The sequence below is a fragment of the Rana temporaria genome, chromosome 8 (assembly GCF_905171775.1).
Source record: "Rana temporaria chromosome 8, aRanTem1.1, whole genome shotgun sequence".
Classification (NCBI taxonomy): domain Eukaryota; kingdom Metazoa; phylum Chordata; class Amphibia; order Anura; family Ranidae; genus Rana; species Rana temporaria.
The window spans coordinates 92,618,046-92,690,134 of NC_053496.1; the positions used below are offsets into that span (position 1 = coordinate 92,618,046).

The 72,089-nt window shown below is 43.6% G+C and overlaps 1 protein-coding gene across 1 annotated transcript; it reads left to right on the forward strand.

Annotated features, from left to right (window-relative positions):
* Window positions 1-17,535: 17,535 nt before the first annotated feature.
* LOC120947182 (beta-microseminoprotein E1-like) lies at window positions 17,536-49,444 on the forward strand. The gene is made up of 4 exons (XM_040362284.1): window positions 17,536-17,652; window positions 21,274-21,397; window positions 41,382-41,484; window positions 48,868-49,444. Exons 1-4 carry the CDS (start codon window positions 17,596-17,598, stop codon window positions 48,989-48,991), a joined length of 408 nt encoding a protein of 135 aa, XP_040218218.1. The 5' UTR covers window positions 17,536-17,595; the 3' UTR covers window positions 48,992-49,444.
* Window positions 49,445-72,089: the final 22,645 nt, after the last annotated feature.

Here is a 72,089-nt window from a genome sequence, read left to right on the forward strand (position 1 = left end):
ATTTAAGTTTAAAAGTAATTTTAGTATTTACAAGCATTAAATAAACCAATAGTTATGCCGCGGCCAAATTTATTCCAAAAAAAAAAAAATTGGTGGTATGTAAGGATATTTATGAGGTATTTTGTGTACTTGTTTAATTTATAAAAAAAAATATATATATATATATATATATATATATATATATATATATATATATATATATATAATAAATGAATTATATAGTTTTGGTTGGTGTGGTCTCAATTATTGTTATGTCCAGGCATCCTGCATTTAATCCCATACAAGGGAAAAGGGGTATTAGGCTGTTTTCAGCCCCCCTTTTCCTTATGGGATTTCTGCAGGGGACAGTTTCAAGTTTCCCCTTAAGGTTTGGGCGGGAAGCAAAGGGATTGGTTAGTGGTTTGGGTTACTAGGGGAAAATCCAGAGTTGATGATAGGTTAGATGGGTAGTTGAGCGGGAATGGGTCGGATTGGTTCTGTGTCTTGGGTTGCTGGGGTAAATTTAGACTAGTAAAGGTCCAGGATAGGTCAAGCCAGGTCACCTGGTATTCCAGAATATTCCGGTTCTGGGAGAGAGCCCTATTTAAAGAGCTGGTTCCGTGGATCGGGGCCAGTCGTCCTAAGGGAGAACTGACAGCGGATCTCCCCGCCCCCCCCTTCCCTTGTCGCGGTATAACATTGGTAAATCCATTTTGCAGGTTGGCAAAAGGGGATAGTGGTTGAAATTTGAGGAGTATGCAGCTTGAGTCGTAGTGGCTGAGCTGTTCTTCGGTATTGATATGGTTGATTTAAGTTTAAAAGTAATTTTAGTATTTACAAGCATTAAATAAACCAATAGTTATGCCGCGGCCAAATTTATTCCAAAAAAAAAAAAATTGGTGGTATGCAAGGATATTTATGAGGTATTTTGTGTACTTGTTTAATTTATAAAAAAAAATATATATATATATAATAAATGAATTATATAGTTTTGGTTGGTGTGGTCTCAATTATTATGTCCAGGCATCCTGCATTTAATCCCATAGGGCTTATACTGGGGGATGGACAGAGCTGAAGAGTAATGCATGGTGAGGGCCACACTTAGGAGATGTGATGGTCCTTTCTAGGAGTAACCAAGGAGAATGAAAGGAGGGGAGTGCTATAGCAGCCAGCCAGTGGGAAGTTAGTGCCTGGCAAAGGAGATGGTAACCCTGGTAATAAGGGAGTTGGTGATACTACTTACTACCTATTGACTGGTGGCCCATGCACGGGACAATAATCAAGGCACAGGGAACCTGTGCGCTTAGCCTGGAGGAACAGGAAAAGAAACAGAAAATAGATCCAGGTTAAAAGGCTCAAGCTTAGCATACCTACTGGTATGGAGGCCCTGGCATACGCATTATCTAACAAAAAGTTTCCCACGTATGCGCTGCTGCAAAAAATTTGGAACAAACTTAGACAGATGCAGGAGGTAGAGGGGTTCACAGGTTTCAGCCCGATCTGGGACAATAGGTACTATGAGGAGTTACTCTCATTGGACTGTGGGGCGCGGTGGAGAAGACATGGTGTTACGCTTCTGAAGCATATTTTTGTTGAGGGTAAGCTAATCCCCTTCCCTGAACTGAGGGAGAGGTATCGCCTTCCACAGTCTATGTTTTTCCAGTACATGCAGTTAAGACATGCTGTGATGGCGCAGGCAGGGGGGGCCCCGTGGGTTCTTTCGAAAGCGCCGATATTCAAATTTATGGCTGAGGTGTCTCAGTTTAAGGGTTTTATCTCTGATGCTTATTCAATGATCCTCAATATCTACCTAGATGACTTTCCCCTTGGGGTGTCCGCGAAGTGGCAGAGGGACGTGGGGACCTTCGAGGACGAACAATGGGAGGAGGCACTTCAGGCAGTGCAGTTGTGCTCCCTGAATGTGGCCCAGCGGTTATCCCAATTGTATATTGTGCTCAGAGTGCATTACACACCTGTCAGACTATTTAAAATGGGGGTAAGGTCAGACTCCAACTGTACTAGATGCGCAAGGGACCATGGCGACCTAATTCATTTACTATGGCGGTGCCCCAAGCTTCACTTATTCTGGTCAGGGGTCGTGGCTCTCCTTAACAGTGTTTATCGGACTAACATTCCTGTTGACCCAAAACCGTGTCTTCTTGGAATTATAGATGATACGTTAATGGACGACAATAGCAGGCAAGCCATGTTGAGAGCTCTGTTTCAGGCCCGTAGGCTAATCCTTCGGCATTGGAAGGCAGTTGATCCTCCAACGTTTTTTTTTTTTTCTCAAAAAAGGATGTTTATTGAAGAATATGGCAGACATACAAGGTACAGACAATATGTCCATTACATAACATATCCACTTTTTGTACATCCAAACAAAACCGCAAAATAATAAAATGACAAAAAAAAAAAAAAAAGGAAGAACAAAACCACACAACATTTCTGGAATGCTACCTTCTCCTCCTACTAAACCATCACAGTTTGCATTATTATACTTTACGAATATCAGCGCGCTCTCACACTCCTGGATCCGCTCCATTATTCACATAGGTACTATCTCCTAGCCCTTACCCCCTCCCTCTTTCATAGCGTGCCCCTGAACCGGTCTTAAATTCTCACCTCCAGTCGTTTATATGAGCAGCCGGTCTAACACCAGCTCAAGTGGGGCTAATCCAGGTGAATTTAACCACGGGGCCCACAACAACTCAAACCTACCCCCCCCCCCCCGTTTCCTGTGCTGATAGATGTATTTCTCAGCCCGGAGAGTGAATCCCATCTGGGCTATCCACTCCCCCAGCCTTGGGGGTTCTGTGTCCTTCCAGTGTCTAAGGATAAGTTTGCGGGCTTGGAAAAGGGCCCTACCAACAGCCTTTTTAGGGTTATCCTCCAGTGGAAGGTCGTCTACAAGCCCTAGGATACTGTCAGGGAATTCCCGTAAGACGCTTTGCACATAGACGTGCGCAAGCGCATAGTCTTTGCCATAGAATGGCTCACAGATGCGCGCATGCGCGCCAGAGCTCGCAATTGCGGGCACGCATGCGCACAGATACGGGCACGCGTGCACACGTACGAGCCAAATTCAGTTTGGCGCCAGACAGCCTATTTAAAGGGTGTCTGGGCTCTTGTGCCCTTGCTGACTGATCTTCAGCTTGTTTCTGTAATCCTGCTTGATCCTGTATGTTTTCCCAGTATTCTGACCCAGCTCCGTTCCTGACTCTGGCTCTGTCTACGATTCGGTACCTCACTGCCCGCTTGCTGACGAACCTGGCTATCCCTGAGACCTTGCTTCTGTCTATGCCCCTGGTCACTGTTAACCCTCGGTTACCTGCCTGGCTTTCACCTGTTCATGCGCAACTCATCACGGACTACTCCAGGCCGCTGAACCCCGCCAAGCTGTTCTCCCGGGACCCCCGGCTCCAGGCACTCGTGTCCCTCCTGTCCTTCGGCTTCCTCTGTTTCACTTTCAGCGGAGCCAGGACAGGAGATATAAGAGAGGCCGACCTCATCAATTCAGTCTCCCATCCGATCCCTGACAGATACATACTTTGGGGTTTTGTGGTATCTGAGTCATAAATAAGTCATTCAGTGTTTTGAGAACCCCCGTCCAATATAGGTGTAGCTTGGGACATCGCCACATCAAATGGATTAGGTCTCCATGGTCCCTGGTGCATCTAGGACAGCTGTCATCCTCAACTAGACCCATTCTGTGCATTCTGGCCGGGGTAAAATGTACTCGTAAAACAATGTATAGTTGTGACAAACGGTGTGCTACATTGAGCGAAGCCCCCTGTATGACTAGTAGCGCCTCTTCCCACTGTTCCTCCTCAAATTCACCCACATCCCTTTCCCAGGAGTCCACCACCCTAGAAGGGAGGGCCGGTGAGAATGCCGTCAGTAACATGGCGTACGAGCTTGAGATAAAGCCTCTGAAGCTAGTTATCCCAGTCATGAAGTGAAAGATCGGGGCAGGGGACAATGTCCAAGGGTTATTTCCAGCCTGGGCCCTGATGGCATGCCTCAGCTGCAAGTAGTGGAAATGCATTGTCTGAGGGAGGTCATACCTCTCCCGGAGCTCTGCGAATGAAAGCAGACGGCCCCCAGAGAAGATATGCACCAAGTGTGGATCCTCCAACGTTGAAGGAATGGATTGCTCAAATGGGTGACACCATAAGATTGGAGAAGTATGTCTATCAACACAGGGGGTGCTCAAGAAAATTTGAGCAAGTGTGGGCTCCATGGTTAGATTCCCCTGGCTTATCCCCAGTAGATCTGGTCATGGATAGGCTGCTTAGATAGATGGGGGGGTAGTCAGCCATAGGGGGCAGTCAGAAAGTGGGGAGGTTGATTCATTGGAGCTATGCTGTGTTTGGCATTTGGGGGATGTGGGTACTCCAGTGGGGCTAGTGCCTTCTAAACAGTTGCCTCGGACTGAGGTCTTATGTTATATGGGAGTCTGCTGTACTTTCTGTGTGAACTGTCATTTGCACTGGCAGAATGTTTCGGTGATGTGTCTATGAGCTGTGTACTTGCTGTGATTTTCTTTTCTGTTTAAGAAAAATGTTTTTGTTTCTCTCAATAAACATCTCTGATTTAAAAAAAAAAGGCTCAAGCTGTTTGCTACAAAGGCTGGGCTGTCTTAATGAGAAGGCACACCTGGGCACCGCCAAGGGGCCCCAGCTGCATGGGGGGCCCCTAGAATTTTCCCAAAGCAGCAGATCCTTGAACCCATGCTGCTCCCAAATTGGGGGCCCCATGATGGCACTGAGAGTGATGGATACACCGGGGAGGCAGGCTGGTAGCGGTGTGCGCCGTGCTTTGCAGAACAATACCTATTATTTCACAGCCATCAGGGAGGGGTAGGGCCAGAGCACCAGTGATGCTCTGACCCCTCCCCATGCAGGTTGAATGCTCGGGACTCGAAGGCTGCAGGGTAGGAGCTGGAGTGGGTGCTGCTGAGTCGGCAGCACTGAGAGCCCACTTGCGGAAATAGCATTGTGGATGGTGTCATGGTGAGCCCAGCTGTCCAGCACTATTTGCACCGAAAGGCTTGGAAGGCCATGGATGGGATAATGGTGCTGGGGGATATCAAGGGTGTATGGGAGAAAACAATGCTGAGGGGTGATCTGGTGTGTGTATAGGGGGTAGCAATGCTTGGGTGTCTATAGTGCTAGAGGTATCAGGGATGTAGAGAGGCCACAGTGCAGGGGGTATCAGGGATGTAGTGGGGTCTCAATACAAGGGGTATCTTATGGTATATAGTTACAGTGCTGGGGGGACATCTGGGGTGTAGAGTGGTCAGAGCGCTGGGGGGACATTTGGGGTGTAGAGGGGTCAGAGTGCTGGGGGGGATATCTGGGGCGTAGAGGGGCCATAGTGCTGGGGAGGCATCCATCTAGCAGGTATATTATATGCACAAGACAGCTTTGTTACTTTATGTATGTAGTATTTTCCCCACTGTTTCTTTGCTGTACAGAATGATTGTCTGTGTATGTCATCATGTTAGTTTATTCAAGCAAAGCATTTGAAACGTTGTATTTGTCTGGTCTGAATGTGTAATGCAAGTATCAGCACACATAGCTACAGTTCAGATCACTAAAAACACATTGGGGTATGAAGATAATGGTCCATACAGTGTCAAGATACAGTGGTTAACATGGGTAACAAAGGTTTCTTTAGTGGCCTGTCATCAGCGTGCACATGTGATTGTTTTCAGCACTCCTTCTGCAGTGAAGGAGTGCAAGACCCCATACCCTTACTGGGAGTAAGGTAGCTGTGATACGCTGGACAGGTGGAAAGAGAAAGGGCAATGCACAAGTGACTGTGGTGGTGTTCAGAAACTTTGAGAGAGTTTATTAGAGATCAGTCGTCTTTTCCAGTGAAGGTAATGTACCTACCGTAGCCCAGAATAAGCCACCCCAGGGCAGGACTCATGTGACACGCGCTTGGTGCCCAGCAAGGAAGGAAACATGAAGGACATGACTACCACTCCATCACACCACAACTTGCCCACAAGCAGGCTTTTTTGCATGCAGACCACCCTTGGTAATGCATACATGTGATGCTTAACTTCCATGATTGAAAACACTGAATCCAAATGAATTAATGAAAAGGCAGATTCAGGGACAGTAAGTCTGGTGAGAAAAGGGCTATATGATAAATTTATCCTTTCCTGTTTCTATCTAGATTAAGGCAAAGCTTATTAGGACGTAGACAGGGAGAACGGCATTGGGCACACTAGTTTAGTTTATTTTTGGATATGAATATGATAATCATTAATGTCAGTGGAAGGATTTTCAAGGTTTACTTTAATGCGGGTAAAGTTCAAGGTAAACATTTTAAGATTCTTATAGCTTAGAGCTGTCAAAGCAGTGCAGTGTCTCTTGTTCTGCAGTGCTACAAAAATGTTAACTTGGCATTTAAAATTGTGTCATAATCGATACTGAATTTCCTGATTACACAGCATATGTAATCTTTTTTTTGTATTTAATAATATTATTAGCAGTTACAACATCTATTTGTGAGAAGTATTACAGTAAAACCTTGGTTTGAGAGTAACTTGGTTTGAGAGCGTTTTGCAAGACAAGCAAAATGTTTTCATAAATTTTGTCTTGATATACTGTACAAGCGATGTCTTGATATATATAAGAGTAGAGTGATGTCACAACTGAGTATAAAAAAGAAGAGAGGCGCCTCTAAGTGTAGCAATAAGGTTACATTTAATGAAGGTACAACATTTAGCAACTTATTGCTACACTTCTCTTTTATACCCTGTAAAAAAAAATGCTTTGATATATACGGTAAGTGCTTTGGATTACAAGCATGTTTCTGGAACGAATTATGCTTGCAAACCAAGGTTTTACTGTATAAGATTTTCTTTGCATTTACTTTTTTTTTTTTGTTAATTTTTATATATGAATTTATTTAAAACATAAAATCTTAATATTGTGTATTGCTTACCCTTTGGTGTGGATTTTGTACAAACTGGAAACTTATGGACATTTTCAAGACTTTGCCCTCAATACGAGTGTGGGTGAATGTGTAGCGCTACGTATTAGTGTAATGTGAAAAAACACCACATAATATATACTCAACAGGGTATAACCACAAAGTAATAATGTTCAATCCACATGAAAACAATCAGTCCATGTAGAAATTCAACGTGATAAATTGTCCATCGTGAGTAAATAACATAATGAAGATGTCATGAGATTGAATGAACCATCCCAACGTAGATCTTCAGATGTAAGTTGTAATTATGAATGTGTTTACCGTAACCGTTGGACCCGACTGTCATATGACAACAGGTCAATCAAGCTTACGGTACCCAACCAGCTGTTCAACGGGACTGTCAGCGAAGATCCAAAAAGAAGTGGAATATACCTCTCTCTGGTGTCCAGAAGACGTCAACCGAAGGTAAGGTCAAAGAGCCCGGTATTCCTTAGCCGAAGGTGACTCCGATAAAGGTGTCTCAACCATGGAGTAGGTAGAGAAATTGCGAAGATCCAACAAACAGCTCAGTTCAGACAGACAGCAACCCTTAATAGGGTAATGGGGACCAGCTGGAGACACTCAAAAAACTTTTCCTCCACATAGCATGCAAAGAAAAGAAAAAATAGGAGATCCGATAGTGCAGGTCAGCAAAAAAAAAGTTTTAATGGTAAAAACCAACATACAGGTTAAAAAAGTGATCACAGTTTAAAGATTCGTAAAAGCAATATGGGAGCAGGTGTTGCTAGCAATAATTTTACACCTACATTTGCCCTCAATACAAGAGAGACTTTTATGTTTTGCTGAAGACTATTTTAATTAACTTAAATAATGTCATGTCCTTCTTATCTTTTCATGGACATTTGCTATGCAGTTGAAATAACATTTTAGATGACCTTCATTTTATGTTCTTATATCATTATGTGGTCAAAAGGCAATTCATATCTGTTGATCAATGAGAACATACGCCTAATCTGGCCATTAACTGGTTAAAAAAATGGAGTATACCAATTGATCAATCACAACAGTTGTCATTGTGGCCTTAAGTCAGAACCGGGGCTTTGAGCTCAATGGAAAAAATGATAAATATTTACATATTATTGGCTCTGTAATATGTCATATTAGCTCATGTCTTTGTGATGTAGTTAGCACATAAAAGCAGCAACGCAGCTACTGTAAAACCAGAATAATAACCTACTAGCCCCCTGCTTTCTTGTTTTCCCACATCTGGTAAAAAAAAATTAGCTTGCATAGCAAAAAGGCTTATTTCTTTCCAAAGGGCATAGCCACTGTCCAGCCTGGACACCTTTTTTTTCTATAGATTGCACTTGTCTCACCATAGTAATTTAAATCAAACGGCAGGATGGAGTTAGCCCTGAGGTTGTATCAGGGGTCAATCATTATCAATATCAATGACCTTCCTGGCAATGCCACACCCTCTGACACACCAAGGCTCAAGGGAAAATATTAATTTGTGCAATACACAGTAAAGCAGGCCATAGATTAATCTTTTGTTTTTCGTTTTAGCTTAATGTGGTTGGGGAAATCACTCACGCTGAGTGATTTTATTCTGACAGCAGGGAGCCTTCCCCACTGTCAGATTACACTGATCAGTACTGCAGGCTATAGCCGACGGCACTAATAATTCAAGGAAAACCAGACGCTGGTTGTGCAGAAGTCAATTGGTAGATCAATTTCTAAAAAAAACAGCCTGCCCATACATGGATCAAAATTCATCCGATCCCTGTTGAACTGGCCAAATATGGATCCAAATATAGCCACCTTATAAAAATAACCAAAAGATGGAAAAGAAGTAATAAACACTTTATCAATTACAAGAAAACAGTTGAAAAATACAGTAATATGTAGCAAGCAGACCAGTGACTTCACACCTAATCCTTAGACTAAAGGGATACCCGACTAAAAGGCAATGCCAAAAAAGTGGTCTGACAATCTTTGGCAAATTCTCTCCCACTGGCCAGTGCATTGGGGCCCAAATTCAGCATTGGAGTGCTCAAATGCAAGTCCCACAAACCCAGGCGTAAGTTCCTAAACCATGTTCCAGTGGCTATACTGTTCCATTAAATAGTGTTCAGAGGGTAAGGACAGTGGCCTCTCATATACACATGGGCTGATGACTCCTCTCCTCACACTCTCCTTTTGGAGCTCAGCAATGCCAGTTGCTATGATTTCCTCCCCTTGACCAGGCAGCAACACTAGACTTGCAGTGATGTTCCCATAGACCAAAAGATGTCAGCAACTCCGCCTTTCTGCATCCCCAATAGCAAATCGTTCCATTAGCAGCCTGCTACAACCATTGGTGCCATCGCTCCCCATGCTGCAAACTACACCAAGCTGCAACTCCAGCATTTCTGCTGTTACCTTGACTGCTTCTGATTGCAATTGCTGGGGACAACCTTAGAGACCTTCCTTGCTGACACCCTACACTACGGAATCCCTTGTTGCTACAATGAAGCCCTGCAAATGGATAATTAGCAATTGTTTCACTTGTAGTACTATAGAAAGATCTGCAGCATATATTCCCCCTAAAACAATTGCTGTTATTTATTATGGCTTGTAGCTATTAACATACTACTTGGGACTAACTGTTGTGCCTATGGCTGTTTGCAGAGGAACATCTTAAAGGGACATCTACTCTCAAAATTACCTGAGCTATATTTGCCTCTCATATGCAACTATTAGTTGTCTGTACAATTCCTATTTACTATGTGCTTGACAAAAGTGTTATTTGTTTATGGGCCTTGCCCTAACTTGCTGAACATGTTCGCTCTAACTTTTCTATGTTAAGGGTTGATGGTATTTCATACCAACTCCCTTAGTGGCCTTATGCATTTCTGTATGTTTAAGTGATATGATGTAAAGAACCCCCAAACTCCTGTTTGCGTGGAGTGACGCCTGGGGTCCCGTACTGATAATCACTTGCATATAGAAGTGGATTGGAATCTTCAAGTGTATGCTATAATTTTAAACGCTGGTCGCATGTTGAAATGCGTTCAACCTTAGTAGCTCAACGCCTTTCTTTATGTGAGAGAGAGAGAAGATGTAGAGAACCCCCAAACTCCTGTTTGCTTGGAGTGATGCCTGGGGTCCAATACTGAATTCTCACATAAAGAAGTGCATTGAAATCCTTGCTAACCGCAGTTGTGGTTCACTCCCGTTCACTAGAGCTGTTACAAGTTCCAAAAACACTCTGTAGCACCAGTTACAGTCTCTTTGGGGACTACACCTCCCACAAGCTCTGAATCCCCCCAGCAGACGTGGTCCTTTCCCAGGCTGCACAGCAGAGGCATTCCTTCGTTTTCCCAGGTGGTGGGATGGGCTTTCCTTTGCTCTCTGTGGCTGCACACAGCCGTGGAAATGTTTAGTGTTCACTGGCAGGCAAGGAAAGGAGAACAGCTGCACACTGGCTATGTGTGAACTGCAGCCGCATGTGTGATACGGTCAGTGACAGCCTGGTTCATGTAGCTGTGTCGAGGAGTGCCTCAGACTGAGGCAACAATTGCAATTATTTTAGGGTATTCATGAAATTTCCATGAAGTTGCCAAGTCCATTGCATTTCATAAGTGTCTTTAAGGCTAAGTTCACCTTTGGGGAAAATAATAAGTGCACATATTTTTTGCAGGAAAAAATGTGCATGGGCTGGAACGTGTTGCACCCTAAATACAGTTGTAACGGGGTACAACAGACCATTTTTTAGATGTGGTGTCTACATTTGTTTTCTTTTTAGATTAGCAGCTTGCATTAGTTGGTGGACTACTGATCACAGCTAGCCTAACTTGCAAATTCTGCGCCCGCAAGCCGCATCGATTTGACACAAAACCCCACAGCCTCTCCTCTGGCCTTGCACCCAGCTCCCCTGGCTGGCATGCCTCCTCCAGATATCCACTGTGGCTCACTCACCAACCTTCTCCTGCCCTGGGTCCAAGGTAAAGAGCATAACCGGACATGCGTTCGCATCTGTTCTCCAGCCCCTCTGTTCTGGGACACCCACTCAGTGATCGTTTATGGGTAAAGCTCCCTCCCAGCTCCCGGACTCCTCCCCCAGATGGGGATGGACCTCCTGCTTACGATCTAGCACTCGATTCTTTTCTTCCCCCAGCCGACAACAACGCTCCAGTGGGATGGACCTGAGCTTATAAGTGAGGCCTGCCCCCTGTCAATAACAATTGGGGATTGGTCAGGGCTCCTCACATGAGCTCCCTGTCACTCCAGACCCCAGCCCTGTCCCTCTTCCAGAACATTCTCCCTGGAAGCAGGGGAGGTGCCCAAGGACTGAAGCACAGGTGGTCACACCCACTGCTACACTAACCACTCCCTGCCCTCCAGATCAAAACCAAGCAGGCCTGGTATGCAGCATAGGCCTTCCCAAATGTACCTGCCTGACAGCTACCACAAAAATCCTACTTCTAGCACCTACCTAAAGGTTGAGTTGAGTTGAGTTGAGAGGTATCTTAATATAGCGCGGTGTTACCCCAAAGGGTCCTGACACGCATAGCAGAGTTCCTGGGAAAAGAAGACCCAGGAACCAAAAGCAGCACAGAGCGGCAGGAAGGGTGAAAGAGAGAGGCTACTCAGGAAAGGCTTGCGTGAAAAGGTAGAGGGCGTCCCACTTATAATAGTCAGATTTTGTTATTTATGTAAAATCTTTATCCCAAAAGGAAACAAATTGTTTCTGTAGCTGGAGTTTGGCTTCAAATTCTTGGTGTATCTAAATCTGCTAGTGCAGCTAAGGCCTAGTACACACGAGAGGATTTATCCGCGGAAACGGTCCGGAGGACCGTTTCCGCGGATAAATCCTCTGGCGGATTTTGATCTCATGGTTGTACTAACCATGAGATGAAAATCCACGCGGAATTCCCTCCGCGGTGACGTGTCGCGCCGTCACCGCAAAGATGATGCGGCGACGTGCGCGACGCTGTAATATAAGGACTTCCACGCATGCGTCGAATCATTACGATGCATGCGAGGGATGGAATCGGACGGATTGATCCGGTGAGTCTGTACAGACCATCGGATCAATCCGCTGGACTGGATTCCAGCGGATCGATTTCTTAGCATGCTAAGAAATTTTGATCCGCTGGAAAACCATCGTCCCGAAAAATATCCGCGGATAAATATCCGCTGGGTTGTACACACCAGCAGATCTATCCGCTGAAAGTGATCCGTGGATAAATTCCAGCGGATAGATCCTCTCGTGTGTACGGGGCCTAACACTCCTCTCCCCACAAACTGAAAATGCTGCTGCCCAAAGGTATCCCTATTGCTCCTTCATTCAGAGTGGAGGCACTCTAATACAGTAGGTGTGTTACTGGCCAGATCACAGAGGGAAAAAAGCCTAAAAATAAGCTGTTAAGTTGCAAAATATTACATGCATATACAAAAAATAATGGTCATGGGACTGTAAGTGAGGCCAGTAACTGAGTAAAATAAAGGTACAAACAGTATATAAAAATAACAATCTTCCTGACCTACTTAAATATTACCAGGCAGCTCAGTTGAATGCTATCACCTCCTGTCTTCCCCAATGCTCTTATAATAAGTGGACAGAAATAGAGAAAAATATGGCTTACACCCAAACAACCTGCTCTGGAAAGCGAATGCAGAGGTGGACTCGGGCCGGCTCCTGGGACCTATGCTTCACCTTAGGATGCTCTCGTACTGGGCGACACGAGACCTGTTCCACTTTGGCCACCTGGTGGACCCGATAACACGTAAGCTGTCTCATTCTCTGACCTACAAAAGAAATTCGATCTGCCTCGCCAATTTTTGGCGCCAACCCCCTTCGAAAGGCTGGTAGTAGAGGGATCTGCTCGCCAAGGTCTGATATCGGACATATATCAGCTGCTAAACTCTTGCTCCTTCCCCATTTGGGGTAAGCATGCATATATGCTCCTCTAGGGAAAAGGTGCTAGGGGAGGAGATCTGGTCTCATGCAGCAAAAAGCTCTTTCTGCACACTCTACAAGGAGAACGCCTATAAAATTCTCTATTTTTGGTACCTGACACCAGATGTACTCCACGCTATTTATCCCTCCAGCTCAGATAGATGTTGGCGCTGTCAGGGAGCCAAGGGGACCCTGTACCATATAAACTGAACCTGCCCCAATATAGTACCATTTTGGACGGAAACACAGCTGCTGTTGTCCCGTCTCTTGGGAGTACCGGTTCCCAGGGCCCCCAAACTATTTTTACTAGGGGTGTCACCCCTGCAAATTCCCAAGTGTTCCAAAAAATTGCTTAGACATATTTTGACTGCTGTGAGATGCCTGGTTGCTCTCCACTGGAAGCGGCAATCCCCTCCATCCCAGGCGGATCTGTACACAAGGATAAAATATATAGAGCTGCTTGAAAAAATGACAGCCAGATTGCAGGATAGACTGGAAATGCATGACAAGGTTTGGGAGGAGTGGCACCGGCGAGAGGACCCGCCCTGAGCCCCCCTACCTCATTCCCCCCTATTTCTCTTTTAACTGTAGTTTCCTCTCTCTTATTCTTCTATTTTATTTTCTCCCTGGCCCCCTCTTTTCTCTCTTTCTCTTTGTTTTATTTTTCCTTTTTGTGAATTTTGATGTGGTTTTCGTCAGACTTTGTTTGAGGTTAAGTGGTGTATATGTGGAGTCAGCAAGCTCCCCCTGCTGTCTGCCTTGTGATTTACTGTATTTTGATATGCACTGTTTATGCTGCTGTTATGCTGAAGTTTTTGTATCACAGTGTCAACCTGCACTTAATAAAAACTGTTATTTGAAAAAAAAGAAAATAACAATCAATTTATTATGAAAACAAAATGAAACAAAAATATTGTTCTCAAAGCCGGTTCACACTGGGGCGGCATGACTTCGTGGGCGACTCGGCAAGGCGTCCTGAAGACGACTTCAGATGCGACTTGCAAAATGACTTCTGTATAGAAGTCAATGCAAGTCGCCCCGAGTCGCCCCCAAAGTTGTACAAGAACCTTTTTCTAAGTCGGAGCGACTTGCGTCTCTCCTATTAGAACGGTTCTATTGACTAGAATGGGACGCGACTGGTCAGGCGGCTGAGTATGAGAGCCCAGCTGCAGAAAGCAAGGTGGGGAGGGTGTCCAAAATGGTGACTGCATGCATAACCAGCCCAGGGAACAACCAATGCATGGAGCATAAAACCATGCTAGGATGATGATGAAAATGAGGAGTGAACAATAAGTAAAAATCTGCCCGAATCTGAAAATAACAATAATCTGTATGTATGTGTATATATATATATATGTAAATATTATTATGAAAAGTTATACAAAGTATAAAGTTATATTATATATAAAGTCATATAAGGATGAAAAGTCCATAACATACTGTCCAGTAACACCACATACATAAAGACATCCGCCAAACAAGTTGCCGAAGAAGTGGCATTTAAAGGACCTCCTTCCCACTGTATGGTATTTTGTACTTTTTTTGTGTGTGTGTTATATGTCTCCCATGGCAGTGCCCAGTTCCATGTGCCCATTCTTTACAATAATTTGCCTATTAGCCCCAAAAATGTCTAGAGTTTAATAACAAAATTTGCCCCCATAGACTTTAATAGACTTCCCCACTAGGAACGAACCAGACTTCGAACAACCTTTGGCAAATGGAACCTGGGGAGGTTAGCCCATTACTATCAAGGCCCATTTGATTTATTTGCTGAGGTTAGTCTGTGATGAAAGTTATCTTGTGACATGGCCAGAGGGGTGGGTGATCATAATGTGCACTTGTGTTCTCTTACATACCCGTGGAGCATGTTATGTTCTTTCTGTGTACAGTACAGTGTAGCAGTGGAAAGAAAGGAGTTAATAAGTTACAGTTTAAATCTTTGGATCATGTTTTACGTGTAGTAAAATCCCTGTATACATACTCTTGGAAAATAATGTATTTTGTATGGATGTTCCGTAAATGACATAGCTGAAAACATTTGTCTGTAACACATAATCCAGGAGATTTTCCAAACTGCTTTGTGATGTTTCCTTATTCTAATACAAATGTCACCAATGACAAAAGTATTTAAAAAAAGGAATTGAACTGCAACAGTTAATCTGATTTAGCTCAACTATCATAGAGCTTGATGACAGACTTTGTATTAGATACCAAATATAAACATGATTTACTTGGGTTTAATCACGCATGATTGCCCTCTTTATTATATACCAGTTATAAATCAAACAGAAACAGTTATTTCAATCATTTAAAATGTTCTCAAATCAGTCAAAGTTGGAATTTACTATTGAGAAACATGTTATGCAAGTGTAGCGCTACCCTCGTAAGGGCCGCTGATAGAATCTGTCCCCACTGGTTTCCCCGACTCTGCAAGTCCTCCGACACCTCCGACAACCCTGGGTTCAGTCATTTTTACCGTTGACACCAATAACAAGAAACCTACACAGTACTAGTGAAGCAGTTCAGGTTTGTTTACTGTGATAAAAATGACGCATAGGGGGTTATTTACTAAAGGGAAATCCACTTTGCCCTACAAGTGCAAACTATAAGTGCAAAGTGCACTTGAAATTGCACTGAAAGTGCACTTGGACGTGCAGTCGTTGTAGATCCGAGGGGGACATAAAAGGAAGATAGAAAACAGCATTTTAGCTTGCACATGATTGGATGATAAAATCAGCAGAGCTTCCCCTCGTTTCAGATCTACCCCTCAGATTTACAGCGACTGCACTTCCAAGTGCACTTTCAGTGCAATTTCAAGTGCACTTTGCACTTGTAGTTTGCACTTGTAGTGCAAAGTGGATTTGCCTGTAGTAAATAACCCCCATAGTAGTGCACAACATAACACTTATAGGTAATGAAGAAATTTTATCTGAACAATATAACACTAATATGAAATGCTGTTTTGCAGTTTAGAGATTTAGGCTAGCAAGGTAAAGTGGGCTCCTCCCCCCATCAGATAACCCCCTAGGAGAAGCGCTCTCCCGGGGGGGGGGTTATTTTGCAGGTGCACTCCTGAGTTTAGCATTTGCGTCCACAGACACGAATGCCGGACTCGGCCCCGCTCATTGACGGACGTGTCATTGGATTTGATTTACAGCAGCGGGAGCCAATGGCTGCGCTGCTATCAATCTAGTGTGCCCTCGGAGGAGATGAAGGGGCTCAGGTAAGTAAAACAGGGGGGCTGGGGACTGCCAGGTGTTTTTTTAACCTTAATGCATAGGATGCATTAAGGTGAAAAAAACACGAGCCTTTACCACCCCTTTAAAAGAACTGTCAAGTCACTACCCTTTATCTCCTCCGCCCAAAGGCACTTAACATCAAACAATTGACAAACATTAGCAAACTGTTTGTCAGAGGACTAACATGGCCAGCCGCCGAGTGGCGCTTCGGCGCATGCCCGTGTGTGGTTCGGCGGGACGCCGCGTGCACGGGCACATGCACGCGTGCACCCACACGCACCAATCTGAGTTCTTACCTGCCTACTTAAACCAGCCCCAGTCTCATAACGGGTTGCTGGTTTGTTGTCAGCTCCTGCCTATTGAAACTTCCTGTACCTGTGCCTGAACTCATTTTGACCCGGATTGACCTGACGACTCTGCTCTCTCTCCTGAATCTGACCCCCCAATACAAATTCAGTTGTGGATTATTGGGACTTTATCCTTAATTTACAATTGTTTGTGGATTATCACGTTTACTTATTTATGCATAATTTTTTTAGATTGTGCATATTTATACAATTTTATATGCTTACTTTTTGAATGTTGCTCTTTATTCACAATTGTTTTGCACATATATGTTGTTTATTTTCCTGAATCTATCACATTGTATTTTGGGTATTATCAATATTAATTTTTTAGCGCCGTACCTCATATTTAAACACTTTTCCAATTTTGTATCTACAATTTCTTGGTACTGGCAGCAATTTTTTCAAACACTTTGTTTGGTTTAGCGCAGTATTTTTTTCCAAAATATTTTTTTTTCCTATCTTTAAACTGAATAGCCAGCATTAATATTACTTTCGGAGGAAATCTCAGGGTACAGAGATGGACAGGGAACCCACACACACTCCTCCTGGCCAGATTTCAGGACCCAAAACACCATGGATTTAATATGATGACAACCAACTCAATTGCCTTGTAGTCACCATAGCCTTGGCAGCAGATATATGACATACAAACCCACAAACATCTGGGGCTGTTAGCACAGTTACTAAAAAATAAAAATAAATGACCTATCCAGGTTAATCTCTGGATAGCTATGATTCTCCACAATTGCCAAAAAATTCAAAGGTCACTTCCTTGCAACCATGGCAATGATAGCAACACTGGGGGAGTTCTGTACACTGACTGTGTTAATATTATTTCAAGGATAATGTGTTTGAGACGAGGATACAAGGATAATACTATTCTTAATACAACCATACTATGCAAACTACTCATGTCCCAGTTTTCTAAATATTTGCATTATTTGGGTGCCAATTGCAGAGACATAACGACAACCATACTACAGCCCATTTCACAGTGCCTTTTGTTAGGACTATCTGTATATAATTTACAATTCTGGCAGAGACAATCCTCCAATGAATGGTATGGAGGCATTAGCAATGTATTACTATTATAGTCTTTAGAGTCACATGGCCCCTGGCCAGTATATAAATAATGAAAACACATCTTTTCAGCACTCGCCATAGACCAATAGAGACAACACCAACAATGGTAAGTCTAATTTGATATCTGATAATATAAAAGGCAGTATCACATGATTTAATTGAGGGTTTTCAAGAAGTGTTTGGCCATTTCAAAAACAGGTACACCAGGACCACCATTAATACATAGCAGTATATAAAGCTTCCCTAAAATATACGTGGACTTAGAACGAAGAAGACTCTTGTGGACTTTCACAACCCCATAAAACGTGATTAGGAGCTCATTTGTACTTTGGCAGCATGTTTGCACAAAAGCCTAAAAAGTACAAAACAATATATATTTAAAGCATTAGAAATAAATGAAAACCACAAGCATTTTTATACAGTGCAAAATTAAAATTTGGCACCTAATCTTTACATTTCAATATAAGATATACTTTGTGGAGATATTTAAAGTGCATGCAAAGCCAAAACATGTTTTTCATTTTGGATCTAATGTGGACAGGTTAGGGTGCATTCACACAACGATTTTATCATCCTACTTGTTCTCACGATTTTTAGTTTTTAAATCGTACAAATCTGTATGGCAAAACGTATCCATTCACTTCCATTCATTAATGTAGGTCCCCAAGTGCATCCGATTTGATCCGCATCAGATTTGATACGATTTAAAATCGCATCAAAAATCATGTTTGACCACGATTTTTGGTCCTGATTTGAAATCGTATTAAAATCGTGTCCAATTTTTTTTTTATTGTGGTCAATCTTAATCGGATGACTGTGCGTTTTTATCCGATAAATCGTACCTGATTTTTTATTACGCATGCGCACTAGACACTGGAACGAGCTAGAAACAAGCTTTATTGTACAAAACAAACAAAAAAAGACATTATTTACAATCAGGATCCGATTTTTTAGTGAAAATCGGATGGAAAATACGACATACGATTACATACGATTTTGTCATATACGATTCCATCCGATTTAACGGTCCGATTATCGGATGTAAAAATCGCGATGTGAACCTAGCCTTAGAACTCCCTGCGGAAGGGATTCACCCTAATTAATGGTCCTGATGACCATTGTCTCTGATACAGAAAGTGATGGGAAATTCAATTTTTTGAGCTGTCACAGGAACATAAGGCGAGAGGCAATTGCAAATTGTTCTGGTGACAACTTTCAAAAAGGGGATTTCCTCTTGGTTTAGGAGGATCTATTCTTACTTTCTGCTGTGTCTGTGGGACTGTAGGTGATGGGAAATTACCTTGATGGGACAGAAAGAAAACACACACAGTGGTGTCTTGACCATTTCCTACCATATATGAAATATCACAGTAGGCTCATTATTAATGGGAATTTTTCGGTTCATGAGTAGGGATGGAATGATTATACTTTTAAATTACATAGAGTGCATTTTGATTTGGTTAAAAATTATTTAAAGGCTAAGCACAATTTTATAAAACAAAGCTTCTTTCTCCTTAGTCAGAAAAAAAACTCTGCCCTCAGAGGCCTTTAAGTGTTTTACCCTCCCTGGTGAATAATTGGTCAGTCTCACCAAGGAGGGAAAGTGGACCTGTGGAGCTTTCTGCTTATAACATCCAATTATCCTGTAAAATTCATTTTGGATTTAACTGAAATATGCACTTTTAGGCTTGATTTGAACTTTTGCAATCTTGGTAATGTTCTTAAAACCTACATTTGAAATAGTTTTTTATACATTTTTGTATTTTTCTGTTTCTTTGTTGCCCTGTATTTAAATATACGGTGTTTCGAACTGTACAATGTCTGAGGAAGAGACCTAATAAGTCTTGAAAGATTGTAACTTAAGTTAAAGTTAGATAAGTTAGATAATAAAGGGTATAACTTAAACTCCAAATTTATGACAAATCTCTGACTCTAATCTTCTTTTGCAGTGAAATCTGTGAAAACTCTACTATATGTTTGTTCCATGTTCCCAGTGACACAACATACCAAAAAAAATACATATATTTCTTTTTTTTAGATGTTTCTAAGGGGAAGGTGTCATAGCTGATTTATTTTTGGACAGTCTTACTGTGTCTTTGTACCCACACAGAGTATGCTATACCTCATTAACATACAATGCAGGAGGGCGATTTCTAAGGGGCAGATCCACAAAGATCTGCACCGGCGCAGCGTATCTGAGATATGCTACGCCGCCGTAACTTACTTGGCTTTGATTTGAATCCTGAAAGAATTTGCGCCCTATGTTACGGCGGCATAGTGTATCTCTTGCGGCGAGTAGGGGGCGTGTTTCATCTAAATGAAGCGCGTCCCCGCGCCGAACGAACTGCACATGCCCCGTCCGTCAAAACTCCCAGGGTGCATTGCTCCAAATGACGTCGCAAGGACGTCATTGTTTTCGACGTGAACGTAAATGGTGTCCAGCCCCATTCACGGACGACTTACGCAAACAACGTAAAATTTTCAAAATTTTACGCGGGAACTACAGCCATACTTAACAATGAGTACGCCACCAGATAGAAGCTTTAACTATATGCCGGAAAAAGCCGAACGGAAACGACGTAACAAAATGCGACGACCGCTTGTACGTTCGTGGATCGACGGAAATAGCTAATTTGCATATTCGACGCGGATTACGACGGGAACGCCACCTAGGGGACGCTAAAAAATTGCATCTAAGATCCGAAGGCGTACGAAGACGTACGCCTGTCGGATCTAGCCCAGATGCCGTCCTATCTTGTTTTGAGAAATCAAAACAAAGATACGACGCAGGAATTTTGAAATTACGCCCGCGTATCAATAGATACGTCAGCGTACTTTCTTTGTGGATCTGCCCCTAAGTGTTTAACTCTTTTTACAACAGACTGTTCAAATCTAGTTTACAGCTGATAATGAACTACAAACACCGTGCAGAGAGGGTTAATTATGTTAAACATTAACCCTTAAAAAAAATTATGCTTAACAATACTCCACAGCCCTCTCCTAATCATTACAGAACAGGGAGAGCATGTAAGGAATTTTAAGTGAAAAGCATTTAAAAAGGTAACCAGAAATAAAAATATATATGTATGTATGTATGTATGTATGTATGTATGTATGTATGTATGTATGTATGTATGTGTGTGTGTGTGTGTGTGTGTGTGTGTGTGTGTGTGTTATGTTAATGGGAACATTTAACAAATATAAACTAGGTGTTATCCCAATTTGGCTGAAAAAGGGGAAATACACTTTATGGGTCCGTTCACACCCGATACGTTGGCATATGTTTTTCAACCCAGGCCAATTCAAGGACCTGGAAAAATTAAAGCATGTGGATGGGAACAGCTCACACTAGTGTGTTGCGCTGATATGCAAAGATATTTAAAAAAAAAGCTCTACTTTTTATATTTTCGCAATGCAAGGCAACAAAAGATAAAATACATAGATCAATGCATAGGAAAAACAGCAGGCCAGAATAAGTTTGACTTTTCTGCCATGTCATAGCCATACCCTTTGCATGTTTCAAATGAGAAGTAAAGTGCATGTTAAAATACAATGCACCGCAACACAGCATGCCAGCTTGTGTCAATGCACTTGAATGTACCTGTGTTCAATGCATACGTTGCGGTAGAACGGATCCTAAAGGTATCTAATCAGTATATTATCTATGGGTGATGCTAATAATCTTGAGACAAGGCTATAGCTTTAACAAATGTCTTGATGTTTACAGGATTACCTTCTACCTGCCCTCCTTGTAATGGGCATGGTCTCTCTGTGTGGCGCACAGTGTAATACAGAGCATTGTACAAAAGTCCTCCGTGATCCTCATAAGCATACTTTATATGTGACACGTGGTAAGTTGAGCAATAACCTCTGTAGTAGTTAGTAGAAACCGAAATAACACAAACCCATGATAACTCACATGGAGCCAAAAGTATTTCACATTCTCTTTGCTTATCAGTAACTTGCAGTCAGCCCATGGTTTCAGCCACTGTAGTAAGTGATGAGACTGAAGTCTTTTTTTCTTTTACTGGAATATAAGAAGCAGGGTTATAATAGGAAAATATTACCCCGGACTGGATTTACATGTCAGTAACCAATAAAGTGAGAAAAATCTGATGCTTTAACCACTTGACCTCCAGAAGATTTTACCCCTCTTCATGAGCAGGTCATTTTTGCTATTCAGCAATGTGCTGAATAGCAAAGACCAAAAAACAATATTTTTTACTTTCTGTCATAAAACATATCCAATAAATTCAAACGTTTGCATTAAATGTAGGCCAGAATTTATTGTGCTACATGTCTTTAGCAAAAAAAAAATTCATATATTTTTGGAGACACTTATAGTGTGATTGTGATAGTGTGGCAGGCAATCAGGGACTGACACAGGCTGGGAGGGAAAATAATTGATTTTAACTGATACTATCTGACGTTGCTAGTGGCACTAATACAGTAATCTGTGATTATACTGTATGCTGCCACTGTACTAATGACACTGGCTGGGTAACAGGGGTGATCAGGAGGGCAATCAAGGGGTTAACTGTGTGCCTAACAAGTTTATGTGTGGTCATTTTACTCGCAGACTGACTGGCTTTTCTTCCTGATTTCAGCTATGAATGGTAAGTGAAATCAGAGAAAAAAACTGTCAGATGTGGGTTGTGTGTTTACTAACATACACAGATGTTTGCATATACACTCACCGGCAACTTTATTAGGTACACCTTGCCGCAGGGGTACTGTTAGGCCGCGTACACACGATCGGTTAAACCGATGAGAACGGTCTGATGGACCATTTTCATCGGTCCAAACTGATCATGTGTGGGCGCCATCGGTTATTTATCCATCCGTTAAAAAAAAGCCAACTTGTTTTAAATTTAACCGATGGATTCCTAACCGATAGAAAAAAAAACGATTGTTAGTAGGCACAACCATCGGTTAAAAATCCACGCATGCTCAGAATCAAGTCGACGCATGCTTGGAAGCATTGAACTTTGTTTTTTTCAGCACGTTGTGTGTTTTACGTGACCGCGTTCTGACACGATCGTTTTTTTAACCGATGGTGTGTAGGCACGACTGACCATCAGTCAGCTTCATCGGTTAACCGATAAAAACGGTCCATCAGACCGTTCTCATCGGATGGACCGATCGTGTGTACAGGGCTTTAGTGTGGCAACGAGACACGCGGCGGGGGGTACTGTGAGTGTGCAAACAAAACCCGTGGGGTGGGGGGGGTGCTATTGGTGTCCCAAGCCCTAGTGAGTGAGGGGGGATGGGCAGTGCTATCAGTACTACCTGCCATATCTGTCGTGCTGATCTATATACCCAATCTATAATGCTGATCTATATACCGTATCTGTAATGATGAACTATATACTGTATCTGTAATGCTGAGCTATATACCCTATCTGTAATGCTAATCTATATACCGTAGCTGTAATACTGATCTATATACCCTATCTGTAATGCTGATCTATAACCTGTATCTGTAATGCTGATTTATTTACCGTATCTGGAATGCTGATCTTTATTCCGTATCTGTAATGCTGACCTATATACCCTGATCTGTGATGCTGACCTATATACTCTCTCATGTCATTCTGGGGCTGTATACTCTGTCTTGTGATTCTGAGGCTGTATACTCTGTCTTGTGATGCTAAGCTGTATTCTCCTGACACTTTGGGTGGAAGCAAGTGGAATACAGGGGACGGAGTGGGTGGATTCTATAAGGGGTGGGGCTTATGAGAAGTAGGGGAGTCAACAAGGAGGAAGAGCGGGGTCTGGTGCCCCCCTTCCTAAAACTTCACCAGCTGCCACTGCTGAGGATGGTAGGCCGATGAAAACTGCAGTAATATTTCCAAGGATTTACAAAGAGCTCTCCAGAATTTGTAAGTAAACTGAACCCCACAGGCGGAAACTATACTTGTAGGCATCCCGTGGCGGCTAAAGATTTCACTAATGAAGACTGGCACCAATTCTGCTGCCAAAGGCTGTAAGGGGAAAGTTGCAAAGTGTGCCCTTTTGCAAAACTGGTCCACCACAACCCACACTACAGTACAGCCCTTGGACGGAGAAAGGCATATATACAGGTGTGGGCGGCTGACATATATACAGGTGGGGCTGGCATATATTAAGATGTGAGGGGGGCTGGCATATATACAGATTTGGGGGGCTGACATATATACAGGTGTGGGGGCTGACATATATACAGGTGTGAGGGGGCTGGCATATATACAGGTTTGGGGGGCCGGCATAAATGCAGGTGTGGGGGACTGGCATAAATTCAGGTTTGTGTGTGGGGGGGCTGGCATTTATACAGTTGTGAGAGGGGGCTGGCATATATACAGGTGTGGGGGGGCTGACATATATACAGGTGTGGGGGGCTGACATATATACAGGTGTGAGGGGGGCTGACATATATACAGGTGGGGGGGATGGGGCTGGCATATATACAGCTGTAAGGGGGGCTGGCATATATACAGAAGTAGGGGGCTGACATATATACAGGTGTGAGGGCGGCTGGCATATATACAGATGTGTGGGGGGCTGACATATTTACAGGTGTGAGGGGGGCTGGCATATATAGAGGTGTGGGGGCTGGCATATATAGAGGTGTGGGGGTGCGGACATATATACACGTGTGAGAGGGGGCTGGCATATATACAGGTGTGGGGGGGCTGGCATATATACAGGTGGGAGGGGGACTGGCATATATACGGGTGTGGGGGGGTTGACATATATACAGGTGTGAGAGGGGGCTGGCATATATACAGTTGTGAGTGGACTGGCACTTATACAGGTATGTGTGGGGGAGGTCTGTCATAAATACAGGTTGAAGTGATCGCAAACGGTACTCCAAGTACCTGACAGACCATCCTAGGGTTAATAGTGCAATTTACCAGAAGACCCCTGGCCGTGAAATATTTTGTACACTGAAGTGGCCGAGCATGCCCTGGGCATATTACAACACAGGTGAGGGGGGCTAGCATATATACAGGTGTGGGGGGGCTGACATATATACAGGTGTGGGGGCTGGCATACTGTATATACAGGTGTGAGGGGCCTGGCATATATACAGGATTGAGGGGGGGCTGACATATATACAGGATTGAGGGGGGGCTGAGTGCGTACAGGTGAGGTGGCCGGTGTGTGGATTCAGTGGGATGGCCCGCGGGCAAGCCCTGAACAATGTTGGTGGATAGGCTCGGGGGGCCCAGGCCTAAAGCTGTGAAAGGGGCCTAATAATTTCTCAAGGGGGGCCTGAAAGGAGTGTCCAGAGTCCAGGATTACACCTAGCACCCTGACATATGGGGACAGGGTAATAGTTGCCCCATCGATCTTGACAGAGAAGGGGAGGGGCACATGGGGGAGGCAGAGAAGGGTTGACGGGGACTAAATAGGTCTGGTTGGCAATGTAGCAGGAATTGTATTTTTTTTAGGGCAGCTTTATATTGGTTGAAATAATTCTGAAATTTAAGCCTGGTAAGCACTACTAGTTTCTTTTTCTTTCGTTCAAAGAGGAAAAATAAAATCAGTCTGCAAACTTTCAACACAGATTTGGCAATTTTGTGTAAACAGCAAAACATAATGCAAAGAATTTTGTGCTTCATGGTCACAAAACAAAAAACATGTTCACAAATTTATGTGAACGATGGAGCTGATTTTTTAATTTCAAAATGTCACTGTACTGAGGTTTCCAGCTTGAGGAGCTAATTATTAGAATGGACTTCAAATGATCATCTGATAAATTTGCTCGATATTTGGACTTGACATACTTCATTTTTGAAAATGTTTGTTCACACAGGTATGTTGTACCAAAAACTGACACAAGTCTACGAGCAAATTGCTTCAAATTTGCAAACTGCTCAGGCTGCAGATTTATAAAATTGGATCAAATTTCCTTCTTTATATTTGTCTTTCAGCATGTCATCTGATTGTAGGTCAATAATTTCCAATTGAAACTGACTTGGGAGTGTTTTAACATTGCAGTGGATTTTGAAACAGTTTTATATCAACTGCTCTACCATCAAGATCAAAAAATCACTCCTGAAATTGTTTTTGCAAGCCCTGAATGATTACAGTTGCAAATGAAGAAGGAAATTCTGTTTCGCTTTCTTCATGAAATTTTTCACAACATGGGAAATGAACCAAATTATGGTCTTTCACCTGTAATTCAAAAAGCATGAGTTTTGCCCTGAATGACTTGACATGCACATTCACCTTGCATTTTCAGATTCGGTTGATTCATATGGTCTGTCAAATCTGCAAAAAATGCCAATTTCCAAAGCCAGTCAGTGTTTGACAAAAGTGGGTCGGCTCGATTCTTTTCTGTTAGAAATGAAATAGTTTCTTCTCTGATCTGAAAGAAGCGTGATAGAACTGTTCCACAACTAAGCCATCAAACTGCTGTATAGTAAGTCAAGTCAATGTACTTTGAGTCCATTTCTTTTAGAAAAATCACGAAACTGGCAATGATTAAGCCCATGAGATTGAATAAAATTTACTAATGAAACAACAGGTTTCAGAACACAAGACATATCCGGATATTTTCCACACAATGCTTGCTGATGGGTAATGCAATGCAGGAACATGGGATTTGAGAATCCACCAACCTCGCAAGTTTTTGTTATTTGTCCAACAAAACCTTTCTTCGGGCCAGACATGTTTTATCTTCCATCAATTGTCACACATTGCAGTTTATTCCACTCCAGGTTGTATTCCGTCACAGTTTTTTGCAGTTCTTTGAAGATGTCTTCTCCAGTTAGTGCTGTGCATGCTATGCACTGATGCCAACTCTTGTGTGACATTAAATTCGCTGTCGACATGAATACTAAAAGTTGTGATGTATCACACACATCAGTTGACTCATCAAGTGCGAGGAAATACATCAGAATTTTTTTTGCTCTTTCAGCAATTTTATTAACTATATCGCTTCCTATATCATCAATTAGCTTTTTCTGGGCATAACTCTTCCACTGCTTCCATCATACACTCCTTGATAAGATCTCCATCAGTAAATGGTTTTCCTCTTTTAGCCAAGGCATAAGCTACTTTACAACTGGCCCGAGTTAAAGCTTCATTTTCATTTTGCGTAATTAGAGCTTTTTGGGAAAGCAAATTGTGTTGCATCGATTGAAATTTTTTCGAACGCTGTGGTCCTGTGAATTTGTAATAATTTTTTGTCTCATAGTGCCGAAGCAAATTGTACTCCTTCAAAACTGCAACAGTTTCATTGCATATTAGACACGAGGCTTTATCGCCTGCTTGTACAAAAAAGTACTTTATGTTCCATTGTTCATTAAACAGGCGGCATTCGCCGTCCACTTTTCTTTTCTTTTTTCCTTCCATAACTGAAGGAGATATCTGAACAAGGAAAATATTTGAGAGTTTACGCTTACATCATAGTCCTCATCATAGTCCCCCTTATGTCTGTGCTGTCCTCAAGATCCCCTTTATATCTGTATCTCAGACTTCCCCTCACAGCTGTTTCCCCATCAGAGTCATCCCATACAACTGCATCCCCAACAGAGTCTCCACCACATCTGTGTCCCCATCAGAGACTCTTCGCACATCTGTGTCCCCATCAGAGCCTTTGCAAACATCTGTGTCCCCCATCAGAGTATTATTGCACATTGTGTCCCCATCAGAGCCTTTCTGCACATCTGTGTCCTCCATCAGTCTCCTTGTACATTGTGTCCCCATCAGAGCCTGCCACACGTCTGTGTCCCCATCAGAGCCTTCCACACATCCGTGACCTCATCAGAGCAATCCCCCAATGCGATAATTCCAGCACTGGACTACCTCTCCACCAGGTCTCACCCAGCTCCCAGAAATAACAAACGACTATACAAATGAATGCAGACAGTTATACCATATATGTGAGTCTATATGCTCTTTGGCTCCCTCTAGCGGACAGTTCCACCGACACGTGTCCTGCTGTGTCAGCTCAAACAAACAAACTGAATTTACAAATGTTCCTTAAGGTTAAGGGTAATCTTCTGCTAGCTTTGGTTGGAGCACTTTGGTCATTTGTAATCCATCAGGGGATATGAAGATAAGAGAAAACAAACTCTCAAAGTATGTAGCGTGTTGGCAACAAAAGCGCTAATCCTCTCAATGCAATTACAGAAAAAGAGTCGCCCTTGGAACTTTAAATGAGGTTGTTACAGTTTGCCACTGAGTAACAAAAATAGTAACAGTATAAATGTTTATTAAAATTGATGTACATACATGAATAATACAGCATAATAGCTCAGCCAATGGATTTGCACATAATAAAGAGTTAATTAATATTGATACAAACGTTATACAATGCAGTATATACAAATGCACGCATCAGAAAACCCAGACGCACGTTTTGCGAGATCAATGCTCGCTCATCAGGGGTGGATGCGGATGGGATGTATCTACATAGATAAAGAGATGTGTCACAGTGGTAAATGCAAGAACAATGGCAGAATGAGCCAGAACAAAACAGCCCAATACTTACCAATGAACGAAACCAGTGTTTCCATTGTGGGGTTCAGCAATGGAAACACTGATTTCGTTCATTGGAGTGTCGATAAAGAACACTGCAACAAAGATCCCTCTTAAACTAGGCGAACCGATCTGGTAACTTTAGGCAAAGGCTTCTCGGGCCTAGGCACACTGGTAGCAGGCCTCAGCACAGGCTTCCTGCTGACTTGAAGATGGCGTCCCAAGAGGCCGGAAACCAAGCCTTCCCTCGCCTTAAATAGATTCTCCCAGCAGACTATTTGTGGTGCAATGCACTTCGGTAGCACAGTAGAACTGTGGGAATTATAGTCTATTTCCGATCCACAGTAATGGAGTCTCTGTCTCTCTGTACTACAATGTCCATCATGCATTTTTCCATAATAGCTAAACCAATCAAGTTGCAGCAATATAATAAAGGGACACTGGAGGGAGCTGAGTTCCTTTTAGTCACAAACTGTAGTCTATAATCTACGCTCCAAAGTAACACCTTGCTACACACTCCCCCCACTTAAAATCTTTGGCCCCCAAAGACGGCAGTAGTTTGTTACCTGTTACATGCTTTGTTCAGATACACGAGGAGAAAAGGAACCAGTTAGTGTAAACAAGAAATAGGACAATTCACATCTTCAAAGGAACTGGGCAGAGGAACTCCCCACCAGGCTATGGAGAGGAGGTTGCTCTGCCTACAGGCCACCTTAACTGGTATGGCACAACCAGACGTGCCAGGGGGTGAGCTAGGGCTGTCCTCCACCAAATGAGCGGTGTAAGGACCAGGCGTCTCAACTGTCCTTTTTGAAGTAAGTATGGCTTCTTCAGAGCATTCACCCAATTGATTGTAAGTCAGTCTCTTGGGAGGGTGAATGACTCTTCTCTCTCTCTGCTCCTTAGGTGTCAACTGTCAAAGTCTCAGAAGTACTAGACTTTGTTTCCTCCATAACTTGTTCTCTTTGTTCAGGCACACTGGACTCTATTCCTTCTGAAGCATCCAGTTCTCCTTCTGGAAGGGATGAGGCCTCTCCAGAGTCCTCCATTATCAGGGAAATCAGATCGTCCTCCAGCTCCTCGGAGAGCATACTGTGGGGCACAAACTCAGGGGCCTCTGGTCAGAGGATTCCAATGTCAGCCACTTCAGGTGGGGATAGAGGAGGGGTCGTATGTCCTGGTAGTTGAGGTGACCAAAGCCAATCTGATTCCATCTCTTCATCCTCAGAGTCCTCATTTTCCACATCTTGAGGTACTGACTGAGACCTAGTGACTGGTCGAGACCCTTGAGAGGTTGAGGGGGTCATCTGCAAATCTAATATGGGAGGCAAACAAACTGCCTCTGAGAGGGGCAGTAGATGATTTTGATGCCAAGTCTTTAGTGGGCCTACACTCCCTTCTGGCCTAATCTGATACACTGGTAGTCCTGGTAATTGCTTGCAGATGACACATGGCTGTGACTTCCAGCGGTCAGCCAACGTGTGTTTTCCGGGGACACCGAGATTTCTTAGCAGCACTCTGTCCCCTGGCTGTAAATCCTGTACTCTAACCTTGAGAGCAAAGCTCTTCTTGTTTCTCAGCCCTCTTTGGTCTGAAGTAGCCTGGGCCTTCTCATAAGCTGTCTTCAAACTCTTTCGTAGGCGATCTACATACCCCTTGTGGGAAGTTGCTGAGGTATGATCAAGAGATATGCCAAAGGCCAGGTCCACTGGTAGTCGAGCTTCCCGTCCAAACATTAAACAGTAGGGAGAGTATCCTGTAGCATCATTTGCAGTATTGTTGTAGGCATGTACAATGGCAGCTACATGTTTGCTTCAGTGTTGCTTCTTCTTTGAGCTTAGAGTTCCCAGCATGTCAAGGAGAGTTTGGTTGAAACGTTCAGGTTGAGCATCCCCCTGTGGGTGGTATGGGGTGGTTCTGGACTTTTTGATGCCCAACAAGTCTAAAAGTCTTTTCATGAGGCTACTTTCAAAGTCTCTCCCTTGATCCGAGTGAATACGTTGGGGCAAGCCATAGTGTATGAAGAACTTTTCCACTAAGACCTTGGCCACTGTTGATGCTTACTGATCTTTTGTTGGGAATGCTTGGGCATATCTGGTGAAATGATCAGTCACCTCTTGAATGTTTCCCTGTCCACTCAGATCAGGCTCCAGACAAAGAAAGTCAATGCACAGCAGCTCCATGGGTCCTTGTCTCTGAAGATGGCCCATTGGGGCGGCTTCAGGGTCTTCCTCTGGATACATCGAATACAAGAGTGGCAGTAACCTTCGACTTCAGCCCACATGCAGGGCCAGTAGAATCTGTCTCTTACTAAATGGAAAGTTCTCTCATGCCCCATATGGCCATGATTGTCATGAATAGCAGGAACAGTTGCCACTTCTCTCCTGGACCATCAGAGGAGCCCCTTCGGTAGACCACCCCTTGATGTAGCTGCAACCGGTCCCACTCTCTGTGTAGCAGTCGAGGCTCTTTTGGGGAGTCTGTGAGAAGCATGTCAGGGCATTGATCTTCCAGTGCTTTCAATGCCAGGTTTCCCAGGGGGTCTTCCAACTGATCCTTTCTCAGATCCTTCTTCAACTGCTTCGGTATTTAAGACTAAAGTTGAACCCTGAGAGGGCAGCCAACCACCTATGTCCCGTGGCATCCAGTTTGGCGGTAGTGAGGAGATAGGTGAGCGGATTGTTGTCCGTCTTGACCATGAACTCAGCTCCATTGAGGTAGTCTCTTAATTTGTCCACTACAGTCCAATTTAAAGCCAGGAATTCAAGTTTGTGCATGGGGTAGTTCCTTTCAGCAGGGACCAGACTCTGACTCACATAGGCAACAGGCCGCAGGTGACCATTATGTTCTTGATATAGCACCCCGCCCAGCCCATCTCGACTGGCATCAACATGTAATTCATAGGGCTTTGTGGTGTCTGCATAGGCCAAGACGGGGGCAGTGGTTAGGCTTTTATTTAACTGGATGAATGCCCCTTCACACTTTATAGTCCACTGGTCCTGGATAGACTCTTTAGACTTTCTAGGCCCCATGGTGAACCTCACAGGTTTGACCAGTTCTGGGACATCGTCCTCTCCTTCACTCCTCAGTAATTCATTGAGGGGCGGGCTATCTTGGCAAACTTTTCTACAAATCTTCGATAGTAAGAGCAAAACCCCAGGAATGACCGAAGCTCGGTCACATAAGTGGGTCTTGGCCAAGAGGTGATGGCACCCAGCTTCTCAGGGTCTGTGGCTATCCCCTCTGCAGATATGATGTGGCCCAGATAGTGGACTGAGGGCTGGTAGAACTGTCACTTCTCTAAGGAGAGTTTCAGGCCTTCTTCGTGAAGTCTCTTCAGAACTTTTTCCAATCGCTCTTCATGCTCCTCCATAGTCCTGCCGAACACTATGATGTCATCCAGGTACACCATCACTTCGATCAGATTCATAACACCCACAGTTTTCTCCATCAGCCTTTGAAAAGTGGCCGGGGCTCCTGAGAACCCCTAAGGCATGGGGTCAAACTCAAAGAACCCCACTGGGTTAATGAAAGCCATTTTCTCTTTATCCTCAGGGTGCATGGGGATTTGATAGTATCCACTTTTTAGATCCATCACACTGAACCAATTGGCCCCTGACAGACTCTGCAAAGCGTCTTCTATCCGAGGGGTGGTGTACTGATCAGGAATGGTTCTTCTGTTCAGTGTTCGGTAGTCGATGCACAGCCTCCATGAACCATTTTTCTTCCGCACCACCACTATTGGAGAAACGTAGGGGCTCCTGAACTCCCTGATAATCCCCGTTCTCTTGAGTTCTGCCAGTTGTTTACATAGGTCTTCCAGGTCCCCCAGGGGAACCCATCGGACTCTTTCTGTAAACGGTTTGTCTTCCTGCAGATGAATCTTGTGAGTGGCACTCTTCTCACACCCTACATCAAACTCGTTTTTGGAGAATATAGTCTGCCATCGAGGGCCTTAACCCTCTCCTTCCACTCCAGTGGGAGGGTGGTGTCTTCTGGATAGAGCTTTTCTACTGCAATCTCACCCCTCTCTTCCTTCTTAAAGTCAGATGGTGCGACTTGGGTGGCTGGGTTCATCTGACCCAACAGCATCCTGGCCGGTACCTTCACAGGTGTGGTAGTAGTGTTCCAAATACTCACTGAAACCTTTCCGTGATTTCTCTGCAGGGCTTTCAGTGGAACCACTTCGGGAATTACTTCTATCCCCTTTCTTTCCTTCTGTGGGTCCGTTTCAAGGACAATAAAGGGGCCTGGTTGCTTCCAAGTAAGCTTGATGGATGCTTTCAGACAAGTCACCTCTCCTGGCTGTAGTACTTTCTCTCTTTTATCCAAATGCCAAATCTTGCCGACGCCTTCTGTTGGAGCCTTTTGTTCTAGTACTAGGCGCTGATATACCTGTTTCAACATGGGGTGCGCTCTTGCAGTTGAAGTACTCCATTTCTGGGCCAAAGGCAACAATAGTCTCCTGACCAGGTCAGTGTTGGTCCCTATGATGAGGGAACTCTTGCCAGCTCCTGGTGGGCGAGGGCAGACCACTGCCAAAGTGTCAAAAGTTTCTGTTTCTCCTGCCACTAAGGGGTCAAAGGTTAGTTTGGTCGGCAGGTAACCATCATAGGGGAAGTTTTGAGTTCCTATGCCCCATATCTCCAGTTCTTCCAACTTTTGCAACGGCAAGTGTTTGAGGTGTTTGTTGTTAAAGTCTCTGTACAAAAGAGTCACTTGGGCCCCAGTATCAAGGAGGGCCTTGGTGTAAATCCCCTCTACCTGGATTGAGACCACTGGGGAGGGCCCCACTAACTTGGCAGGACATTTTTTCAGAGAGGCCTGCTTGCTTGGTTCTGTAATCCGTACTCTTACTCCTTTCTTCTTGGAACTCTGACTGGATCTTGACCCCTGTTGGGCCTGGTGTGCATTGATTCCCCGCCGTTGGGTAGTTTGGGTCATGGAGCGGAAGACATTGGGTCGCTCGAAGGCAACAACGGGGGTGCTTGACAAGGGTCTGGACCCCCGACGTTGTCCCCTTGCGTCGTTGGATTTTTTGGAGTTAGCTGAAACTGGTGGGCACCCGGTTGACTCCTTCACCAGGGCCCTCTGGAGTTGCGGTACTGTGCTGCAGCTTTCTCTGGACTTGGACATACTTCCCTGTAATGTCCAACTCCTCCACAGTTGAAACAAGTCATCAGTCTCTTTGGTTTCTGCACTTGTGCAGCATTGGAACTGAGAGACTTCTTGGGCTCCTCTGGAGTGTTTCCACTGGGTAGTGTAGTTGCCTGGCTGGTCAGGATGGTCATCATCTCTATTAACTGAGACACCTGAGTTTTTAAAAGCTCAACCTGAGGGTCACCATCATCAGCATTTATCACTCTGATTCCGGCTGTGGGTTCAGACCTCTGGCTCTTCTTCTTGTTGTCCAACATGACTTCTTCTTCCCTGACAATACGGATCAAGTCGGGATACTCCGGGATACCACCATCCTGGCGGGTTCGCAACTGCGGAGCAATGGGGTCCAAAGGCTGGGCCCCCCCGTAAGACCTGTTGTGCATGGACCTCATCTACTTTCCGAAGATCTAACCCCTTTTTCAACAGAATCTGATGTATGATCTTGTCCAGGCGCCTCGTGTACTCGGACAGCTTCTCTCCTTCCTTCTGATAACAGTGCTCCATTTGATAAAGGAGCTCAGTAGCTTTCTCGGTACGACTGAATACATCCTGTAGAATGCTAAGGTAATCTTTGGCAGTACAGTCTTTCCTACTGAGCTTTAGGTTATGTATGACCTCCAGGGCAGGCCCTTTTAAACTCTCCATGATCCTCTGTTTTTTATGCGACTCGGGTATATCCCATTCTTCCACAGCCTGGGTGGCTTGATCTAGATATTCTTCAAAACTGTCTTCCGCCGAAGGCACTGGCTGCCTTCCAGAGAAGATTCTGAACTTCCTGTATACAGCCACCAGGTAGTCTGAGGGATCTTTCTTACATTTGGGCGACAATTTCCCCAAGGACAGCGCATAGTTCTGGCCCTATGGTGGCTAATGGTGATGAAGTAGTTCTCTCTTTTTGGCTGGGGCCCCCTGAACTAGGACCAGCTGGACTGGTGGATGTAGGACCTTCTCCTGAGGTCTCTGGGTGTGTCAGGTGAAATTCTGTCTGGTTGGCTGTTTTCACATTATTACAACGCATAAGTGTGGGGATTCACTGAGTCTGTCCTGACATCAATCACCCATGGTTTCCTGTCTGGAGGTAACATTTCCAAAGCTAGGATTAACTGCTCCTCTGTCCAAGCTTCTCCTTTAATTTCAATCACCACACTGAAACAGGAGAGGGTGTTTTCTTCTTTACACCACCGGTTTGAATCAGCGGGGTCCATTGTGGTGTTGGCAAGGGCTCTGTCTAGGGGGAGGTTGATTGCAGAGTGGCAGAAATCCCTGTTGACTTCAAACAGGGCCCTGTGAGGCCGCGTACACACAACCGGTCCAAACTGATGAAAACGGACTGAAGTTCAGTTTCATCGGTCCAAACCGACCGTGTGTACGGCCCATCGGACTTTTGTCCTTCAGACCAAAGTTTTAGAACTTGCTTTAAAATCGAACGATGGACGGCTGACCATCGGTCCAAACCGATGGTTAGTACACAAAAGCATTGGTTCAAAACCTGCGCATGCTCAGAATCAAGTCGACGCATGCTTGGAAGCATTGAACTTAGTTTTTTCAGCACGTTGTGTGTTTTACATCACCGCGTTCTGCCCCGATCAGTTTTTGGAACGATGGTGTGTACGCACATCAGACCATCAATCTACTTCAGCGGTGAACCGATGAAAACGGTCTGTCGGTCCATTCTCATCGGATGGATCGACCGTGTGTACGCGGCCTAAGAGTCAATGTTATGGGATTAAACAACAGGCTCAGAATTAAGCTAAACAAATGGCCTATACAAACACGACCTGAGATCAGACCTAAGTAAGTACGCAGTGGAGCATTCCCTCAATGCGATAATGTCAGCACTGGAGTACCTCTCCACCAGGTCTCACCCAGCTCCCAGAAATAACAAACAACTATACAAATGAATGGAGGCAGTTCTACCATATATGTGAGTCTATATGCTCTTTGGCTCCCTCTAGTGGACAATTCCACCGACACGTGTCCTGCTGTGTCAGCTCAAACAAATAAACTGAATTTACAAATGTTCCTTAAGGTTAAGGGTAATCTTCTGCTAGCTTTAGTTGGTACACTTTGGTAATTTAAAATCCAATGGAAGATATGAAGATAAGAGAAAACAAACTCTCAAAGTATGTAGTGTGTTGGCAACAAAAGCGCTAATCTTAATGCAATGTCACTGCCAGATGCAATGTGTCCCTGCACGTGGCACTGCAACTTCCAAAAGTGTAAGTGAGTCTATGAGGACCACCTTCCTGCAACACAGTTATGTTTCAATGGTATTTATTAAAGAATTTTCCATACAAGAATACAGAAAAATATTCTCAACATTTCGTTGTACAAAAATAATCCAACACAGTGGGATCATAATATTACAGTCCAATTAAGTACAGCAAACACGTGTCAGGGCCCATCAGTGCGCTAATATGGCTTAATCTAACCTATTGCTTCTAGGACAAAAATCAAACTAAAAAGTCCCAATTCCCACAGGAGGCCTGTCCGCCCCAAGGGGCCACCCCCCCCACCCAATCAAATAAAGAAAGGGAGGGGAGCATGGCCCCCAGGCCGCACAGGCCCCAAACCAGCCAGCACAAGCTATCAACGAACACACTAAAACATACAAAATATAAATAGTAAAGTATATATATTAAAAAAAAGAGCAGAGGGATGAAATGAAAGACAAAGAAAGGCGAAGAAAAGAATAGAGAAGAACAGATAAAGAGAGGGGGGGGGAATCAAAGGAGCCACGGCTCAGCACCCAAGCCTATCCACTACAGATAAGCTAAAGCGTGATCCTCTTGGGATCGTTTGTTAGATATGCAACCCATGCGTCCCACACTCTATAGAACAATTTCATTTTGTCCTGCATTAACGCTGTTAACCTTTCGTTCAACATCAACCAAGTGAGTTTACCTTTAAACTGTTCGAATGGGAGAGCTGCAGACCAATTTCTAGCGATCGTTATCTTTGCAGAAATAAATATAAATGTTAGGAGCCGCCTACTGGATTTTGAGGCCTCAGCAACCCTGCCCCCCAGTAATGCTTGCTTAGCTGTTTTCTGCAAATTAATCTGAGTAAGCGAGTAGAAAAAATTATAAACTCTAATCCAAAACCTCCTAACCTTGGGACACGTCCACCATATATGATAAGCAATGCCAGTCTGACCGCATCCTCTAAAGCACAGAGGGGATGCTCCTGATACAAAGGTAGCCAACCTAGCTGGCACCATATACCATTGGAAAATAACCTTATAATTCGCCTCTATTATTTAGGTATTAATGAGTGATCAAGAAGCTGTATCAGCTAACGAGTGCCATTCATCCAGGTCTAAAGCTTCCTGTAGATCTGTTTCCCATTGAATCATATAGTTCAGCTTCCTCGATTCTCCCATCAACAGCATATAAATAGAAGAAATATGACCCTTCATCTTATCATATTGGGTACACAACCGTTCCATAGGTGTGAGTGTTGTTAAGTCACTTTTACGGGCCAAAGTCTGTATATAGTGAGAAATCTGAGTGTATCTATAGCTCTCTATTAAAGGCATATCATATTTATCCTTCGTTGTCTGTTTTAGCCCTGCAACATAGTTGTCGCGGACACTGGCTGCAGGCACCTTTTCTGCAACATTCACCCTGTTATTTGTTATTGTTATATGAATCTTTTGTTACATTTTTGAGAGACTGCTTTCTTGGATTTGCCCAAAGACTATTCTTAGTTGTTAATTCTGAACAATACATTAACATTGAAATAGCTGATCACATTGACCTCCGGAGACGGACTGTCTGGTCACCTGGGCTTTGCTGTGTTAATTAACATGCTAATTCTATAGTTGTCTGCTAAAGGTGTTGAGAGAGGGGAGTATCCATGACTCAGCCCTACCTCATTATGTAACCCTCTGTGTTAAAAGTGTATAAAAAGTCTGTTTCTGCCATTAAACCTTGCTAGATGCTACAAGCTATTTCCGGCTAGACTTGTATTCCATGGAGCTGTAATAATCATATCTTTCTGATGGTCAAACTAGAGGAAGCGGTATTACTGATGGAAGCACTTAGTGTGGGACAGGATCCGTCACAACAGTTATTTATGTTGGTGGGCAGGTGCCCTCTCACCAAATGAGGCCTCGTCTCGCCGGTAAGTTCCGTCTGGAATCTCTCGGTTCTCAGTCTCTCTGCAGCTTGCAGTCCCTGGTCCTCCGCGCAGCCGTTCTCAAGGTGCTGGTGGATAAGCGACTCCAGGTGCTGTGGAGTGTCGATAAAGAACACTGCAACAAGGATCCCTCTCGGACTAAGCGATCCGCTCTGGTGACTTTAGGCCCAGGCTTCTCGGGCCTAGGCACACTAGTAGCAGGCCTCAGCACAGGCTTCCTGCTGGCTTGAAGATGGCATCCCAAGAGACCGGAACCAAGCCTTCCCTCGCCTTAAATAGATCCTCCCAGCAGACTGTGTGTGGTGCAATGCACTTTGGTAGCACAGTAGTACTGTGGGAATTATAGTCTATTTCCAATCCACGGTAATGGAGTCTCTGTCTCTTTGTACTACAATGTCCATCATGCATTGTTCCATAATAGCTAAACAAAACAAGTTGCATCAATATAATAAAGGGACACTGGAGGGAGCTGCGTTCCTTTTAGTCACAAACAGTAGTCTTTAAGCTACGCTCCAAAGTGACACCTTGCTACACATACAACATGAATAATACAACAAAAGAAGTTACTGTCTTCACAGACAGCCAATCAGACATTTGTATTCTTTCAAAAGAACCAATCATATACATTCAAATAGACTAGCAGTGACAGGTACAAACGTTAATGTGCACGGCTATGCTTTCTGTGAGACAAAGGAACACTAGAAAGCTGGCTCTGCACAAGACCGTGTGCAAACCAACTAACTGCTTCCAATGACCCGAACCGTACACTATCATGGCTCAGTGGGCCATAATTATCATATAGTTATGCTATAGTTCCGATGAACGCAGATCTGTTTGCTCTGAGTCATTAATGCAGGCGACAAGAAGTGGCCAGTCTCTTGGTGAGGCATAAATGATCATCCCTAAAGGAGCGAGCATATCTGCAGTGTCCACAGGAAGGTTTGCGCACCAATGGTCTTTTGCCAACATCTGTATGTGCGAATACGTATGTGCCAACGTCTGTATGTGCAATCACTGCTATCAACTGTTGGATTTTTTGTTCCAGGACAAGTATGCACAACCATTTGAGGAGCAAGGGCCACTTAAATGATTTGGCAACTGGTCACAGGCCACAAAAAGATCTGAACAAATGAATGGAGTGGGCAACTACCTGGCAAATGAGGTTTAATGTAGAAAAATGTAACATAATTTGGGTGGCAAAAATATGAATGCAATCTATACACTGGGGGGGAGAACCTCTGGGGGAATCTAGGATGGAAAATGACCTGGGGGTCCTAGAAGATGATAGGCTCAGCAATGGCATGCAATGCAAAGCTACTGCAAACAAAGGAAACAGAATATTGGCATGCATTAAAAAGGGGGATTAACTCCAGAGATAAAACGATAATTCTCCCACTCTACAAGACTGTGGTCCGGCCGCACCTAGAGTATGCTGTCAGGTTCGGGGCACCAGTGCTCGGGAAGGATGTACTGGAGATGGAGCGAGTACAAAGAAGGGCAACAAAGCTAATAAAGGGTCTGGAGGATATTAGGTATGAGAAAAGGTTGTGAGCACTGAACTTATTCTCTCTGGAGAAGAGACACTTGAGAGGGGATATGATTTTCATTTACAAATACGGTACTGGTGACCCCACAGTAGGGGTAAAACTTTTTCACGGAAGGGAGTTTAACAAGACATGTGGCCACTTATTAAAATTAGAAGAAAAGAGGTTTAACCTTAAATTGCGTAGAGTGTTCTTTACTGTACGAGCGGCAAGGATGTGGAATTCCCTTCCACAGGCGGTGGTCTCAGCGGGAAGCAATGATAGTTTCAAAAAACTATTAGATAAGCACCTGAACGACCACAACATACAGGAATATACAATGTAATACTGATATATAATCACACACATAGGTTGGACTTGATGGACTTTGTGTCTTTTTTCAACCTTATCTACTATGTAACTATGTAACTATGTAACAACGAAGGAAATGTTTCAGAATTTCAAATGTTTTTATTTTGAATAGCATTGTGAATATTTTCCTCCTGCAGCCGGAGCGATTGCAGGAGGAAAATGGAGAGGATCGGCTCCTGTATATGCCACCCCCACTGCCCCTCCTGTCCAAATGTAAAACAGAATGTGAAAGGGAGGTCCTACAAAATCGCATTTTACTCTATGAGCCAAGCTAAGTTTCTGGAGCATGGGGCGAGGTCGCTTTTGCGACCCCTGGCCCTACAGCAGTGGTTGGAATGTGTGGTAAAAGCACATTTCAACTATGGGGTTTTACTCCCCGCCAAACCACAAATGTAAACAAGCCCTTACTGTCCAAAGCCCTCTATAAGACTGCTTTAACCCTGATGCACTGCGGTTTATCCGGGTGTGGTGTACTTTCTAAAAGCGCACCAAAACTTCTGAATGTGATAGAAATCTATAGCTCAGTGCAGCTAACCTGCAGGAGCACTGCACTACATCAGTGTGGAAGCAGCCTAATAGTTATTAAACCTTTTATAGGTGCTAATATGCCCATTGCAAAAGTGCAGTATATGTGATGCTTAATACACTGACCTTTTTTTTGCTTTCCAGCCTCTGCTGGTATTGCTCTTCAGGCTGCTAGAAAGGACCCAGGCAAAGTGCACATGGTATCACTCCACCTGGGAGAGGATCCGGCTTTACTAAGGAGGCTCGATGCACTCTGATGCTCTGGGATGGTGGATTGGCAAGCCCCAATCGCCATAAATGAGTTTCTGACCCCAGACAAACGCTTCACTGGTTTGAGGTAGAGGGTCACAGGTTGAGCACCTCTGTTCCAGAATCTTTAACTGTAATTCCGACCTATTAGCCTAAGCCCGTAGAAACCCACACATGAGTTTTTACCTACTGAACAGAAACAGTAACTTATCAATTAAATATCTGCCCCCATTCCTCACGTTAAATGCATGCCCAAAATAATTCCTAAATTCCATATTAAGTAGATCAGTAACCTTGTGTGAAGAACGCAGACCAACTCAAAACCAGACCTGCCAACTTCATGACTAACAAAAATCTTAGGCCCAGATTCTCAAAGGCGTTACGACGGCGCAACACCATTTGCGCCGTCGTAACACCTCATCTGGCCCCGGGTATCTATGCAACTGATTCTCAGAATCAGTTGCGCATAGGTACCCATTAGATCTGACAAGTGTAAGGCTATTACGCTGTCAGATCTTAAAAGTAATTTTTTTTCCCGCCGCTAGGTGTCGCATCGTCGCTTTTCCCCGTCGTCTATGCAAATTAGGTAAGTACGGCGATTCCCGAACATACGCGAGGTCGACGCAGCGAATTAACGTCGTTTGCGTAGCGTACCCGACGCGTAAGGTTGCCCCTGCTAATTAGCAGGCGCAACCAATGTTAACGATGGCCGTCGTTCCCGCGTCGAATTCAATAAAAATTACGTCGTTTGCGTAAGACGTCCGTGAATGGCGCTGGACGCCATTTACGTATACATCTAGGCAAATGACGTCGGGGCGATGTCATTTAGCGCAATGCACGTCGGGTAATTTACCCGACGGAGCATGCGCAGTACGCTCGGCGCGGGAGCGCGCCTAATTTAAATGGTGCCCTCCCCATTTGAATTGGGCGGGCTTGCGACGAGCAATCTAACGCTACACCGCCGCAAGTTTACAGGTAAGTGTTCTGAGAATCAGGATGTAAACCTGTAGACCTGCGGCGGTGTAACGTAGATCTCATATATTACGCTGCCCAGGAGCAGCGCGAATGTATGAGAATCTGGGCCTTAAACTCTACACCATTATTTTAACTAAAACCCAACTATGAAATACAAGAAGACTTCCCCTTTTTCTACATTATAGACGAGTAGGACTTCTGAAAATGTAAAGCCACAATCTAATATTTTACTAAATATAGTGTTTAATAAAACAAAATTATTTATACTGTCTAAAGAATTCTTCGCTTGTTTGTTTTGCACATAGTCTGTTGCAATACAGCAATAGGTTACATTTCTGGGTCAGCAAGGAAGTGCATGTTCAGCCAAAACTTTTTTTTTTTTTTCAAGATGAATAAAATAATTTCCACTCTTCAATTTCAGACTGTGTTAAGAATGGAGTGCATCATGAAAAGGGAGAGGAGTGGAGAGAAAAGGATTGTTCATCATGTACATGTGATGGAGAAAATATCAACTGCTGTTCCGAGTAGGTTTGCTTGTTCATCACTTTTTTTCGATATTATATGAGCAGCAATAAATATGGAAATCATGTAACATCTACTGAGGAAAAAGAAAATGCATGTGCCAATGTACTGCTATACTAACGTGTTTTTTGCAGAGGTCTTCAGTTATCTTCGAAAAGCAGACCAATTCCCAAAACATATCACACTAGATAACTGGATGTTTTATTCAGGGGAGGACTGGGAACCTTTAATCTGGGGGGTAAACAAAATCAACAAGCCCTTTCATGGTGTTGACAGATTTCTGTGGGAAAAGAAAGTGTAACATGAAAAGTGTGCCATAATACATTACTGACTACTGGTGGGCTCCAAGAAAGGTGAATGTTCCTTGAGGACATGATTTATTGTGATACACCTTTGCATATCTTCCAGTGTCAATTTCCTTTGCAGCTCTTCACATCCAGTCACATCTGACTGGATCCAGTCAAATTTCAGAGCTAAAAATTAGGTTGATGCTGGATGACTTTCTCTGCCATATCACAGATCTGAATGGGGAGCAGGTAACTAACTCTATGATGTCTAGCACTTGTCACTGAACAGAAGTCCCACTGTGATAATTTTTTGAGGTAAGGTCTGTCCATTGAAAGCCACCAGCCCCATATATCTTACTACACTGAGCAAAATTATAAACGCAACCCTTTTGTGTTTGCCCCTATTTATCATGAGCTAGACTCAAAGATCTAAGACTTTTTCTATGTACACAAAAGACCTATTTCTCTCAAACATTGTTCACAAATCTGTCTAAATCTGTGTTAGTGAGCACTTCTCCTTTGCCGAGATAATCCATCCACCTCACAGGTGTGGCATATCAAGATGCTGATTAGACCGGGGGGGGGGGGGGGGGGCAACAGGGAAATTTCCACCCCAGAGAAATTGGTTTTAGTTGCGGAATTTCGCGGGTGAAGGAGAGTCTGAGCGGGCGGTAGTTACAGAATTTGCGAGTGAGTGTCAGAGAGTGGGCGGTCAGCTGGTCGGCTCTGTGGGTGTGAGGGTGGCTGGCCAATCAACAAGCCGGTGGCCGGGGGGAGCAGAGAGATTACATCATCTCTCACTGGCCCGCGCCCGCCTTGCATCCCTGCAGTAACTTCTGCCCTCACTGTGCAGGCAGCAGAGAGATTACATCATCTCTCTGCTGCCTGACTCTGACAAGCAAAACACCACCTTAGCAAGTGACAATTCGCAAGGTGTGGCAGGTGAGGTGGCAAGTGACAATCTGCATCTGGTGGCAGGCAAGTGACATTCTGCAACTTGTGGCAGGTGACATGGCAAGTGACAATCCGCAACTTCTGGCAGGTGGCATGGCAAGTGACAATCCGCAACTTGTGGCAAGTGACAATCCGCAACATGTGGCAGGTGACGTGGCAAGTGATAATCTGCAACTTGTGGAAGGTGGCATGGCAAGTGACAATCTGCAACATGTGGCAGGTGATGTTGCAAGTGACAATCCGCAACTTGTGGCAGGTGACGTGGCGAGTGACAATCTGCAACATGTGGCAGGTGACGTGGCAAATGACAATCTGCATCTGGTGGAAGGCAAGTGACATTCCGCAACTTGTGGCAGGTGATGTGACAATCTGCAACGTGTGGCAGGTGACGTGGCAAGTGATAATCCGCAACGTGTGTCAAGTGACAATCCGCAATGTGTGGCAAGCGACGTGGCAAGTGACAATCCGCAACATGTGGCAGGTGACGTGACAAGCTGCAACTGGGGGGGCAGGTGATGTGGCAAGTGACACACTCGGGGCTTCCACTGATTCTACATTATGGTGAGTTGAACTATTTCATTTTATATTACAATGTAATAATAGAAATAATGTGCTTCAATCATCCTGACACCATAACAACAATGGTACAATTGAAGTGCTAACACCAGCCATTTCCCAGATAAATTGCCCCCCAAAAAAACATTTTCTGGTAGTGCCCCTCCTGAGACTAGACTCTGGATCCGCCCCTGGATAAGACAGCATGATTAATGCACAGGTGTGCCTTAGGCTGGCCACAATAAAAGGCCACTCTAAAATGTTCAGTTTTATCACACAGCACAATGCCACGGATTTCCACTCCATGGAAACTGCCTTACTAAAACTCACTAACGATTTACTAACTGATAAACCAATGACCACTACCACGTGTACCCACACCACCAGCCCAGGACCTCCACATCCGTTATCGGCACCTCCAAGATCATCTGAGACTAGCCACCTGGACAGCTGCTGTAACAACGGTTTGCATAACCAAAGAATTTCTGCACAGGGTAGCTCATCTGCATGTTCGTTGTCCTCATCAGGGTCTTGACCTGACTCCAGTTTGTCGTTGTAACTGACTTGAGTGGACAAATGCTCACATTTTATGGCATCTGGCACTTTGGAGAGGTGTTCTCTATATGGATGAATCCTGGTTTTCACTGTACAGGGCAGATGGCAGACAGCATGCATGGCGTTGTATGGGTGAGCGGTTTGCCGATGTCAATAATGTGGATCGAGTGGCCCATGGTGACGGTGGGGTTATGGTATGGGCAGGCGTATGCAATGGACAACGAACACAGGTGCATTTTATTGATGACATTTTGAATGCACAGAGATACAGTGACGAGATCCCATTGTTGTGCCATTTATCCACGACCATAACCTCATGTTGCAGCATGATAATGCACGGCCCCATTTTGCAAGGATCTGTACACAATTCTTGGAAGCTGAAAACATCCCAGTTCTTGCATGGCCAGCATAATCACCAGACATGTCACCCATTGAGTATGTTTTGGATGCTCTGGCGTATACAACAGCGTGTTCCAGTTCCTGCCAATATCCAGCAACTTCGCACAGCCATTGAAGAGGAATGGACCAATATTTCACAGGCCACAAGCAACAGCCTGATCAACTGTATGCGAAGGAGATGTGCTGCAGTGCATGAGTCAAATGGTGGTCACACCAGATACTGACTGGTTTTCGGAGCCCTCTGACCCTCATAATACAGTAAAACTGCACATTTTAGAGTCACCTTTTATTGTGGCCATTCTAAGGCACACCTGTACAATAATCATGCTGTCTAATCAGCATCTTGATATGCCACACCTGTGAGTGTGTATGGATTATCTTGGCAAAGGAGAAGTGCTCACTAACACAATTCAGGCAGGGTTCACACTTGTATAACAAACGCTCTGACATTGTGAGCACATGTCGCATGATGTATACTGTAGAAAACAATGTTTCCCTATGAGAGCCGTCTTAACTGGTCCGAAACAAGTCGGTTCGACTTTGAAAAAGGTTCCTGCACTACTTTGGTCCGACTTTGATCCTAGTTCAACCCATTGAATATCATTGACGTTGGATCAAAGTCAGATCATCACAAAAATATATATTACAGCGCTCACAATAGTGAAAAACAATTATCTAAATAATCAAATATTAACAATAAGTGAATGTCCATATATTAGTGAACGATGTCCATAAAGTGCAAAAGTACTCCAAAATTCGAGGTGTGCCACATCCCCTCCTGTGTCCCCACTCGCCAGATGGAATGGACTCTTAGCTTTTCAGTGTAGGGGTCGTTAGAATGTTGGCCAGGGATGGCAGATTTACATCAATTTGCAAAGAAGATCTCCCATGATCATGGTAGTCATACAAGAATAACAGTGCCCAAAATTAGATTAAAAAAGTCCTTAATTATGCCATGTGGGAGGGAAAAATGCGCTGATGCAATTTCCGGTTTCGAGTCCAATAGACGTCACTTCTGGTTGTCGGTGGAACGCATGCCAACAGTGGCGTTTCCTATTGCAATCTCTTGCCAAAACATGTCTGTTTTTACTATGCATTTTGTAAGTATCCATTTTTTATTTGCGCAATAAAGATATTGCCACTATAGTCCCCTCCTTTTTATCTAATTTTGGGCACTATTATCCAAGTATGACTACCATGATCATGGGAGATCTTCTTTGAAAATGTATGTGAATCTGCCATTCCTGGCCAACATTCTAAGACTGAACGACCCCTAGACTGAAAAGGTAAGGGTCCATTCCATCCGGTGAGTGGGGACACAGGAAGGGGTGTGGAGCACCTCAAATTTTGAAGTACTTTTTCACTTTATGGACTGGAGCACCGCATTCAGTAATATATGGACATTTACTTATTAATGAACTGTTGTTATTTGATTATTTAGATAATTGTTTTTCACTATTGTGAGCACTGTAATATATATATATATTTTTGATTTGCCAAGTGAATAGCACCTTGTGTACAGCAGCTGCAAGATATTTTGTTCACAATTTTTCACTTCTAGTGCGAGTATATATATTTATGATATATATTTTTTTAAAGTCGGATCATCATCTTAACTGATCCGACTTTGGCATGCGACTTGTGCTCTAAAGAACTTAAAGGGAAACTAAAAAAAATGACATTGGGTGGGGGAACCCAATGTCATTTTTTTTAGTTTCCCTTTAAGTTCTTTAGAGCACAAGTCGCATGCCAAAGTCGGATCAGTTAAGATGATGATCCGACTTTAAAAAAATATATATCATAAATATATATACTCGCACTAGAAGTGAAAAATTGTGAACAAAATATATTTTTCCTCTCTCGGTTCTCCTCTGCTTTGCGCTCATGTCTTCTAGTCCTCTCCGGTGGACTTATTGGGAGAGGACTAGAAGAGCATACTAGGCCCTTCGACCTGATATGGATTTTAAGGGGAATCCCCATGCCAAAAAAAGCCCCTTGTGATGTCACCGCCCCATCATGCCCCAGGTGGTGATGTCAAAAGGGGACGGGCCTCCGCATGACGTCAGCCGGTGGCCTCCGCCCCATGCTAATATAAGTAGTGGTACCCGTCGGACCCAGCATTCGAGTGGGAGAGAGCGTTGAGTCAACATCGGAGAAAGAATACAGGGAAAAGAGACCCGGCAGAGGCAAAAGACAGTGGACAGAGGAGAAGAACCGGAGAGGACTAGAAGACATGAGCGCAAAGCAGAGGAGAACCGAGAGATGAAAAAGATATCGCTAGAAGACGGAGAAGAGCCAGAGAGGGGAGAAGAAATCGGAAGAGACGCCGGAACTGATTTAATAAATTATTTTGTCAAATACCTGTGTACTGTTTTCATTTTTGACACTTTTATAGGTGAATGGATAGGGATAAAATGTACTCATTCACATAGGGTGGGGGGCCGGGATCTAGGGACCCCCTTGTTAAAGGGGGCTTACAGATTCTGATAAGCCCCCCCGCCCGCAGCCCCCGACAACCACCAACCAGGGTTGTCGGGAAGAGGCCCTTGTCCCCATCAACATGGGGACAAGGTGCTTTGGGGTGGGGGCACAGGGCCCCCAAGCCCCAAAGCACCCACCCCCCATGTTGAGGGCATGTGGCCTGGTATGGTTCAGGAGGGGGGGCGCTTGCTTATCCCCACCCCCTTACCTGACCTGCTGGGATGCGTGCTCGGGTAAGGGTTTGGTATGGATTTTGGGGGGACCCTATGCCTTTTTTGGTGTAGGGGATCCCCTTAAAATCCATACTAGACTGAAGGGTCTGGTATGCTCTTGGAGGGGAACTCCATGCTCTTTTTTTTTTATTTGGCGTGGGGTTTCCCCTAAAGAACCATACCAGACACAAAGTGCCTTGTATTGTCGGGATTAAAGTCAGATCACCGTTCATTGAAGTCGGATGGATGTTGGCGTTCAAATTGCAGGGCAAAGTCGGATCCACAGTCGTATGACTGTCGTGTCGTACCAGTGTGAACTCGGCCTTAGACAGATTTGTGACCAATATTTTAGAGAAATATGCCTTTTGTGAACATAGAAAAAGTCGTAGATCTATGCGTTTAGCTCATGATAAATAGGGGCAAACAGAAAAGTGTTGCGTTTATAATTTTGCTCAGTGTAGTTCTTGAGGAAGATGCCACTTGCTCATCTGCTCAGCCCTCAAATTTTAATCACTGGGTAATATTTGTAAATCATTTTAAAGAAAACTTTGACTTTGCCTCTTCAGGGCAAACCAATAAGTCCACTTCAATGCAGTCCTCCTCAGCGGTTTATACTTGCCTTCCCTTTGCTCCTCTGTTGCTCTGTTCAGTGCTGAGAACAGGACACTATTATACTATGTCAGTTTTTTATGATTGTGACAACAGCTGATTTGGCTTAATTGGCATATGGGCAATCACAGAGTTTGGCTCCAGATGAAAAGAACACAAATACTGTATACACTGGAGCCTGTCAACCAAATATTTTAATTTTAGACATAGAGCCTATTGGGGTGAATAAGACAGTTAAGAATCACATCTGACCGTAAAAAGGTATTCTAGAGTGCCTGCTCCAAGAAAGTGAATCTGTGCTTGATTATGCAAATCAAGGTAATGAATTTATGTTTTTTTTACATAAACCCAGTTGATTCATTTTTGGCCAGTTGGGCTGCTATTGCACTGGAGCTGTCAGATGAGATGTGGATCTAGGTGCTGAATACGTACCTGACCACGATTATTGCCTCTACAGATCGGATGATCCAATTAAGATATCTACATCACATATATTATACCCCTGTTTGTCTATTTTGTATGCATAAAAGAGACTCTGCGCTATGTCATAAATGCCAGTTGAGTGAGGGTACTTTTCTTCACATGGTGTGGGAGTTCTCCAAAGTAAGGCATTTGTGGTTTCAAATGACAGAGTTCATTTCTGACAAGTTCTGTCTCCCCAATGTATGAAACCCCTTATTATATCATCTGGAATTTATTGAGGATGAGGAGATGGATGCAACTACCAAGTTGTTTTTTAGACTTGTTTTCTTCTATGTCCGCAAGTTTAAAGCTAGGAGGTGGATAAATGCGAAATGTCTAACTATGGGAATGTGGTTGAAGTTAGTCAAAGCTGATATTCCGCCTTACCGAAAAACATATGAAGCCTGGGGATGTCCCAAGAAAGGTTTGGTTTAATTGGGTTGACTCTACTGAAACATTGGAGGGTAAGTGGATATTTGAATGGCTATGGGGTGGGATCTGGAGGGATAATGCTCCTTCGGGTGGTTGGTTACGGGTGCAGTTTCACACACATTGCTGGACATTGAGAATTTGATTCTGTTTATTTTTATTTTATTCAAATATGTTGCGTTTGATGAGATTACTTAACCCTGTTGGCTGTTACAAAAAAAGTGAAAAAAAAGGTACTTACGGGGCATTACTGAGAAACAATGGGTGGAATCTGGTGTACTGTGTAAATTTTGTCATGGACTGGCAAATGTTCCTTCCCTTGTGTGTTTTGTATTCTCACGGATACTGTTATGTATTGGGTTTGATACTGTATGTAGCCTCTGTTGTTTGGTAATATAAAAATGCCTTTAAAAAAATATATAATTTTTTTCCCCTATTTCAGATTTGCAAAGCCAGTTATTGAAGATCCTGCAAACTGTGAGGCTGTTCTCAATAAGGAAACTTGTAAATATGAAGTTAGGCAGAAGGGTAACAAGCCCTGTAAAGTGGACTCCTGGATTTCCTAAAAATATCCTTCAATACATTCTCTATAATGACATACTACTATAAACATACAGTAAATATTAAGCACAAGCAGAACAATCAACAGATTGGTATACAATTATTTCACTGGTTACAGAAAAGTTCAATCCGAATGATTCTTGATGTGATCAATTTCACTGATTCTTTTCTATCCGTTCTTAATTTTGCATTTCCTATTCAAATAGTTCCAGTCAGATTCCATCCAAGAGCAGGCGTTAAAAAAAAAAATGCCATGCATTCTGAAGAAATTCCTTTATTATCCAGTACATAACACAACGCAGCAAGTGCAATAAATAGACTTTTCAATTGTGTAAAACAAGGTTAACATAAAATCTCATCAATTCTAATTAACTGACTATTATTAAAATAAATCCACCAAAGATTTGAAAATGTTCTGGAAAAAGTGTAATTCTAATAAATGACATGCTTAATATGCAGCTGTTTGATTTTCTGCATGTACATTTCATGCATGCACATCAATGTCTATTGCAGTTATCTATTTTCATGATTATGTGAATGTTGTTACAACTGTATACATTTTGTAGCTTTAATGGTTAACTGTCTTTTTATAAGAAAAATGTAATTCCACTGAACTCTGAAAAACGACTCCTTAATATGCGCTGAGCTATTATAGGCAGAGGCGACCATTATTCTCTGTGGACAGGTCTGGTACACGTCCAAGGCAACTACAAATGTGTTGAGGAGAGTGGAATGAGGGTAAAGGGGTGGAATGTCACTTCTGTCATGTTTCTTGAGCCTTTGGTTATGTGTTGGCAGCAAATCTTAATATGCACATATATATTGTAAAAATCGAATGTACGCGAACATACCAGGACCATCTATTGTAATTGTCCATACCCATGATTTTTAATTAGTATTGTATTTACATCCCTGAGCCATCCAAGTCACGTGAGGAATAATTTACCAAAGGCGAAAAAGTTTTTAACTTTGCAAGAGAAGTTACACAGACCAAGGGGTTCTATTTTCTGGTAAAATTTCCTTTTGCAAAAAAATATCCAATGACATGCGAGGAAAACAAAAAAAACAGCATTTTTGCTTGCACATGATTGGATGAAGAAGTCAGCAGAGCTTCACCTCATTCACTAAGCGCTAGAGAAAACCCCCATGCAAAATATAACTTCAGTTGCAAAAGTGAACAGTCTATTTTCCTTTAGTCCACATACGGTATATAGAAGGGATGTTCTATTGGTTGTATTCTATAGGTTGGAATGCAGCACACAAACTTGAGCTCCAATTATTTTTTTAAAAATAATAAGCATTTAGTAAATATAGAGGCAGCAGACATAGTGTAAAATCACAAAGGTAGATAGCTTTATTCAGCAGCAGGAAGCGGAAACGAGGCCTTTGTACCGTGTATCTCTGTACTCGCTCTGTAAGTATCCTGTATGCTATTGAACAAAGCGATCCACCTTTGCGATTTTACAATATGTTGACTGCCTCTTAATTATTTTGAGAATAATTTGACTGGACTTTTGGAGGTTCTCATTGGCTGAAGCTGGTGGTTTCCTGTTGTAAACTCATTTATACAAGTGCATTTAGATCTCTGCTTAGTTGAGAGACCAAAATGATCCTGTAAGAGGCTGTGTGATCTATGGGGGAGGTCTCTTGTGGAAAGCACTTACCTGCCGTCCTTTCTTTGCACCTTATTGGATAATATCCAAATGGACTTATATTAGAAATATTTCTTTATGAACTTTTGATAGCATAAGCACTTGAATTTATTCAGTATTCTTTTAATGTGAACATTAGATTTATTCATAAGTCTTAAAGTAGTATGAGACTTTCACTAATCCACTGCAATGTGGTTCATGAAATAACTCATCTTCCACCTAAATCACTCATTTGATTTTATAAGCATGGATTTATTCAACAGTTTTTTTTTTTTTTTACTGAGCATAATGAATTTTTGGTTGCATCAACATTCAATATGACTTTTCGATAAGATTATTTATTTATTTTTACACAAGCATTTTAATTGTTCATACTGAGAAAGCACACCTACATATAGATATCTTTTCCTTTAGTAAATCAACCTCATGAAAACACTCTCTTTGCACTTCTTGACACTCATTGACAAGCAGAGACCAGAAGCCACCTTATTAGTTTTGTAAACAGTCCATTCTTGACCACCTGAGTAAGGACAACATGTAAAGTTTGTAAAACCTGGATTGCTTATAACTGAAGAAAATAAATATATTTTTGCTGCTTTCTAATGCCCTGTATACACGATCGGACCTTTGTCCTACAAAATTCACATCGGAATTCTGATGGAATTCCATCGGAGGAAAAGAGAACATGTTCTCTATGTAAACTCCGATGGAATTCATCGGAATTTCCGATGGAATTGCTCCGATGGGGAATACACACGGTCGGAATTTCCGATGGAAAAAGTCCGTCTGACTTTTTCCATCAGAAATTCCGATCGTGTGTACGCCCCATAATGAGTGGATGTGGATAGCAACATTAAGCCAGGGATATTGCCAGATAGGTGTCACAACCAGGAACATATTTCCTGCAAAACCAGTTTTGATCTCTTGATGTTGACTTCTAGGACACACAACTAATGTAAACACAGGAATAATGTGCTATAGGACATGCACTGTGTGATATCATTGCCCTAATAGGAAAATTTAATACTTCAGCCTGTGCTATTCCACGGGGCATACTACGCCATTCAACCATCGCTGTATTTGCTGCTCCATAGACTCCATGATGTCTGTCTTCTCTGCTGAGGGCTGCTAATACAATAGTATTTGGATGCAGGTTTGGCATACCTGGCTGTATAACACTGCATATCTATGTGTTTCTGTTATACCCTCTTTGGTCTGCCCCAGAATTAATGCTCTTTGTGGAACCATTAGAATTGGCTTATTGTACTTGTGGTGCATTTTATGGTCGACACTGTAGGCTAAGCGAATCCTTTTTTTCGGATTTTTGGAGATTTCTCTACTATAATTGGAGCCTCTCTTTATTATTCTTTCGATATACCTATATGCGATTTGGATTATTCTGAGACAACGAAATATATCTTTCCATTGTCAATCTCTTCTGCTGGTCCTGAGGAAGCCCAACGGCGAAACGCGTAGACGATGTACAGAGGATATTGTTTATATCATATATCCTATATGTTTTTTTTTTATTTATCTGTTTTTGTTAATTTTCTTTTTTTGGAATAAAATTTATATTTTTTGATTTTCCCGTCTTGCCTCCAAAGTCCGACCATCAATTATCATTTTTCGAGTAACTGTTCTTTTTTGTCTTCTAAATTTACAGATGTGGAAAATGTGAGTGCTTCCCCCTCCCCCTTCCCTTTGATTCATTAGTCAGGTTGAAATAAATAAATAAAAAAGAATATCATACAATCCCATATACCCAATCCTGTCAGGGAAATGTCCGAAGAAGGACTGGCAATTCCGCCCAAGAAAACCATGGCCACACGGTGTGACTGATGTGGGCAGTACTTCCAGGTCTATTTAAGCCTGCTTTTGGAGCCGCCCCTTGCTGGATTATAGTCAGCTCCCCGGTGTTTCCTGTGCTCCTGTGTCTCCGTGATTCTGTTCCCTGTCAACGACCTGGCTTGTTTGACTTCTGCTTCTGATGCGCTCCTGATTGACCTCTGGCTTGCACCACCGACTATGCTCCTGTCTGCTCTTTCATCTGTAATTTGTCTCTGGCCTTTTTGGACTGATATCTCGTTTATGATCCCTGGCTTGTCTTCAGTTCCTGCTACTGGTTTGCCCCTACTGAGGTCTTCTGCCCGACACCCCGTGCTCAGTGGTTCTGTGGGTCATGCAAGCAACTACCAGTGCACTCCAAGTGACCAGCTCATCATCAACAACACCTGGCAAACCGTGAACCTTTGGGCACTGCTCCCTCTGTATCACTCCCAGGGGACCACTGCACTTAGCTCCAAGTGGCACCCTCTCAACAATCGGCCTCTTCCTTGGAACCTAACAAATCCTATACCCAGAGTTTATCCAGAGGAAGGTGAAAAACCCAGCAAAGCATGATTCAATTTGCTACAGCAGTAGGAAAAAATTCTTCCTGTTCCCCCCAGAGGCAATCGGATTTTCCCTGGATCAACTCTACCTATAAGTGTTAGTACTACCCAATTATATTATGTACATTTAGGAAAGAATCCAGCTCTTTCTTAAAGCAATCTACTGAGCTGGCCAGAACCACCTCTGGAGGGAGTCTAATCCACATTTTCACAGCTCTTACTGTGTAGAAACCTTTCCATATTTGGAGATGATAAGGAATTATATTACATCTTTGCTAGGTCAGCGAGATCATATGAATTAGGTGTTCTCACCCCAAAATCCCTACAAATTTATAAGTGGGATTTCTATTGGAGCCCATCAGGTGACCTGGGAACACTCTGCAGAGTCCTTTGGACCACCTTACCTTTTTACAAAGTCAAAATTGTTTACCATGAAACCCTGCCTTGTTTGACAGACTCTCCAGCCTACATGAAATGCTGCCTGACATTTCATGAATGTGTCAACAGTCTTTTTGCTTTCGTCATTTATTGGATTTCATTTTTTTATATCTTCCGGGATTTCAGTTTTCAATAAAATAAAATTATATTAGCAGTAAAAGAGATGTAAGCCTATGCATCCAGGATCTACCACCAGTGCCCATCATTCCCTAATACCTCAACTTCTTACTCTGACATGTGATTGTATGGTGAAGACAACAATTCTCTCATTTCTATCTTTCTCCCTTCAAATTGTGAATTTGTCTCCAAGAAAACCTGAGAAGTTCTCCTGTATAGTTACCACACCCATTTGATTGTGCTTTGTTCAGAGCAACTCTAACACCGTAGGCCCCTCACATTTTTGCAAATATTTTATTATATCTTTTCATGTGACAACACTGAAGAAATTACACTTTGTTACAATGTAAAATAGTGAGCAGCTTGTATAACAGTGTCAATTTGCTATATTTGCCTCAAAGTAATTTACTACACAGCCATTAATGTCTAAACCGCTGGCAAGAAAAATGAGTACACCCCTAAGTGAAAATGTCCAATTAGCCATTTTCCTTCCCCATTGTCATGTGTCTCAACAGTGTTGCAAGGTCTTGGGTGTAAATGGGGAGCAGGTGTTTTAAATTTGGTGTTATTGCTCTCACTCTCTCATACTGGTCACTGCATGTTTAACATGGCACCTCATGGCAAAGAACTCTTTGAGGATCTGAAAAAAAAAATGTTGCACTACATAAAGATGGCCTAGACTATAAGAAGATTGCCAAGACCCTGAAACTGAGCTGCAGCACAATTGCTAAGACCATACAGCGGTTTAACAGAACATGTTCCAATCAGAACAGGCCTCACCATGGTCGACCAAAGAAGTTGAGTATACATGCTCAGCGTCATATCCAGAGGTTGTCTTTGAGGGCTGCTAGCATTGCTGCAGTGGTTGAAGGGGTGGGGGGGTCAGCCTGTCAGTGCTCAGACCATACGCCGCACACTTCATCAAATTGTTCTGCCATGGAACAAGCTGCTGCACAGGTACCCATACAGGGCCTGCCTTGGGCAGGAAAAAGTCACACTACCCACCTCTCCTATCACCCCTTAATTGGACCCACTATGATTGAATCTGAAAGGTTCTGTTATACCTGAAGGGTTTCACATGTACTGGCACTTTAAGGCTGGCTCCACCCAGCAATGATGACAAGGGTCAAGGGGTATAGTAGCCATCTTAGAGAGAGCACATGTAGGAAGAGATAACCTGTATTGTCCTGAGATGCATGTTCCAGGGTACAGCCTGTACTGAATAAACATCCATTGTTCCAACCCAGAGTCTTGTGTCCCTCTCAACACAGAGGATATAACAGTGGCGACGAGGATGGGATTTATAAAGTGTCTATCAGTCTGAGAGAGAGACAAAGACATTGTGGATTGTCACCTGGATAAAAGCAATCCTGGATAAAAGCAATCACAGATCCCAGCAGGAAAATGTCATTAATCGGGACATTAAGTGAGTTTGATGGAGAACAGACATCCTGGAGTTCCTGGGTTGAGAGACTGGAACAGTATTTCAGTGCAAATGCCATCCCAGACAACAGGCAAGTAGCAGTGTTTCTGACAGTGGTTGGGGCCAAGACATATGACATGCTCATTACAGGACGGACCGACCAGGAACACAAGCAGAATGTGGAGCTTGTGTTGGCGAGACTCCAAGAACAGGGTCTGAAAGTGAACTTAGCAAAATGCCAATTCATGGTGCCTAAATTGGAGTTTTGTGGCCACCTTGTGGATGCAGAAGGTATACACACCACGGAAGCCAAGGTTGATGCTTTAGTCAAAGCTCCAGCCCCAACCAACGTCCAGCAGCTGCGATCATACCTTGGCTTGCTGAACTATTACCACAAATTCCTGCCAGATCTGGCACACACCTTGTTTCCGTTGAACAAGCTTTTGGAGAAACACTCCAGATGGGACTGGTCGGCTGCATGCCAACGTGCTTTTGAAGTTTCTAAGCGGAAGCTGTTGGCGTCACGCATGCTCGTGCACTATGACCTCCAGAAGCCTCTCACCTTGGCTTGTGATGCCTCACCCTATGGTCTGGGGGCGGTACTATCTCACATCTTACCAGATGGGTCAGAAAAACCAGTGGCATTTGCCTCCAGGTCTTTGACAAAAGCAGAAAGCAATTACTCACACATTGACAAAGAGGCACTTGCGCTGATATGGGCAATTAAGAAGTTTCATCTTTACCTGTATGGTAGGGAATTCACCATACTGACGGACCATAAACCACTCCTTCAGATCTTTAGCCCTGACAAAGGCATCTCCCAGACTACTGCGGCCCGCCTCCAACGCTATGCCCTATTCTTGGGGGCATACAGCTACAAAATTCAGTATCGTGGTCATGATGCCAATGCTAATGCGGACGCTATGTCCCGACTGACAGGGAGGTCCATGGACTCTTCTCCACCGGTCAAGAGTTGTCGTTACACCAGCCTGTCCTCCTTGTCTTCTGGGGAGATAGCAGCCCATACAAACAAGGATACCTTTCTGAAAACAATACTCTCCTGGGTACGGTCCGGTTGGCCTGCAACTGTCACACAGGAGTATGAACCTTATTTCCGTAGGCGTATGGAATTAACTGTGGCTGGCAACTGTGTTTTATGGGGAGACCGAGTGATCATTCCACAGACCCTCCGGAGACACATTCTGGACTTGCTACATACTGGTCATCCCGGGAGCACACGTATGAAACAAAAGGCCAGAGGCTATGTGTGGTGGCCAAACCTAGACTCAGATATCACAACATATGTGAATGCTTGTGCTGGATGTGCACAAACGGCAAGAGACCCTCCTCGAGGGTGCGTCCAGCCCTGGACTTGGCCCACGGTTCCTTGGTTTCGCCTACACTTGGATTTTGCAGGCCCGATCAGAGGACACACCTTCTTGATCATAGTGGACGCCCATTCAAAGTGGCCTGAGGTCATTCCTGTTACTCAGCCAACGACTAAGGCAACGGTTTCCATACTGTTACATCTCGCTGCTACGTTTGGATACCCCAGAGAAATCGTCACAGACAACGGTGCACAATTCACCAGTCAGGAGTTTCAGCATTTCCTGACTGCCCACAACATTAAGCACAAGTTGACCGCACCTTACCACCCGGCTACAAATGGTCAAGCAGAGCGGTTTGTGCAGACTTTTAAACGCTATTTCAAAGCTACAGTGGCTGCAAGTAAACAACAGTCCCTGTCACCCCAGCAGCTGGACTCCTTCCTTTCTGCTTACAGAAACACACCACATGCAACCACTGGGAAAACTCCAGCAGAACTCCTTCTGGGGCGGCAGCCATGGACTGTTTTGGATATGCTCCGCCCTCAAACAGTCCAGGAACATGTACTACAGTCCCAAGACAAAATGGTCAAACACAACGAGCTCCCCCGATTCACAGCCCAACAAAAGGTATGGGCCCGATCTTATGGGGCTTCCAACACCCGTTGGCTTCCTGCTGTCATTGCAGAGACTTTGGGACCCAAGATGTACAAGGTCCTCCTGGAAGATGGTTCCATTTGCAGACGTCATGCGGACCAACTGCGTCCTCGTTCTCAACTGCCCGAATCCCTGATGCCAGCTGAACCACCAGTGTCTCAAGGATCTGCTCCCAGCGAATCAGGATGCACAGAGACTGATGATTGTGGGGACTCTGAACTTTTGAACTCGTCTCCAACAGAGCCCTCCAGCTCTGGTCCGGAGGTCTGTTTACCCTCTGAGCTGGGGGATCCCTTCTTGGCCCCGCCGATACCCATTCCGGCCAGCCCTGTTTCCTCCGGTCCCGAATCGCTGGATGCCCGGCCTCAACGATACTGTCGCCCTCCTGACCGGTTTCAGTTGCAAGAGCGGTTACGAGACTTTCGACGGGGCCGACGGAAGTGATCCAATGACATATTAACCCCGCAACGGTTCCTAGAAGCTTGAAGTCCCATAATTCTCCTGTGTTTGGAGGACTGTTATTGGACAGCTATCAGTTAATGTTTTGTGCCTGTTATTGTTTTGTTGTGTTTTTGTTTTTTTTTGTTTTTGTTTTTTAGGGATGGATGGAAGGTGTTATACCTGAAGGGTTTCACATGTACTGGCACTTTAAGGCTGGCTCCACCCAGCAATGATGACAAGGGTCAAGGGGTATAGTAGCCATCTTAGAGAGAGCACATGTAGGAAGAGATAACCTGTATTGTCCTGAGATGCATGTTCCAGGGTACAGCCTGTACTGAATAAACATCCATTGTTCCAACCCAGAGTCTTGTGTCCCTCTCAACACAGAGGATATAACAGGTTCTATAAACTTTTTTCACTCAACAGTTTCCCAACCCCAATGACACCGATAATAGGACATCCCAAGTTCCCTCTGCACAAATGGCTGGATTCCATGCAGAACCCTGTTTATGGGCTCAGGATCACAGTTCCTGAACCACTGGCGAGCATACCAATTATAACATTTCCTGAACTCGCTACCCAAGCCACACCTCCTTCAGAGGTCTCTCAGGCCATTTGAGGAGCTCTGTCAGGGGGATTGTCCGATAAGGAAATCCTTGTCTCTTTCCTTCAAAACTTTACTAGATCTCCATGGGCAATCAGAACCTCCCTTTCTTTTCAAATGGGAAAAGATCTTTAGGTCACTTTTACGAAACAACAAAAAGATAGGATTCTCTTTTTTGCTCAAAAATCATCGCTATGTAGTAAGTATCAGGAAACCGCTTACAAAAACATGACACAGTGGTATAGAACCCCTTCTGTACTAGCCAAACTATTCCCACAATTGAGCGATCGATGCTGGAGATGTGATTCCCACAGGGGCACACTTTTACACATCTTCTGGGAATGCCCTGGCATCCAGCCATTCTGGCTGCAAGTCTTCCAATTGATTCATACATTTATGGATATCTCAGTGTCTGGAGACTCTACAGCAGTTCTTCTTAACCTGACCCCTCTTACCTTGAAAAAATACAATAAATCATTACTTACATTTACTCAATGCAGCTAGAGCAAGCATTCCAGCCATGTGGAAACAATAATCTCCTCCTACCCTCGCCTAATGGTTCGCCAGAGTGAATGATATAGAAAGCATAGAGCATCTGACCTCTGCTCTTTGGGACAAATCGGAAGAACACAAAACCAGATGGCTCTACTGGAATCAGTTCCGTTTTTCTGATGCATATTCTCAATACCAATTTTTTGCCTATCACGGTCTGAATGGTGTGTGGCTATCGGGGCACTGTCCACACCCTCTCCACCCCCCCCTTTTTTTAAAAAAGATTATGCACTTTGTTACGGCCGAACACTGTTTAAGATCCATCATTACTAGTTACTATTTTATCAAAGGTTTCAAAATCTTTATTGATTGCACAAAACTGCTTTTTTCAGTCCTATAAACAGATAATGTTAGAATGTGGTATTTACGCTGACTGTTATTACTCTATCTGTGATATAGCATGGCCGTTTGTCAACCTGTAATTGTCATCTTTTGTGCATCTGTCAATAAAAAGATAATTTAAAAAAAAATTGGTCTGCCGTGCTGTCGTTCCAGACGGAAGCCTCTTCTAAAGATGATGTACAAATAAGCCCGAAAAATAGTTTGCTGAAGACAAGCAGACTAAGATTATGGATTACTGGAACCATGCCCTGTGGTCTGGTGAGACCAAGATAAACTTATTTGGTTCAGATTGTGTCAAGCGTGTGTGGCGGCAACCAGGTGAAGAGTATAAAGACAAGTAAGTCTTGCCTACAGTCAAGTATGGTGGTGGGAGTGTCATGGGCTGGGGCTGCATGAGTGCTCCTGGCACTGGGGAGCTACAATTAATTGAGGAAACCATGAATGCCAACATGTACTGTGACATACTGAAGCAGAGCATGATCCCCTCACTTCGGAGACTTGGCCGCAGGGCAGTATTCCAACATAACAACCCCAAACACAGCTCCAAGATAACCACTGTCTTGCTAAAAAAGCTGAGGGTAAAGATGATGGACTGGCCAAGCATGTCTTTAGACCTTAACACTATTAAGCATCTGTGGGGCATCCTCAAACAGAAGGGGGAGGAGCGCAAGGTCTCTAACATCCACCAGCTCTGTGATGTCATCATGAAGGAGTAGAAGAAGACTCCAGTGTCAATCTGTGAAGCTCTGATGAACTCCATCCCTAAGAGGATTAAGACAGTGCTGGAAAATAATGGTGGCCACACAAAATATTGATATTTTGGGCCCAATTTGGACATTTTCACTTTTGTTGCCAGTGGTTTAGACATTAATGGCTGTGTGTTGAGTTATTTTGAGTGGACAGCAAATTTACACGGTTATACAAGCTGTACACTCACTACTTTACATTGTAGCAAAGTGTAATTTCTTCAGTGTTGTCACACGAAAAGATATAATAAAATATTCACAAAAATGTGAGGGGTTTACTCACTTTTGTGAGATACTGTATATCTACAACCATAAATTGTAGTTTTGAATAGAGTGGTGAAGGATTAGAACTCTTGTTTGAAATTTTAGTGCTGTTCACAGTAAGAAAGATTAGAAACATATACAATACAATATAGGTAACTAGATTTAATGGGTCATGCCATGATTCTGTCATTCAGCACACATTAAATGGACATGAACCAGTATTTCATCATTCCTTCTTAGTGTAGTGTATACGCTTATACGATAAAATAATATTTTGGTGGAAGCCAATTTAGGATTGCATATTGCATAGCATTGTATATTAGAAACAAAATCTGTGAAAGCCAGCTTTCTGAAAAGTGATCCAATATCCCATGACAGCCAGTTCAGAAGCATACCACAACAGGAATGAGGATGGAGGTTTTTAACAGTTATATATATTTGAGTGTAACATTAAAGAAATTATATAAAAATAATATAACACACTGTATATAATTGCTACATAAGCCATTTTGTCATTTATTTTTATAAAAAAATTACCTTTTTCATTTTAATCTACAGCCCCTGAAATTTTCGAAAACTGTCTAATGTTGCTTCCTTCTAATATGGCATACTGGAGCCCCTAGAATTGTAATTTCCTGCTTGTGCGATTGGCTCACTGACCTTTACAGAAGTCTGCACTGAGATACAATTTTAGGCATTCCCTGCAATAGAAGTCCAATTTTTGGTAAGATAGTCTCTAAAGCCCTGTACACACGATCGGTTTGTCCGATGAAAACAAAACGATGGACTATTTTCACCGGACAAACCGATCGTGTGTGGGCCCCATCAGTTTGTTTTCCATCGGGTGAAAAAAAATAGAACATGTTTTAAATTTTACCTATGGATAAAAAAACAATAAAAAAAAAAACGATCTGTGTGGAAGTCCATCGGTCAAAAATTCACGCATGCTCTGAATCAAGTCGAAGCATGCTCGGAAGCATTGAACTTCATTTTTCTCAGTACGTCGTAGTGTTTTACGTCACCGTGTTTTAGCACGGTCGGATTTTTGACTGATGGTGTGTAGGCAGCTTCATTGAATATCTGACGAAAAATCCATCGGATTAGATTCCATCAGATATCCGATCGTGTGTACGAGGCTTAAGGTTTGCCTTTTTCGAAAAAGATGCATACACTAAAAGAAAATTCATTAAAACACTGAAATATGCTCAGATGGCACACCATTTCATTCATCGATCTGGAATGGACATGGTCAAGCAAACAGCTATTTTTTCAGAACACAAAAATTTAGGAATCTGCACAACAGTTTAAACTCTTGCAACGTACAGTATATAGGCAATCTAGAAGGCGTTGTGATTTTCTAACAAAACCAGAACTGCAGTTTTAGGCAGAACTGTTGTTTGGCCAATGGCAGGCAGCTCTTGCTATGTGTGTATAAAATACTGAATCTTATGACAGACTCACCTCTGTTTGCCCCTCTCTAGCACTGACAGCTTAGAGCTATCCCTCCCTGTCTTTGGTCAATCCATCTGCCACCACTTTAATCTTCTCCACTGTTTCTACTGGGTTTGTTCCTTTTCTTACCCCATTGGCTGACCACTGATGATTTAACCTCTGTAAATGCGCTCTGGAGATTCATCTTCCTGGCAACCATCTCCATTCTTTGCATATTCTCAATGCCGGACATAAGCCAGCATGTGCATAGACAGTGTATGCTTAAAAAAAAAAATTGCTAGGAGACAGGATAAGTGGGTTCCTTGGCAGAAGAGACATGCACAGATTTTTCTGGCCAAAAAAAACTTCAGCTCCTAGCAAGACTAAAGATGAAAACCTTATTTGCCGGTGTATAAGGCGGCTGGGCATATAAGACGACCCCCTAATTACATTTTTTAAATGGTGGTATTGTGCTATACTCACCGTATAAGACGGCCTGCTGGATGTGCGGTAATGCTGTCTCACAGTATGCATGCAGTGTACCGCGCTGCGCCTGTGACGGCGAGCTATGCGTTTTGTTGTTGAGTGCAGGGCCTGTCGGATTGGCTGAGGCTGTGACATCATCAGCCCGCGCCTCTGACTGTCACAGCCAATCCGAGCGGGCTACTGTATTTAGCCTGCAGGCTCTGTATTCATTGGTGGATTTCTTCGCTCGCTGGGATTGGCTCGTACAGTGTTACCCCGCACTCGACGAGCATCCAGAAGGCTAATACCCAGCGGGTGGCTGGCGTATAAGATGACCCCCGCTTTATACCCAGTGTATAAGATTTTTTTGTGTAAAAGGTCGTCTTATACACTAGAGAATACGGTACCTACTAGGCTATTTGTGTTATTCATGCCAACCATGGACATATGGACATTGGCTAACAAATCTGTGCAGTCCTCTTATAACCCTGTATAATCCATTTCCTACTTTAAACTGCTCCTAATTCTGCAATAGTGATTCATAGTGAAGAACTGAACCTGAATACTGACTAAATTATTTTACCAGTTATAAACTGTAATTTTCTGCAAATGTGTGCTGTACAGGCATGTGTGTTAATGCAATACTGCCGTACATAATGATGCTGAAAGCTAAACCACAAACAGAGCGATTAGGCGTGGCTGACAATCCCAAAGCAATTAGTTGTCCCGAACACAACAATGAACAATTGTCGTTATGGCAGCACACTCCAAATAGATGTGCTCATACCATGTGAAGTTAAAGTCAAACATGAATATTATTATTTTATTATAATATGCAGTATGAATATTTGGGCTTATATAATGATCCAGTGTAAAGGGCAAAGCACCAAGGCTATGTTCATAATGGCAACAGATATAGTGCAGGCTCTGCTCAACCTGACCAATGATAAAGCCAAGCAAAGTTTGGGTTACTAGCAGTTCCTATGTCCTTAATGTAAGGCCTCGTACACACGACCGGATCTATCCGCTGGGATTGATCCGCGGATCAGTTCCAGCGGACAAATCCGGTCGTCTGTACGGCCTAGTGGATATTTATCCGCAAAGATTCCTCCGGCCGATTGATTTCAAGCGGATAGAAATTTCTTAGCATGCTAAGAAATCTATCCGCTTGAATCGGGTCCAGCGGATTGATCCGGTCGTCTGTACAGACTCACTGGATCAATCCGTCCGCTCCCCTCCCTCGCATGCGTCGTAATGATTCGACGCATGCGTGGAAGTACTTACCTTCCAGCGTCGCGCACATCGCCGCGTCATCGGCGCGGCAACGGCGCGACACGTCACCGCGGATGTATTCCGCGCGGATTTTGATCCGATGTTGTGTACAAGCCATCGGATCAAAATCCGGAGGAGGAATCTCCACTGGAAACGGTCCGGCGGACCGTTTCCAGCAGAGATCCCCTCGTGTGTACGGGGCCTAAGGCCTCGTACACACGACAGAGTTTCTCGGCAGAATTCACGAGAAACTCGGTCAGAGCTGGATTCTGCCGAGAAACTCTGTCGTCTGTACACTTTTGGCTCGATGGAGCCGCCGAGGAGCTCGTCGAGAAAATAGAGAACATGTTCTCTATTTTCTCGTTGTTCTATGGGAGAAGGCGGCCCGCCGAGCTCCTCGGCGGCTTCATCCCAGAACTCGACGAGGAACTCGACGTGCTTGGCACGTCGAGTTCCTCGGCCGTGTGTACGGGGCCTCAGAGTCATGGGGAATTTGATGAGAAGAGAGTGAAATGGATGAGAAATAGGTCTATAGTTTGGAGCCAGCTAACTATAAAGACACAAACGGGACATACCTGCCTCCCCAGAGAAAAGGCCCATGCTAGAAGGTGTAGTTTTAGATGTGGTAGAGCTGGCATTTCTCAGGAATTAAAGTATTTTAGAGTAACCCAAGTTTGTACGTGTGTAAAATGTAGGGTTGAAAATTTAAAGCAGAACTTGTCTGATTACATCCTCAGTCCTTCTTCTTCTCCTCCATCAAAAGCAGGGGGTGGTCTGAGTTGAGCATTGCTCACATAAGCATGTAAGCACCATGCAGTGCTGTAATATTCTGAGCTCAGACTGTTATAATAACCCCCCCCCCACCCCCCCACAGGGCGGGCCAATGACAGCATGGGCAAAGGCAGTCATTCAATCTGGAAGACTGAGGATATTTTCTGGTAGAAAATAAGTACTGCAGGGGGGTGGAAGCTTTGGATTAAAGGTGTGTATTGCAGTGGGCGCGATCCCGGTCGCTCTCTCCACAGCTTCTTGGCTCTTCATTGGATAGATTGATAGCAGCGCAGCCATTAGCTCCCGCTGCTGTCAATCACATCCAATGACACGGCCGCCGGGGAGCGGGGGCAGAGTCATACGCTCTGTGTCTATGGACACAGAGTGTATGACACAGGAGCGTGCCCGCAAGGTAAACCCCTTGGGAGAGAGTTTCCCAGAGGGGGTTATCTATTGTGGGGTGGAGCTGAGAGAGCCATCTTGGGACCCCAGAAGAGAACGATCGGGGCCACTCTGTGCAAATCTAACTGCAGTGGAGATAAGTATGACATGTTTGTTGTTTTAAAAACAAACTCTAAGCTTTAATATCACTTTAAGTAGATTGTGAATGGTAAATATGAGTTAAGGATAGAATGAACAGTGAGGATATTAATTGTGCTTAGTGTTCCATTTAAACATGTATCTGAGAATTGCAGATAGATTAATGCCCTGTACACACGATCCGATATCCGATGAAGCTGACTTTCATCAGTCTTGCCTACATACCATCGGTTAAAAATCCGATCGTGTTCAACGCGGTGACGTAAAACACAACGACGTGCAGAGAAAAATGAAGTTCAATGCTTCCGAGTATGCGTCGACTTGATTGCAGTGGAGATAAGTATGACATGTTTGTTGTTTTAAAAACAAACTCTAAGCTTTAATATCACTTTAAGTAGATTGTGAATGGTAAATATGAGTTAAGGATAGAATGAACAGTGAGGATATTAATTGTGCTTAGTGTTCCATTTAAACATGTATCTGAGAATTGCAGATAGATTAATGCCCTGTACACACGATCCGATATCCGATGAAGCTGACTTTCATCAGTCTTGCCTACATACCATCGGTTAAAAATCCGATCATGTTCAACGCGGTGACGTAAAACACAACGACGTGCAGAGAAAAATGAAGTTCAATGCTTCCGAGTATGCGTCGACTTGATTCTGAGCATGCGTGGATTTTTGACTGATAGATTTCCCCACAGACGATCGTTTTTTTCTATCGGTTTTTTAACCATACGAAAAATTTAAAACAGGTTCTATTACCGATGGTAAAAAAACTGATGGGGCCCACACACGATTGGTTCGTCCGATGAAAACGGTCCATCGGTCTGTTTTCATCAGACAAACCGATCGTGTGTACAGGGCATAAGAGATTTAATATTCAGCTAGTCATGTTTATTAACTGGACAAGGTAATTTCTTCATTGCTATTCTTGTTTTTATTATTACAGATAAATCAGGTCAAGGCCTAAAACCTGATTACCTAAATTACAACGATTAAAAGGAATAGCTCAATTTCTGTAACAAAACGAAATATAGGCACACCCCACTTTTAAGTACACAATGGGGTTTATTTACTATAGCTGGAGAGGGCAAAATGTAAAAATAATCCTCCAAATTAAAGTCAGCAGGATGTACATCAATTTTTTAGTTGTATCAAATTTACCTCTGAATAATTCACATTATACAAGTAATTCATGTCCACTGGAATTTGTTTAATCGGTTTGGATGTCAAATAATTGCCATGTCCTTAAAAAAAATAAAAAATGTTTTTTTCCTTTTAGCATAAAATGAGGCATAGTAGCGCGAGCTACAGTATGCCTGTCTTAATTTTTTTATCCCCGTACTCACTGTGTAATCGTACATAGAAGATTCCGACTGCCCACGGGGAATGGGCGTTCCAATCCAGACGAAAGGTGATTGACGGCCGGCTCTGGCACGTCACGCTTCTCCGGAAATAGCCGAAATAGGCTTGGCTCTTCACGGCGCCTGCGCATAGTCTGTGCGCAGGCGCCGTGAAGAGCCGAGACCTACTCCGGCTGTCTTCGGGGAGCGTGACGTGCCAGAGCCGGCCGTCAATCACCCTCCCTCTTGAAAGGAACGCCCATTCCCCGCGGGCAGTCGGAATCTTCTATGTACGATTACACAGTGAGTACGGGGATAAAAAAATTAAGACAGGCATACTGTAGCTCGCGCTACTATGCCTCATTTTATGCTAAAAGGTTGTTCTGCAGGGTGAACCACCGCTTTAATCAATTGCAAGTCCAGTCTTTTTTCTTTTTTCGAAACTGTGACTAGGTTATTATAAGTAGCAACAAATTATCTTCAAAGCAATACTGGATGACTTTCTTAATTTCCTGTCAGCAGGGCCGCTATCAGGGGGGTACAGGCATTACACATGTAAGGGGCCTGAATCTAGCAAGGGGCCCACCCCCGACCGCCCCTACCCCCCCTTCTCTGCTTGCGGCGGCTGGCTTCTGAAGATGTGAGATATCATTCTCTCATTTTCGTCACCCCCATACCCAATTCTCTGCTCGCGGCGGCTGTTTTCTGAAGAGGTAAGATGGCACTCTCTCATTCTCATCAGCACCCCCCCCCCCCCCTAGTTCCCTGCTCGCGGCGGCTGGAGAGAGAAGAGGTGGCACTCATTTTCGGCAGCACCCCACCCCCCCTCCTCCCCGGTGCGCCTGGAGAGAGAAGAGGTGAGACTTACAGACATTTTCGGCTGCACCCCCCCTCCCCAGTTCTCTGTTCCTGGGGGCCCATGGCTAAAGCTGGGTTAGGGGCCCCACAATTTCTGATGGCTGCACTGCCTGTCTGTATCCTTCTAAAATTAGCAAGGTTTGTGATGCCACTACCAAGAATTCTAAAGCAAAGCTAAAGAACAGGGGGGGAGGAGCCCTACATGTATGCTATTTGCAATCTCCACCTAGGCTAAGAAGCTCCCCGCAAATGGTATTGTTTTCAAGGGAAAGCTTTATAGATAGAATGAGTTATCATCATAAAGGGAATTTCAAAATAGAGTGTTAAATACCATAAATTAAACAATAAGAATAAATTTAAAAAAAAGAGGCTGCAAACATAAAAAGTATTCCCACAATGCCAATCAATCACAATGATATATATCATCACAATAATATATATTATTCATGTTGAGCCAACTCACACCTAATACCTCTGCATAAATGTGTGAATAGACATACACATTTTACAATATATCACTTTTAGCATTGTGTATGCAAATGAAACAAACAGTCCCCTCTGGGGATCACTCCAAATACTGCTCCGGTGGTATCATTGATGGTAAGGTATTCCTTCTTATCTGGTATGATGTCTGTGTATATTACATTAGGAAGAATGGACGTATGGCCCCTTTTAATGTTGGGACTGTTACTCATATATGCCCTACAAATAATCTCACAGACATATAGGGCACCCACATTGTGTCCTTTGTAAAAAACGCTTGATTTGAAAAAAGAATTGTACTCGCATGAACATTTAAAAGTAAATGCACTTCAATACACAACAGAACTTTGGCTCCTGCGTCACTTCCGGCTACAGCTGTCAATCACATAACCTGGCTCCACCCTATGCATGTCGTCAACGTCACGTGACTTCCTCATCTACCTCAGAGGAAATCAGCTTATAATACAAAACCCTATTCCCTGCCTCTTAAGATGAAGTTGGTAAATGGCTATTTGAACTGCTTGTTAAAGTGGCTGTATAATGCTAAATGTTTTTTACTTTAATGCATTCTCTGCAGTAAGGTAACAAACCTTTTAGGTGCAGATCCCCCCGCCCCCTCTAAATACTACCTGAGCCTGATCTTGATCCAGCACTGTGCCCCCAAAGCAGCGTCACTGCACTCTCTCTCTCTCTCTCCTCACTGGACATGGAGCCATTGGCTTCTGCTGCTTTCAATCACATGGAAAATTGGAAAGAAACTGCGCTAAAATACTGGAAAAAAGAAAGAAAGAAACGAGAGCTGCAACACAGTTACATGCTATTCAAGAGAGCTGCGATTACCATGTAAACATTAAATACAAAAACAAAATGTGAGAAAAATATAAATCGCGCCAACTTATAAACCATGTGAAACAAGTGTATGAATCACAAAACATTCAAAATACACATAAGTGATATATGATGGTATATATAGATCACTAATATACCAAAAAAAGGAGGTTGATAGTCACTAGAGGGCACTATTCAGCACTTTTAAACCCCTCAATATCAGTGAAACAGTGATGATATTAATAATAAACATCAAAAAAAGATGAAATCAAAATTATGCATTTAAATCAATCTTCTTAAAAAAAAAAATCAAAAATAAATAAAATATTGTAGTAAATAAAGTCCATAAATGTTTAACACATGAAATGCCAAATGCCCGTGTTCTGTGCCAAATTCCAAAATCAGTTGAAAACGTGTCCAAAGAAAAAGTGATGTATCCTCCACCGAACTATGGATTGGCTCCTTACCAAATCGCCATGATCCCTTATGACAGGGGATCATGAACAGCATATAATAGGTAGTCACTCCCAGTCACGCAGTTCAGACAGATACGACCCTTAACATTGGGTCTCATCCACAAGTGATTGAATTCACCAGCAAGCCGTCCTAATGCTGCTACAGCCTCAGACACAAGCCTTGCTCCTGGATGGAAGTCGGATGCGGCCGAACATTGTCATGACCAGCGTGGAACGCAAGATGGAGCCGGGCCGGATGTGATGTCAAAAGGAGGGCATGTTGGACATGCTGATGTAGAGTGGGCAGTAACGTGTTCCAAAGCAGCAGCTTCTTCAGACCTCCTTTCAATCATAGTCTGTGAGGAGAGAGCCGGGGCAGGGCCGAGCTGCACTCTGTGTAACTATGGACACACAGAGCGCGCTCGGGATCTGGCCAGCCCGGGTATCCCCTCAGAAGATCACTATCTATAGGGGCACTCGGAAGGTAGGGGGAGCCAGAAGTGCCGGCTGGGGAACCCCATAAAAGGGAGAACTAGGCTGCTGTGTGCCAAACCATTCCACAGATCAGGTGTATAAGATGTTTGCTATTTAAAAAAAATCTTTACAAGGGTGTTAATCCTGTTTGAGTACTAGATATATTTTTCAATTTTAGTTATTAAAAGCAGCTTTCTTTGACACCAACCCCCACACCCATACCGCTTTAGGACAATTAAATAATCCTGGAAATGTAAAATTGTATTTTGTTAATTTTTAAATCTCTTGTAGCAGGGTTTCTTCCCAGGGGTTCCACCAGACCCACCATTGCAGCAAAAAATCTATCCGTCCAACAGTAGCTTCACATCCACCAAACAGTGCATTAACGTGTAGTAGTTGGGTGTAGCAACTGCCAGGAAAAGCCCATGGGTTGAAGGATAGAAAATTGCTCAATTACCCATCAACACCGTCAGCATTGATGGGGGAATCCCTCCTGCAGCGCTATTGCGTTCTGCCAGTGGGGAACGCGGGGAGCCTTCCCCTCCGGGAGAATACAATGATCACTGCTGGCGGCTATAGCCTCCAGCAGTAATTAGGCTAAGAACACCTGACAGGCTGGTTGTACTGAAGTTAATCAATGGACCAACATCAGAACAACCAGCCTCCCCATAGAAGGATAAAAAAATGCCAGTTCCTGCTGAACCGGCCAAATCTGGATTAACACTGAGTCATAAATTGTTCTAAAACAATAACTGGATGCTTAATTTTCTAACATGACTCACTAGTGCAGGTGATAACAATGAGTTCTTTTCACATTTAGTAAATTTCTACATTCTAATTTGCATTGAATGAGTTTTTGAATTCAATGGAATAATTGTTTCTGGTTGATCTCCAAGCAATTGTCCTTAATTATATGTTCCCACATTGATAATAATTATGGCTTTGGGTACCTGTTCCATGAGACATTTTAGAGCAAATGTATCATATCAACAGGATTATAGTGTTATTAATTCATTAGGGAAAAAACTCAAGACAGATATAACAGACACACATTAATGCATCACCTCATACATTGGATGTGATAAAAAGTGATCAGCGCATAAGTTAAATAAATCAATAGTACATAAATAAATATTCCAAAGTGATAATTCACTTAGTGGTAAAATACCAAAAATATTGTGCAAAGTGGAAAAATACCAAAAATATTGTGCAAGGTGCAGCAATAATGTGCAATATATGCATAGGACGAATAGTAAACAAAAAAGTCCCAAAGTGGATGATGAAATGTCCTTGTGTAAACAGATATCCAAACAAATATGTCTTCACAGTCACAGTTACCTCATACATTAAAACACAATTAAAGGTATTTTTTTAAACGCAAGCATTGTCTATTAACATATTGCAGTCCACTGTACAGCAGAGCTCAAACTGGGAGAGGGAGAAGCAGCAGAAGAATCAGTTGTGCTGCAATACTGGTGGAAAAAGAGGAGAGTGGTAGAGAAATGAGCTCATCCACCTGCTGCTTCTCCTTTCGCTGTTCAGTTAAAGGCTGGTTGGGGGAGGGTCAAGACCAGTAAGTGCTACTTAAACTGGTTGTTAACCTAGCTCAAAAAACCTTTGTATGCCCACTGATTAAAGCGGGAGTTCACCCATTTAAAAAAAAAAAATAAATCTCCCCTTAGCTTCCTGCTCGTTCGGTCTAGGGGGAATCGGCTATTTATATTAAAATAGGTGCAGTACTTACCCGTTTTCGAGCTGCATCTTCTTCCGTCGCTTCCGGGTATGGGTCTTCGGGAGCCGGCGTTCCTTCTTGAGTGACAGCCTTCCGAGAGGCTTCCGACGGTCGCATCCATCGCGTCACTCGTAGCCGAAAGAAGCCGAACGTCGGTGCGGCTCTATACTGCGCCTGCGCACCGACGTTCGGCTTCTTTCGGAAAATCGTGACGCGATGGATGCGACCGTCGGAAGCCTCTCGGAAACCTGTCAATCAAGAAGGACCGCCCATTCCCGAAGCCCATACCCGGAAGCGACGGAGAGGATGCGTCTCGTAAACGGGTAAGTACTGCACATATTTTTAAATAAATTGCCGATTCCCCTAGTAATAACGAGCAGGAAGCGAAGGGGGAAAAGTGCCCTCTAAGGGTGAACCCCCGCTTTAAACGAAGGTTAGCTGCACTTAGGGTTGCCACCTTTTCTTTAAATCAAACCCGAATATTTTAGCAGCCTGGGACACCTTTGGGTGCCCTCAAGGAGAGTAGTCATGTGGTGCGCATAGCGTGCTGCAGCGAACACTGGGTGTGGCCAAATTGATCTTGCTGACATCATCGCCCTGGTGCCAAACCTGCCCCCAGACAGCGGCCACAACTCCCGGAGAGCAGCAGAATTGTATGTGACAATTTGGTTACTTGGGGTCTGAATAATGTGTCCGGGTTTCAGTCTGCCTTAAACCCAGACAGATGATTCAAAACCCAGACTGCCTGGGTGAATCCCGGACAGGTGGCTACCCTAGCTGCACTGGAAGTGTATTTTGTAAAAAAAAACTTGCCTCTGCTCTGTTCTCCAGCTTCAAACTGCTGATCATTTGATCGCTGTCAGTTCACAGCGATGCGCAGAACTTCCAGTGGGCGTGTCCAGTGTCAGGGCAATACGTCAGAACCAGAAGCGACAGTGCCCCCAAGCTTCTGTATTTCCATGGCAATAGAACACAATCAGGCTCAGCAGCAAACGTCTCTCCCCCCACCTTTCCACATCTGAGAGCAGAGATTGGTGGGGTTTCTCACTGACCACAGAAGATACAGGCGTGCTGTGCTCTTGCTTGATGGTTACAAGAATTGTCCAACCCCTAACTCCCCCACCCCCTCTTCTGATAGAAAAACACTGGCTGAATGACTAAATGAGTAAAGTATGTTCACTTTGCAAAGTGAGGGCCAGATCCTCAAAAGGGATACGCCGGCGTATCTACTGATACGCCGTTGTATCCCTGTTTCTATCTTTGGAACTGATCCACAGAATCAGTTTCCAAAAGATAGGCAGAAGATCCGACATGTGTAAGGGACTTACACTGCCGGATCTTAGGATGCAGTACCGCATCCGCCGCTGGGGGCATTTCGAGTCGAAATGCCGCTTCGGGTATGCAAATTAGCACTTACGGAGATCCACAAAGCTTTTACGCTTCGTTTTTTCTCCGTAAGTATTAAGTTGCATGTGTAAAATTAGGGCTGCTTTTA

Coding starts and splice junctions, on each gene's coding strand:
- LOC120947182 (XM_040362284.1), top strand. CDS start 17,596: ATGAAAACACATCTTTTCAGCACTCGCCATAGACCAATAGAGACAACA. Junction 21,398..41,381: donor TACTTTATATGTGACACGTG/GTAAGTTGAGCA, acceptor CTTCAATTTCAG/ACTGTGTTAAGAATGGAGTG. Junction 41,485..48,867: donor AATATCAACTGCTGTTCCGA/GTAGGTTTGCTT, acceptor CCCCTATTTCAG/ATTTGCAAAGCCAGTTATTG.